Source organism: Rhopalosiphum padi, chromosome 1 (genome assembly GCF_020882245.1).
Source record: "Rhopalosiphum padi isolate XX-2018 chromosome 1, ASM2088224v1, whole genome shotgun sequence".
NCBI classification, from domain to species: Eukaryota; Metazoa; Arthropoda; class Insecta; order Hemiptera; family Aphididae; genus Rhopalosiphum; species Rhopalosiphum padi.
Window position 1 is genome coordinate 28,314,430 of NC_083597.1, and position 63,937 is coordinate 28,378,366.

Consider the following 63,937-nt stretch of genomic DNA (forward strand, 5'->3'; position numbering starts at 1 on the left):
GGGAGACGATCTATCGCCAAAAATAATTATTCATAGTTATGTATTGGCAAGGATGTAGTTAAAAATTTCATCAGACCGGGGGGGGGGCTGACAACCGGTGACTAATATTCAATAATTAAGACATGTTTTGTGTATATCTTTAAATTTTTACACATGTCAAATTTTTTATGATATTATTTATTATAAATTAAAACTTATGAGGTAGACTAAAAAAACAAAATCATTTTTATCACCATCGTCCATCACTATCATCAAAGTTAATACGTTTTCTTTTTTGTGAGTTTCACAAAAATCATCAGTTTGATGATGCTAAAAATATTAACATATAACTTGAACGTCTGTACCCTCAAGACTGTCTTCATAGTTTATAAAAACAAAATTATTTCTATTTTTATTTAATAATACAACTATAAAATAATTAAAATTTAGAAATACAGTATTATTATATAATATTTAATATCCATAATGATAATAATTTGATAAATCGATAATAATATATCTTCAACAAAACAAGCGACTATTCGTCGACCGTGGTACTAAAAGTGTACATATACTTTCATAAAACAAGTAATAATTTATGTACTTAGAAATGAAAATTTTCTTATATCCGTTATTCGTCGTAAATAAAAAGGACAATTTGAATTCATAACGTCGTGCGTATTACACCGTTATACGAGTATACGACTGATAAAAATTGTATATAATTTTGCTTTCATATGTATACAAAATATACACCTAATATTATTAAAATTTTCTAAGCTGAAATTCGTGTTTATTCCTTTCCCAATTTAAAATTTCATTGAAATTTAATATATTTTTCGGCTATGAACACGGAGTGGCGATGTTATGTAAAAAATAAACTAAAAAATAAAAAATATATATACTTTAAAATGCTCGTAACTCACTTTAAAGTTAAAATATCAATAAAAGCCTATTTTTGATATTAAGTAAGTTGACTCAAATATTAAAGTTAGACGGAGACTGAGACAACACATGCGGGTATAACTTCTTCTTAATGTTAATCTTGTTAGACAGTGATATAAACGATATTGTTAACAATATATTTTTTATTTATAATTCGGTTAATTTTTTATCATACTCACTGACCACTACACTCTACACGATATTTTGAAATTAAATTAATTTAAAAAATAAATTATTTATTATTATATCTGCATTTCATTTTGATATACTGACTTTTTTTTAAATATTTAGTTGAAATTTAAGTAATTTACTTACAGACTTAAGGAAATATTGTATGGCATAGCGCATAGATCCAATTTAATATGTATTACATAATTAATTAAACGCACCTCAACCTAACCACCGCGGCACCGCCTAACTCAACCCTCTAAAAAATACTGTGGGCTCCACACCTAAAACTAGGACATAATTTTCTTCTTCTTTTTTTTATCTAACAAAGAATATAATATTATATAATATAAATGTATAAATACAAATGTATGAGCTGTTACATTTATTTCATTTACGTCAGTCTATCAAATTAGTGCGTTGTTTAATTTGTATTTTAATAAATAATACCACTCAACGCTATCGATCTGGTCTTTTTTCTATTCTACAGTTCTTCTATTAGTATCACTAAGACTCACTCTATAATCATAATTTAATTGCCCTTCCTAACTGAAATTAAAACTATAATGTTTATTTCAGCTGTCTTATAGTGGCGATGAACTGATGACTTGATAATTAAATTGAGTTGTAGTTCGACATAATTTATAAACATACACACAAGTATTTGAAAATCGAAAGATCATTAAAATAATAATTAATATATTGTTGTAATAACCAATAACAAATGCATTTGATTTATTTGCCGATAGGACTATATGCGAGAATAACAACTGAAGAACTTTGGTCTGACTGCAAAAGGCCAAGGTCAGTGACATGAAAATGTTTGTCTCTGGTTTCGTTGACGTTATGGTTAGATATTCACATTGACCCATACATAACTACATTTATAACGTACCTACCTACAAGCGAATTAAAATACGTTTATCGAATTATACCTTTGTATACTATAACTTCTCATCTATAAATGTCTTACATTCTAATCATCTTATTAAGTGAATACTTTATAACTGTAAATATCAAATACCCTCATAAAGCCTCGGATACATTATGAAGACGCATGTAAAATTACAGAAATTATTCTTAGCATTTGCTTCAAACCGAAATCGTATAAAAAAAAAAACCCCCCAAATCGGGATACCTTCATAATATATTGATATTTATTCAATCATTGATGTATACCTAGTTCCTTCGAGGTACTATCACCACGAGACGATCAATACGCGCACGCGCCCAAATATCATTGTTGCACGTATAGGTAATCGCGTTTCTTGTGCAATTTTAGATACGCAATTCGGTTGTTATCATAAATCTTGAGCACCATGACCAACACGTGACCAATAAACACACACAAAAACATCGTGCAACCCAAAAAAACTTCAATTATGATAATAATTATGCATATACAGGTAAAATACGAGTTATATAACAGGTATTGTGTAAATACGATACCTGATGAGTTTGTTGATATCTTTGGGTATCTCGACCAGATTATTGCTGCCCATGTACAGGTACTCGAGAGTGGTGACCGAGAGCAGCTGTTGGGGAAAGTGCGACAACCGGTTGCCGCTGATGTTGAGCACCTTGAGGTGGACGGCACAACCGAACTCCTTGGGGAACCCGTCGTCGTCGATCAGATTGTTCTTGGCGACCAGCGTGGTGAGCGGCAACCGCGCCACGAAGTCGGGCACATGCGTCAACCGGTTGTTGCTAATGTCGAGCACGCGGAGGTGCTGGAACTGATTGATGGCCGGCGGCAGGGACAGCATGGCGTTGTGGTTGAGCAGCATCGTGTCGATGCCGTCCGGCCGGCTGCGCTCGCACATGTCGACCAAATGCTTTTGGATGGTGTCGCCGTCCAGCAACAGGTAGTTGAGGTCCATCGTCTTGACGGACGATCCGTCGTCGATCGGCGCGTCGCTGTCGCTGCTCTCCGACGTCGACCCGTAATACCCGTTGAACATGGTCGCCGATAATAATGGCTATTAATAATTATTATATATTTAATAAATACAGGTACGTGTATCGGCCACTGCTGCGATACGATATGGTATATGGTCTCGTATACCGTTCACGAACACTGCAGCGCGTCTTGTGCTGTCTACAAAACCACAAAAATAAAAAAAAATAAAAATAAAAAAACCGATAAAAAATATTTAAATAAAATAAAAATAAAAAAAACAAAAACGTTATAGCAATCAACCACAGGGTACCTACCTACATACGCATGTATATTGAATATCATGTAATACGGCAGTGGACGACCGTGACTATTAAACCTACCGCGCGGCTGTTATGCGTAGGTATAGGTACGGTGCGCGCGCGCGATTCACTCGACTACGGTAGGCAGGAAAATAAAAGTTTGCCGATGTCGCGGCAACCAGTTATATGAACATGGAGTGTGTACCGAACACTCGATACGTCGATAAGCCGTATTTTGAATACGCGGTGGCGGGAGGGGCTGTAGGCATTAGCAGCAGCTGCTGCTGATCTAGGTTTAACTGTGATAGCGTGATAAAATTAAATAATACAAATCATCGAGTCTGCGCGTAGTATACTATACATGGGTAAGGTACCTGCTACTGTTATTATTATTATTATTAGGCCACTGTTACTATCATTTTTCAATAATAATAATAATAATTAGTAATAATTCCCGCTTTGTCTGTAGGTGCTATACACAACTACGCGAGAACGAATACGGTTAGTATAGTTGGTACCTTATAACGATTAATTTATTATAATATATACTGTATTACACGCGTGTATAGGTAATCTAATCGCTCGCAGCCGCGTCACTGTTTAATAGATGATGGTATGATGTGGGTACCTATACGCGTAGACGCGTAGTGCATGCCAAATATGTATTATAAAAACGATAGGCTATACAAACATAATAATTAATAAATAATAATTTTTTTCAATATCTATAACAACATTAGGTATACCTGAGATATTACTAGTCATCTGAGCCGACAATTTTTTAGATTTTATTAACTGTATGTCCGCACGTCATTATTATAATAATTAACTACTAAAGTAGGTACTGATATTATTTTAAAATTAAAAATAATAGAGTATCTATTACACACGTCAGGCCCCCTTTTAATATTTAGGCCCCTCAGCCCCTGTTGTACTAAATATTTTTGCAGGCCATATCCGAAATTTCTAATAATAAATTTACCATAAATTAATTAGTCAAAAATAATAAGTTATTATGCTATTATTTAATTTTTACTTCCATATCCTTATTATTAATAAGCATTTTGAGAATAATGTCATTTTTATTATTATAATATTATTTAAGTGATTCGGTGAGCCTATAACACGCAGTGCATTGCATAATGTCTACTTATCAAATATAATCTATAGAGGCTAGGTGTTTAAATCTAATTATTTATCTAATCAAAAATAGTTACAAGCATGTGTCACTTACACGATAATTTATGAGTAATTAATGATTAACCTGCAAATTAAATTATTATTTAATATAAAATAAATAAATAAACATTTCAAAAATTATAAATTCATTTAAATGGGTTCCTAAAATAGGCTGGTTCCTGTACAATAGACTCCCATAGTTCCCTCTCCCTTTTGGGGATCATGTACCTACGAGATACCTAACAGCTAAATTATCTTCATAATATAGTATTCGTATTCAGCTTGGTCAGTTGGATATATAAATAATATGTAGTAAGAGATAAGTAATAAACTAATAATAGTAAAAACTAATAACTTATATAATAACTATAATCTATCAAAATGAAATTACACTTTCACAATTTTTTATCTATAGCTAATTTGTTCAACAATTTAGGTATTATTATTGCATTATATTATATTATACTTATATAATATACAATACATATACAATTTTAGGCTCGAGTAGGTACCTATAGTACTATAGTGGTAGGCGCGCCACTAAAAGTTAATGCTTTAGAAGTTTTATTTTCTGACAACTGGCAACTTAGTGTAAACTGTAAATGAACCTTGTTTAGTCTAGAGTAAGTACCCAGAGTTAGGCAAAATATTATTAAGATAATTATTCGAATAAGTATGTATTCATTCCAGTTTTTTCTTTAGATAGTTCTATATTTTTTTCATTCATAGTATTTTTCTACTTATTTCAAATAAAAGAAGCTTTACAACCATGAACTTAAAATACAATGCCAACTATTGTTTTTTTAATACGCAAATGTTTTAATTACCAAAATACCAACCATGTTAACTAAGATAAAATTACTGAAAATTATTCGAATAAAAAATTATTAATTATATATTTTAAAATAAATACTATAAGTGAAACAAATATAAAACTATCTAAACTCTAAAGAAGAAACTAGAAAGTTAAAAATTCGAATATATTTGTATTCTGTATTAGCATTATGTTTGAAAATTGTTCAAATACATTTTTATTTGATTAATTTTTATTCTAATATAAGTAGATACCTAATTGTTAGTTTCCCCTTTAAGTTAACAGTAAAATCATAATAGACGCGTTTAAATGTTTAAAATATATTCTAAAAAATATGTTTGTTATTATTGAATGAGTACCTACTTTCCAACTTTATTGAACGTCATTGGTGGAGCTTTTTTAAAATTATTTTCTGTCACTATACCTATATACGCCAAAAAGACATTTCATCAAAGATTTGTTTACATGTACAAAATTTCGAACTCATTTTGTTGGAAATTATTAGGTATGATGAAATAAAAACACTAATTTCAGTTTTTTTTTAATATGATTCAAACATTTAAACAGCAGGCCAATTGTTTTGTCATCAGACCTCGTATTTTTATCGTTGTAAATACAATATGTATTTTATGTATACATATATTGATGGGATTAAAAGTTTATATATTTAATATTTCAATCAATTACAAAAATTGGAATGTTAGAAGTAGAAAATAGCTTTTGTCGTACATATTAATAATAATCAACTTGGCATAGTGACGCTCAATAGGTAAGCACATATAAATGCCAAATGGGTGATTGTAAACTCGGCTCGAGGTAAAAAAATGATCAAAAGGTCTATTGTAAGCTTGGCCCATGTTTTTTTTCGGGTAAAAATGATTGACGTGTAAAGTTGGCCCGAATAAAAATAAACGTATAATTTTGTTGTAATATTTTTGAGAACCACTTAGCCTTAGCATTACCCAAAGGACACCACATGATTCTCATTATCCTCCAAAAATTATTTTCATTTTCATATTATTATACATGATACAAAATTCGTTATACAAATATACAATTTTGTAAAAATTTAGATAAAATGTTGGATTTAATTTTAGTACCCATCAGTAAGTACAAAAAATACTAATACATACTATAATAGCTATTGAGTTAATTATTTATTTTTATAGAATGACGGGAAACATTGGGGATGATCTGTTGTAAAATACTGCTATATAGATATAAGATATGCGGCATGTAGATACCGGGGCACTGGGTTATTTATTAGGTATATGAATAACGAAAAATTATAAAAATAAATTGTAGGTATACCACATTACCACAATCGCATCTTTGCACTCAAAAGTTAACATCGGACATCTTCGTACATCACAGTGGACCCCAGTTGATTGAAGCATTGTAACTATAGGCTATAGGTACACGAGCATAGGCGTGCGTGGACATTTGTGGCAGGCTGGGCTAAGTCAATAAATATTAAGAAACCTGAACTCTGATGGAAGAAACAATTAAAATGTTACATACTTTAATTTACCAACTCATAATCACCCACTATTTAAGGCATAAATCATTCATATGATTAAAAACAGATACATATTTTTTTTTAATTAAATAAGAAATATTGTAATTGCCAACACAGTTTAATACAATTTCGAAATCTGTAATGGTAATATGACATAATATGTTATCAATTTTATTTTTAAAGACATTTAATTTATTATTATTTATTATCATTGTGTATCAGTTATTTTTCACCTACCTATTTAATGTTTTATGATTTTTTAAAAATCAAAAATCTTTATGTTTAGAACATGTATTACTATGTATAAAAATTTTGGTACGGCTCGCAGGGTGTGCCACGGCCCACCCGCCCCCCCCTGTGCGCACGCTTATGAGTAGGAATACAGTAGATTCTTAAAACTTTGACAAAGTTGTGTAAAAATTAAAATCAGCTTTTGAAATAACACCTCTATGACTTTTAACTTTGAAGTGTTCATATTAATTTATTAATTTTAAATAAGCAACTATATTAATATTCGTTCTACATTAACGAAACAATTAAAGTGATAGTTCCAAACTGCATGCTTTGTTTAATATTGCTCATTTGCACAATTATAATGGAATACATTTGATTATTATATAGGTATTATCTCACGACTCACCACAAACTTTTCATATTTATACCGCTATTTTTAAAATTTAAAATTAAATTCTATAAGAAATTCTTATAATGTATACCTGTTGTACTTTCTTTCGGACCGTCCAGCCATCCTCAAGGACCACGGGTACACTTGTCATGTTAACCAAAATAATGATAAATCGGTTAATAAATATTCATTTGGTTTCTATACTTAATTATTGTTGATTTAACAACATTTTTGAACAAAGATATTTTTTTACGACTTTTTCAATAATATATTTTATAAACCACTATGGTGCTTTTCTAACAATTTTCTACAACTTTGACAAAGTTGTGTAAGAATTAAAATCAGCTTATAGTCTTGATACATAAAGTGGGATTAATATTTCAACCATTTTTTTACTTCCCTAATGTTTTCTATTTATTAGAAACATAGAAATCCAACAATCCCGAACACATTATACCTACATGAGTATAAAGTGAATCGTCACTGCAAACGTCAAAAATGACATTGTATGCCAGTGGCGTAATTGTGGGGGGGGGGGGGGGCAAGAGGGGGCAGTTGCCCCCCTGACATTTTTTTGAAAGCTAAAGATATATATTTTAACCGTGGGGGAGGGGTGGAGGGGTTTTGATAATAATAAATATATTATATTCATTATACATTGCCCCCCCCCCTAGATTTTTTCCCAGTTACGCCACTGTTGTATGCGTTTTATTAAATAATATGTAGATATGTTAAAAATAGTAACATTTTATAATTAATTTCAAATTTTACACACAGTTAATCGGTAGTGCACAGACTTATCCTATCACTTTTATATTGCTGTTCTCGAGCCGTTCGCCAAGTATATAGAATTGTCCCCGACGGCTTCAGGATACCATAATCACGGTAACAATTAGCGCTGCATAACGGAGCATTTCTTCGGTACTGGTTATAATGTATTATATTTCCCCGTCAGAAAGGTAAAGCAGGAATTCCGCAGTGAAAATATATTAAAACAATTGAACATTAGTACACGAGAGCGGCTAGCGGGTACCTAAATATATTTATAAGTAACCAGTTAATTAATTAAAAATCCGTTATGGTTGTGCGGTTGTGCCATATTATAGATATTATACTCATTAAGCTCATCCCCCGACATGGGCCATGGATATACCATAATATATTAATATAGTTGATAATCTAAAGGAGATTCCGATTAGAGAATTTATAAAAGGAAAATACTTTAAATGTCAATCGAAAATCGAAAAGCAATTTATAGTAATAGGACAATTACAACTTGAGAAATTAGTTTTAGTGTACCTAGGTATTTAAAGCCATTAATTTACAATAATATACCAATTATCAGTTATATGTAAGTATCTATATGTGAGGTATGTAACATAAATACATAATATTCATATATTAAAATATGTTTTATCGATTTTGCAGCAACCATATAGTTGTGTTCAAGGAACTTTATAAACTAGAATAATTTGAATGTATAAATATATTCCTAAATAATTTTTATAATTTCCTATACATTTAGAATATTCAGATTATTATGACAATTTCCAGAACTAAAAGAACCTAAGGGCTAAGACTAAGACGATATTTAAAATAATTACAATAATTACATATCTATTTAATAGTTCAACAAAGAACTTTAATCAAACTTATACTTTAAATTTATGATTGACCAATGAATACAAATCTGAGACAACACAAATAAATGAGCCAGTCAAATTAGGATTTATGGTTTAGAAATTTGCAATTTACACATATAAATTACAACAAGAATATTGAAGAATTGTATACGCACGTATTCAGTCTATGGGGACACTGTAAATAAGGGTGTCCATTAAACAGCATACTCAGGTGTACCATAGATATTCAGTCCTAAGAGACCTTGAGACCATCACAGCCCTCTAAGACTATTGTACTATTTTCGTTTAAACTTGTATTTTTATTCAAAAAGCAATTTATTTTTATTTACTGATGGGAATTCTTTGAATTATTTAAATAACACTACCATACAAGATACAACTTAATAACTTAATAGCTAGCAGTGTAGCACACAACAATTCATTTTAATTCCTTATTTTAAGTGTTCTAAACTTTTAAAATATATACTTTAAATAGTAACTTGTTTATGTTCCTTTAAATTATAGATATTGGATCAAAATAAGATAATACTTTAAAATATTATAGATAAAAAAAAATTATTTATTTACAAATTTAATATTTTTACGTTAATCATCAATACCACTTAAGAAATAATGTAATACATATTCATCTTCTTCAATCGAGCAATGTAACAGCAGTCCTTCTACTACATGACATAATATTTTTGACAAGTTTAATGTTTCGCAATTTAAAAATTGTGAAAATTTTTTGATATCAACTATTGTAGAATATTTATTTTCTTTATCTGAAATCAATGAATACATATTATTGTAGTTTATAATAAATTAACTTATATAAGTATAATATTACATTACAAAAACAAAATATTTATTTCTTGTCTAATTATTTGAAAGACAAAGTATATAAAACAGGTAATTTAATAAACCAATGTTAAGAATAATTACTTGAAGTAACTCCATAAGTACAAGTAGTTGTAGTATATCTATAATTATTTTAAATGAGCAAGATTTTTATCACAGAACAATGATGCTAGATGCTAGTACTTTGTTAAATCAGTTGGTAACCTAACTGGTTGGTTCATTAACTTCAGAACACTTACGTTATTTTTATACCTTTATTGCTTACAATTTGTTAAATCAACAAAATATATAGCATAGAATACTTTATTGCAAAAATATTTTTCATGAATTATAGTAAAAAAATAATTAAAATATACTTTATAATATAATAGTTTTTTAAAAACATGTTTTTAAATCCTATAATAATAACCTTACCTTTATAATATACCTTTATTGCTTATTGTTCAGCAAATTTATAAATTAATAAATATAGTATAAATTAAGTAATTTCCAGTAAATTTTATATGTAAAGATTTTACATAAAATTACTAATGTTATGTACTTAATATAAGTATTTTTTAGTATAATTCTACAGGTACAACATGTAACATTTTTATACCCTCATATTATATATATAAATAAATATTATAATTTTAATAATTAAAACGAAATTTAACATAAATTATTTTACAGGTTAACAGTTTTAATTATTACCATAAAAAATAAAAATTTGTAGTTAATTTAGTAAACATTTAAATTTAAGCTTGGTTTGGTATGGCAGAAAAAATTCCTACAAAAAAGTTGTTAGATAATAAATTTATTTTGAGTATACATTTGTGTAAACATAATGTAATAAATTTTATTTTTAATGTTTTGAACTTACCAGTTGAATTTTGTACATTAACTATCTCAAGACCAATAAAATGTGTGTCGACTGTGGCTGATAAATTTGAAACTCCTAAAACCATTTTTCCAGAAGCATCCAATGATACCATTAACCTGGGACCAATACGTTTCATTTTATCAACAATGTGCCGTACTACTCGTATTGATGGCATAACAACACTAATCTAAATTAAATCACACATTTAATAAATTAATAAAAGTATAAGAGTTTTACTTTAAAAAGTAACATCCAAAAAATTGTTTATGTTATCTTGTTTGTTTTAAATATAAAATATTTGATAAGTAAAATTAATTAAAAACATGTTAATACTATTACATTATGAGCAGGTATGGTTGGCTCCTTATATTCTGACCAATCCTTTGGGAGTATAACAGTAACTGGAATATCATGAGTACACAACTGTTTACTAGATACTTGAGACTCCTAAAATATGAATAATGTATTGTTAATTTTTATCAGACTATATAAGTATTATATCATGAATTAAATGTACTATCATAATTCATAATGTAACAGATTACTAATAGCAAGTAATGGAAATTCCTTGACCAAAGATGAATTTAATGTGTTGTGCATTCGAATTTCAGAAATGTATAGAATTGTAATTAAATCTGAACAAGAAATGCTTGTTTCTTATTTTAATAAACTACAGGACCTAACTTAGAAAAATTACATCCTATAATATACATTTATTATGAAGAAAATAATGAAACACTTTATGAAAACAAAGATATGAAGATATGATATAAGAAAATTAAAGCAATTATGAAAATATAAATAAGAAACATTTAAAGAGTTAAAGAGTTACAGTTTTATAAATTCTATAGGCTCCTATAATTTAACTATATTTTTTTAATTATTTCTGCTACTTTAGTTTCCCGTAAAAAATATGTTTCAAAGTTGTAACTTATAAAAACAAAAATTTGATCTACAATGATTTGCTACCGAATAAAAAGTTTAGTGTTATTAACAACTAAAAATGTTTTATTAAACACAATTAACATTGATGAAGCAATTTAAGTATATTTTAATATCAACTTTATTAGAAAAATCTTTAATGTTTAAGTAAATAAACTGTACTAACTATTAAGCAATATTATATTTAGAACATTTTTTCTTAATATTATTATTATTTATTAGTCATAAACATGTTTATTTATTTAATGTCCAAAATTAAATTAATAATAAAAAATTAATCATTTATATAGCTAGTAATGTAACATGTAAGTATACAACAGAATTTAAATATTTCATTAAAGTTGACTGACCCAGTTAATATCAAATTAAGATTGGCCCATTAATTACTAATTAGTAGTTTGCAACATCACTGCTTAAACAGATATTTAATTTATGACCATATTATTTATAAATATAATAACCAGATCCAATTCAATAGTTAGACACGGAGATAATTTATCAGTAAGTTTCATCTTGAGAGTTTTTAAGTTTGTTTGTTTTGCTGAACTCAATGAAGATGCAAGCATATCTAAAAGAAAAAAAAGAAATATAAATTAATGTATACCAAACAAATAATTGTATATCATTCAAAAGTTATTTCCAAATAATAACATTAGCAACCTTAAGTTGACATTGGATTTTCTTTACTTTGTAAATTTTATTTTTGAACAGAAACAGTTGAATTTGAATCAAACATTACTTTAATACAATACACAAACACTTTAATTTTTCTTAAGTTTCTGAAATAATATTTTTATGCAATTAACCATGGTAATTATGTGGTCTGGAGGAAAATTAAAATTTAAACCTATTTCTTATAACTTCATCACATGACTGGAAACATCAAAAAATATTTTTCTTACTTCCTCATTTCAGAAATTAATTTGTCTACAGTAGAAAATAAAGTTCTAGTATTTAAAAGGTCATTAAGTGTTATGCATGTTATGTCAAGTTAATCATTTTTGGGTAAAATAAATTAATGAGTAGAGTGGATATCTCTATAAGTAGTATTAAAGATTGAATTATAAACAAATAAACAATTATTAATTTCATTTGAAATTTTTGATTTAATTTGTAAAGCAGTTTTTGAATAGTTCTCAAGTATTAAATATATATACGTAGGTACTTTATAAATACCATGTATTTTTATAAAATTCTAAACCTAATTTATTAGGTACATTCATGATAAATGTCTTTATGAAACAAACTAATTAGAATGTATAGTGTACTGGAATAAATTTAAAGTAACATTTTAATATCATTTTAAGTAAAAGTAAAATACAATTATTCACAATATCAGCTACTTTTCTATTCAATTACAGTTATCACTAAATACATCAAATATAATATAATAATACATACCAATTGGTAAACTGAATAAAATTTCATTAGATTCCGTTTCACCAATCATATCATAGTCTTTAAAAAATGATTGTTGGTCTAATACAGACCAAACACTGATTTGATTACTGCTTGATTCATTTGGAGCAATTAAGTATAACTTAGTAGAACTCAGTCTCAAAACTACATTTCTACATAATTTGGATAAAATAATAACAATGCCTAAGTTAAAAAAAAAATGTTTTAAATTTAAAAATAAAAATATTAGATATGATATTTTATACTTACTGTAGAATTGTTTCATGCAATGTGGATCAATGATTTTTCCGCGAAACTTCATTATTTTGTTTAAAAGTTAACTATCTTATTATAAAAATAATTTTAAAAAAAACATGTTATGTAGTATACTCAGTCTTATATTAAAATAAAATATTGAAATATGTGACAGTGGACCATGGACTTAAAAAATAATAATTACAATTAAAACTTAGGTACTAGGATTAAATTTAAAAATATTTTGTGATATTATCAAATTTGTTATCAAATTTTAACTCTGGTTTTTTCGAATTCCCGCGATTTTGCACCATGATATTATAGCGATTATTATATTCTGTGAAATTTATTCTGTGAGACACATATATTATGTAAGTAATAATAAATTACTACATGGGTGAGACACGGACTAAAATAAGATAGATCTATCTAAATATCTAAGTCCGCTAATTACTGATGGTCTTGTAAAATCCGTGCCCCGTGGTTACTTTATGGATAATGATGATAATTGATAATCAACGTGAGAGATAATATTTCAATTTTGTTATCATTGATCAGCTGTTTTACTTGAATCTTTCAATGCATTTTTAGCTCCACCTATAAAATAAAATACTATAGTAGTATTATTATAATTTACACTGTATGCTGTATTGTATTAGTGTATTGTGTATTTGCGTTTGTGTACACACTATACTGTTTAGGTTTAGTGCTCACTGCCACACCGCAGTACCTACTCTAGCACAAAAATCGGCAGCAGATTTCTAAAATTTTAAGGAGCTCGCTAAAGATAAATTCGTTTCATAAGTTCGACATGTTATTTAACAGTTACTCGATTTTACAGTTTTAAGATCTTATCTATTATTATTTATTACATTAATTTTTAAAGCAATAAGTTATTCATCATGTCGGGAAAAGACAAATTGCCAATATTTCCATCTCGTGGGTGAGTAAATCAACTGATAAGATATCGAATTTGGGCGTTGTCTGTTGAGGCATTGCTTAAATATAATTTGTAATTAATTAATGGCTGAGGCAACATACATTCGCTATTTTTTTTTTCAAAACTATACTAATTTAATCAAACTATACATATAATTCATCGTAGAACATTAACAACATTGATCATTGATTGTTGTCTATTGATACATTTGATACACTATGTCTAAAAAAGAAGAAACTGATCTTAAAATTCCTATTCCTATTATAGCATTATGTGCTGTATTGCTGTTCCTGAAATACAATTATAATTTTAAAATTATGTTTTAGTGCTCAAACAATGATGAAAGGGCGTCTTATGGGAGCACAAAAAGGTCATAGTTTGTTAAAAAAAAAAGCCGATGCTTTACAAATGAGATTTCGTTTGATTCTTGGTAAAATTATTCAGGTACAATTAAATATTATTCATAGTCATTTTCTGAACTAAAAACTTGTAAATATTAAATTAACTATCTTATATGTAGACAAAGACATTGATGGGTGAAGTAATGAAAGAAGCAGCATTTTCTTTGGCCGAAGCTAAATTTACTACTGGTGATTTTAATCAAGTTGTCTTGCAAAATGTAACGAAAGCTCAAATTAAAATACGTACCAAAAAAGATAACGTTGCTGGTAATAAAAAAATATTTGTATTATATTTTATAACTTTTTTAATAAATATATTTAATTTAGGTGTGACATTGCCTGTTTTTGAAAGTTACCAGGATGGTACAGACACTTATGAATTAGCGGGTTTGGCTAGAGGGGGTCAACAGTTGGCCAAACTTAAAAAAAATTATCAAACTGCAATTAAACTCTTGGTTGAATTAGCATCATTGCAAACATCTTTTGTTACACTAGATGATGTTATTAAAATAACAAATAGAAGAGTCAATGCTATTGAACATGGTATGTATTTGAATTGAAGTATATTTTCTTCTTGTTTATTGTATTGTATGTTTTTTTATGTATTATGAATCTAATTCTATAATTCCTTTTCTAGTTATCATACCCAGGATTGAGAAAACACTTGCGTATATTATTTCTGAGCTTGACGAATTAGAACGAGAAGAATTTTACAGGTATATATTTTATATAATATACTCTTATCAATTGAGAACTGAATTCAGAGGCAATCAGTTTTTGTCAGTCTAACGACTCCCACTATTTACCCCCACATAGTTTACAATCTATATTTCTGCTTTGTATTAATGTCACATCTCTGCACACAAGTCAGCCACCATGTACAGTTTTCAACTTTAATAGAATATATTTATAATTTACTCTTGAAAAACAAATTTATTAAATTTATGTGAATGTGATATACCTAATTATTTTATTATAAACAAAAAAACATCTTTAAAATAAAAATAATTTATGTATTTTAAGAATGAATGCTAAAAACAAAATTTTTTTATGCAATTTCTTGTATTTCGTATAATATTGCCTGGTTCATAACAAAAAATCAACTTTTGTAATATATTGGTTTGATAATTTATTTAATTTTTTTACTGATTTTGTTTTATATTTGTATTATTAAGATTAAAGAAGATTCAAGATAAGAAGAAAATTGCCAATAAGAAGAAAGAACAACTTAAGAAAGACATGAAAGAAGCTGAGTATGGTAACATGTTGGATGAAGGAGATGAAGATTTGTTATTTTAATTGAAATAATATTAAATATATTTTGCTTTTAATATATAATATGAATTAGACACTCTTCAAGGATATTAAATAATTATTTAAATTATTATAAAAATAACTGTACTTCAAACTCTTATAGTAATTAATATAAAATCAAATGAATGTTTACATTATTTGCAATATTCAATCATTTTTTTCAGTTACCATATAATGTGTCCAATCATCCTCATTAAACTTAGGTAAATAAACTATTTGATGCAAAGTTATTACATTTTGATTTATACATATAGCTAAAAGTAAGATTTCTATGGTTGAATTGTTGAGCTACAAAAATAATGTACTTTTTAATATATAAAATATATATGTTTTATTAGTTATAATTGTATTGGTTTATATAAGTGATTAGTGTCCACTATAGATAGTAGATGTTTAAATATTTTTATTTTATTTTTGTGTAATGAACATTCCATTATTCATCTAACTACCTACTAGGTGCCGAGATAATATCTCATAAATAATTTTTATTGTGTATGTAATGAAATAAATTATTTTAACATGCATATTATGTATTCACCACACCATAAAAGAATTTGTTGTTTTTATTATTGTTGTAAATTATAATATACTTATTATTAATAATAATATTCTATATTTACATAAATATTATTAACTTAAATGTTATCTTATACTTTTCAAATACCTTTACTGTTACCAATTTAGATCAATATTAAAGTATTAATATATTATTTAAAATATTAGTTAAAAATGTACATTTTTAAAATATTAAGTTCTCAATATTTATATAAATTAATAGTTTGAAATATTTTCATATCAAAAGTAATTTCCAAAACCAAATTAAATAAATAATAGGTTCTAATTTGTTTTTCCATTTTTTTTTCATTATGTCTTGTTGGCTAGACTATGAAAAGTATATAAAAAAAGTAAAACTTAAAGCATAAAAACATAAAATTGCGACTACCATGATATGTACTTTCAAGTTCCACTCCCATTATTTTTCAATGTATAGATACACTTTCATCTGTAAATTTGTATGGTATAATGATCACTGGCCAATTTAGGATACTTTGAAATTTAAATAGTTTCAATCAATAAACATATATAAATTTTAAAAATGGTATTGTCATAATATATAACTAAAAAATATACAATACTGCTCTGGTAATTGGTATACATTAAAAATTACCCATGCTAGACTTTTATTTTTAATTATATCTTGCTAGTTTTTCTTGCAGATCTCAATAAATATTGTACTTATGTTTAAGTTTTACTAAAAATAACATATTTTTTTAATTTTATTTGATATGAAAATTTATATTACAGCCATTTTATTATATAAATATTCAAAATAGAGAAAAATGTATGATAAGAAAGTTTTATTTTTATTTAAAAATAACTAAAATGATCTATACATTTTATATGTTTTTAAAATGTTTTATAGGGGTTTTGGGGTCAACTTAAGAAATTTTAGCAGGAATATCTATATAGTTTTTTTTTTACTTTTTTTTAAATATAATGTGAAGAAAACAACATTAATGGAAAACTGCTTGTAAGTTTTTTGATTAGACGATACACGAATGTGAATGTGATAGATAACGTCACCATTAGCTATTAAAACATAGTATTAGGCGATTTGTGGTCAAAATGCAATTACTTAAACGCTGTCAAGCATAGAGTTTAACATTATTTAAGGCTGTTCAATCTAAAAAATGAATTTTAAAAAAAGCAGACGCTATATATATTAGATGTCGAGTGAATCAATGTTATTATTGTGTAAATTTTGAGTTCAATGATATATTAAGTATTGTAAACACAAAATTATTTTGAGTAGATGAGACGTTCTAGCCTATATCACTAAGTATATTTCATGTTATATTTTTGGTATAGCTATTAGAGTTATTTAGAGTTATTTTACTTTTAGTATAACAGTATATTAATATAATTTTTACTATAATTTTGTCAAAAATCTAACTTTAAATGGTTATAAAAAAATATTATGACTAAACATTTCTAATATTTTTCAATTTTAAAATCAACAATTTACTAAGAATTTTGTATTAAATTCAAGCATTTATATTTTATATCCATTTTAAAGACATACATTTTTATCTGCATTTATAAAAATAACTAAAACAATTTTAATTCCCAATAAATAGCTTAAAAAATTTCAAAATATTTTTTAAATTAAATAATGTATAGAAATCAATTTTGTTGAAAATTGGATATCCATATAATATACTCCTTTTCCTTAATTTTTTGTTTATTTTTACAATTATTTTAAAAAATACTGGTAAATTTTACCTTTCAAGTACACACTAAATCCTATTTTCTATCCAAAATCATCCTCAAAGTTCAAAATTGTACTATTTTTTCGAGTACTTATGTATGTATAATGTATATACAGACAAAAAATAATAATAATAGAAACACACATCATTGTAAAATCAATAAATTTATCGCACCGCACAGAATTTTAAATTGAGGTTTTATTTTATTTTAAATTATAAAATTAACAATCATTTTATATTTATGGGTATATTTGTTATTAATAATTATGTACTTATAATTTTTACTATGTATCCATAAAAAATACAATACTACCATTTTCATTTAATTATTTAAAGCTCTATTATTAAACTGATAATTAATTTTTAGTCGTAAAAAGGACAGTAAGAGGGAGAGGCTAGACTTAATCATATATTTCATTTTTTTTTTTAAATAATGAAACATTGAAATGGATTCTATCTATCGCTTATTCTAGATAGTAAAATATATCATATTAACCATAAATTATAATGATGCATACAAATAATAATAACTTAACGCATAATAAATATTTAAAATAAAATACATACCAACTAAAAGTTGAATAATATAGCAGGTTTAAGGTTACCTACCTATAAATGTTTTGTAAGACTGAAGTATACAAATACAACTCTACGGGAAGGTAAAAATATTGTGTCGTTTTGAGTGTTTTGACAAATATGTTGTTCTCAAATTAGATTTTCATTTTAGCCATGTTTTTCTGTAGATACCACGAACTAAGATACTAGTATCTTAATTCGTGGTAGATACTTACCTATACTCGTATAGCCATAGCTATTACCTGATGGGTATCTATTATAAATTATAATAGCCGAGAGCCGACGACAGTAGGTATAGCTGCTTTTCATTTTTATTTTATCTCTATTATTTATATACAATTTTATCAATTTGAGAAGTGAGTGCATAGGCTAAGTATAAACTATATTTAAGTATACGCTTAAATGGGCATATTATCTATTTAAAATAAGGACATTTTATACTTTCCGACTTTCGCAAAGACCAGCCAGGCAATGCACGTTCGTAACCCAACCGAGTCTACCATCCATATGCCTGTCGTGTACTGAAGCTTCAAGCCTCTATGCATATGCAAGACGCAAGTCGACTGATCGGGGTTCGATTTCATTCTGAATACAGTATACATCTGTATATCCTCCAGTCTCCACTACACTATTGTCTATAAGCTATAATATTATATTCCAGGAAAATAATTTTCTGTTTTAAGAAAAAGTAAGTACAATACATAGGATATTTTTTAATTTTTTAATATTTGTCAAAATTTACAAAGGTGCACTTGCCTAATTTTTCATAAAGTAAAAAAGAACTTAAGAATACTCTTAAAATAAAAACATATATAAAAAATACAAAAATACAAAAATTTCATTAGTTCACTTTGCTAGTAAAAGTAATTAGTATACCTTATTGTAGGTACGTTGAAAATTACAAAATATAATGAATATTGCAAAATTCACGTTTTTAGATAAATAAAAAACATATTAATAAAAATAATAGTGTTAAATTTACAATGTCAAGATTTTTAAATTTTAGAAGAACAACGCGTGATAGTATAAAAAAAGTAATTATATTTGTAGGCATTTAAAGGGCAGGAGACTAAAGATAGAAACGCGTATACCCGACGCCACGCGCGCTCACAGTTTTAGCTGCGACGCTGCGTTCATATCTATATTCCTAGTTGATTTAAATTGAGTAGGTAGTCGTAAACGCACTCATAAAAACAAAAGTTAATACTAATATGAGGAACTTATGTTTATTAATAAACGCAGACGTGAATGGCGTGCTCAGAACACACAATTATGTAATTGTGTATTGCCGGTTGTCGTTTGAGCATCATTATTAGGATCTTTTTTTATAAGCAGTTGTGCTTTGTTTGATTTTTGGGATATACATCGTTTGCGCATCAATATCATTTAACAATTGGACTGAAAAAAGCTGTGTGCCCAAAAGCGCAAATGGTTTTCTAACTTTAATCTTAAAATTTGCTTATATCTAAATTTACAGTTAGATGAGACATGTTAACATTAAAGATTAAAGATATTTCTAGTGGTATCCATCATTTACAACGGGCTCCTGAATGTCAAAAATTAGACTACATTCAAAAACATTAACTTACTCGTAAGTATACCACCGGTGAAATAAACTGGTTTTATTTTGTAAAAATTATAGAATATTACAATATACCAAGCATTGATTTATATGTATAATTATTTTTAATACGTCTTAAGAGGACGTTATTATACCCGCATGTGTTGTCTCTGTCATACTAATGTAGATCATAACAAATTTTTGTTCAGCAGAACACATTTTGTGATGTTAGCTTTAATATTAGAGACAATTTACCTATTATCAAACTTAAAGGTAATAATGTTATCTAGGTCATCTCATAGGATTTTATTGGTATTTTCATTTTTAAGCGAGTTACGACCATTTTAAAGTTTTAATATTTTACATAACCATAACTCACTTAAAAATTAAGATATCAATAAAAGCCAATAAGATTCCCTAGATAATATTCTTACCTTTAAATTTGATAATAGGTAAAATTACTCTAATATTGAAGCTAACATCACAAAATGTGTTCTGCTGAACGAAAATTTGCTATGATATACATTAGTAAGACAGAGACAACACATGCGGGTATAACGTTCTTTTAATTTATTTATTTTTATTTATAAAATTTATTTTCAATACATTTTTACTCAAAGTATATTTATATTATAAAAATGACTGTGGGTGCCATATTGAAATGAACACTTGTGCTCATTTCAATTTGTGCATTTGTATAATTATGACTAAAATTCAATTGAATTAATCCAATTTATTTTTAATTATTTGTATCTATTTATTACATGTAATTTATGACAATCATTAAATTTCCAACCAAAAATTATTTTTTATACTTTTTTATTGTTTAGAATTTTCATGCATAAACGATGTGCAAATGATATATAGCCACTGTGTATAAAGTCTTTATAATTTATATTTATATAGTTTCATGTTGTGATTTGTGAATAATTTAACTTAGGTAAAAAAAAATAATTTTAACAGTAGTCCGTTGGAAGCCAAGGCAAATTCCAGCATTATGTATACTCTTGTAGATCCACCACTCGAGTGAGTTTATTGCCATTGGTTATAAATATAAGTATATGTTGATATTAAATTGTTTTATATTTTTTGTTTTTAAATTGATAACAAAAAATAAAATATACCTAAAAATTATTATTATTAAAATGTATTTATTGTAATAAATTGAACTATTAGTTGTTAGTGGTATATTTACCTTTTTCATAGGTACCGACTTATAAATTTAAAAAATGTTACCTATCATTTTATTTTTTGAATAATTTTTGTGACTTAAACATAAACAAGTTACAAAAAACGAATTATCAGTAGATATATATTATATTATATAATTAATAATTATTAAAAGTTTCCAAATCATTATTTTACATGGACCTGCGAGTTGCGACGGCCCACGAAACTTTGCGAACCATTATGTTACAAGATACGATCATATTATACTATCAACATTCAATCAGCAACACCGTAACATATTTTTCGGTTATTTAATATTAAACTTTACGAAATTTACGAAATTATAAGTATTATCAGTATAATTTAATGTCCTCTTTATATTTGAGAAAACAGTTATAGATGCAATATGCATTAGCATTACAATTTACAGCCAACAGTTTTAGTTTACAATAATATTTAAGTTATAAATTATAATATATAAATGCCTATGTCTTATTAGGTACTTATTCATTTTTCAAATTTAGGGTATTTATTTTATTATTTAGATTTATACATTGTCTAGTGTAATATACTAATGTACTTTTATACTATATGCTATAGGAATATTATATAAATATTAAATTTAGAATTGATTTAGAAATTACAATTACTGGAAATTCCATATTTTAAACATTATATATCCCCGAACAAACCCCCTCTTAACGATAAACTATTATATTACACTTATATCAGTTATATTTATAAAATATTATTACATAATATGTAATATTGAATATATATTTTTTGAAAAAAAAAAATAATAGGTAGATTTTAAATAATTCTAAGATTAGTTAAACAAAAAATATTAAACAACTATATATTTTTTAGATATTACATCTAAGGATACCATGTACAAGTTTATTTAAATATGTTTCAATTATTAATATTAAAGACGTTTTCTGGTAGAAAACTGCATCTCGTATGTACTACCTTTGTAAGGTGGGGTTGAAGTTAAAAGTAGACAATTCTTAGTACTTATAAAAATTATTATAAATTTATATTAGCATTTTTTATAAATGATAAATTTAAATTTATAATACATGAATTCGAATAGATTTTTTTTATACAAAACAAAAAGAAATATATCAATGTTTAGTTTAGATTTTGTTACTGCGAGAGGTGGATTCATAAGTTTCCTTAACAAAAAAATATACTTATTCAGCCATATCTGATGTATGCTAATCACTAGATAGATTAATTACATTACCTTACCCCCTAAATGCACTAATGGCTAAGTGAAACATATATTTTATGCTAATACAGAAGTAATAAAACTAATTATTTTATTCCATTGTATAGGTTATATTTAGTTACCTACAGAATTGATAAATAGATTCATAATAAACTTCACTTATGCTAGTTTAATTAGTTGGTATAAATACCTTTGTCTCAGAACAAATGAATATAATTACGAATACTATTCAAATTTAACTTCAGAGTTCAGCCGTATAAGCATCAGTTTTGTGTAGGTGTATAAAAAACGACCATTTTTTTTTCAATACTCCTGTTTTATTTTATGGTCGAACCTCCTGTCATTTAAACCGGTTATACAGACGTAGGTTCCCATGAAACTCGAATGTTTATGTTCACTCTTATTCTTATAAGTATGTAAATAAATGTTTCAGATATGTTTAACTCACACTTCACTATGGCCAGACCATCAGAAATCATGGTGTTTCTACTTCTAGTGACTTTAGTAGCGCCATCTTTAGCTGCAAATATATTGTATCCAGCGGAAAGTGAGAGTCGTGAAGTTCGTACTCTACATGGCCTATGGAACTTCAAAATATCTCCACCATCAAACCAACTGATCGGGTTTGATGAAAAATGGTTCACAATGAGATTTGAAACAGTAAGTTATTGTAAAATACTAATTATATCATAGGTATAATAAGTTTATGAAGGTTAATATTCATTTTAAAAGAAAAATTGATTCAAATATAAATAAAATCTAACATGATAATGTCTGTGAAAAATAAAAAATAATTAATAATAATGCTTTATAAATTAATATTTGAGTAGATACCTAGACATATATTATAAATAATAATGCCATATTTTTTAGCTTGGTGATTATTGGAAAATGCCCGTTCCATCTAGTTACAATGATGTTTCTACAAATGCAACCATACGAGATTACGTCGGTTGGTCATGGTATCAATACGAGTTTTATGTACCTAAAAGGTGGACAGATGATCAACTGAATGTATTTTTACGTTTTGGAAGTGTACATTTCAAATCAAACGTGGTACATACTAATTTCATGTTAATTTTCAGCTTAAGAAAATCTTGATATTTATAAATAGGTATGATAAACAATATGAATTTTAAAATTCCTTTATAGTTTATTTAACAAAATATATAAAGTATGGTATTATATCGATTTATCTCAGTTTATATATATTTACATTATATTAGATATCTGAATATCTGATTATAAAATAATTTTAATATATTATAAGTAGTAGTATGTATTTGTATGTTCATAGCACCTTTTTGCATAGATATTTTTTAAGTTTTAGCGGGAATTTTCCTCTCAAATTTTATCGTGTAATTTACAGTATTTCTCAAAATATGTTATGAATTTTCATTGTTCACAGCTTTTTTAAAAAAAAAGAGGTTACACAGTCTTTGATCGTCAATTATTCCCTTGCACAAAAATATTTACCATACAGACATTATCACGCATATTGTCTATACAAACAATATTTATCTTGCATATCTAAATTTTTGATTTGTTTCATAAAAACTAAAATAATTATTTATAGTAATAAAAGAACACAAACCGTCTAAATAAATAATTTATAATATGGTTTATAAAACAAAATTTATCTGTACACATTTAATTTAAACAATTGTGTTATTTTTTTTTGTTAAAACAATTATTTTAGTTTTTATTAAAAGCTTTGAAAAAAATCTCAAATTTACATAAGATAGATATTTTTTTTTGTAAAAATGTGCTGTGAAAGTGTTAACTATGGTATATTATAATATACCGTGGTGTTAACACACAAATACATAGGTACTACTCAGTATAATTAATATTATTATTATTAGTACCTACTTATTTTGTCAGCATTTTAATTTATACATTTACATACATTGGCTAAATTAAAATGTATGGTTACAGTGGTTAAACGGTCAATTATGTGTAGAACATGAAGGCGGCCACTTACCATTTATAGGCGATGCTACTAATTTTCTTAAATATGGTGAACCTAATCTAATTGTAGTTGCTGTAAATAATACACTGAGACCAGATACTATACCACAAGGATTTACAACATACCCGAACAACACGTACAGGTAATTAAATATTACCTATCTAAATACAAAATTAGAAATTAATTTAGTTGTTAAGGTTAATTAGATTATTAAATTATACAAAATTATGAATAATATTTACAGATATCCAAACAATTATAGAAAATATTCTCATGACTTTGATTATTTTGATTATTCTGGTATAAACAGAGCTGTCCATTTATATACAACGCCTAAAGTTTACGTTTGTGATATCACTATATATACAAGTTTTGGAAATAATTTAGAAGGTATAATTTAATTGGTATTTAGTAATGTATGTGAATGCTACAACTGTGAATAATTAACTAGCTTAAAATGTATTTAGTATATAGTATTTTGTTAATTTAAATTTAAATCAATACTAATAAAATATCTATGTAAGTATTCCGTAAGTCATTGATCATTTTCATAAATATTTAAATTATATGGCTTATGCAGTCTAAATGTATTGTTATACACTAATTTATATTTAAAAGCATATAAAATAAATTTTAACTTTTATAGGACTTGTTGACTACAAGGTCGATATTTGTGGAAATAATGTTTCTGAATGTAATATTAAACTTTTGGATGCTAATCGAAATACAGTTGTTGAATCGAATACGTGTTCTGGACAGTTAATAATACCAAATGTAATACCTTGGTGGCCAATTATGTCTGGTAAAAAACACATAGCATACCTATATACTTTTCAGGTATTATACTATTTAATATGTCTATTGTCTATCTATAAATATTAATTACATAAACTAAAATATTGGTAATAAATTAATGAGTTGTGTTTATTAGGTGAAGACCAATAATGTAAATAGTGATTATTATCGTTTGAAAATCGGTGTTAGAACACTTCAATGGACATCCAAAGAATTATTGCTAAATAATGAACCGATTTATTTAAGAGGATTTGGAAAACACGAAGATTCTATAGTTAGTTATTAAAACGTTATGAATACAGATAACTACTTATGAGTTTAAAACATTTTAAGCAACAGACTATAAATAAATGCACCCTACCTAATAAAATTAAAACTGATGAAAATCTTCGATTAATCAATTATAACGTTCTATTATTAAAAATTATTTCAAATGTGTAATATTACGCACGACTAGTGAATTATGGCTTAAAAACTTAATTTTTTATTTTAAATTAAGTATAAATATAATATATTTATTAAGTAGGCAATAAAATTAAAACTGTTAAAAACTTTAAAGCAATCTGTATCTAGCTTACATAGAAAAATGTGAAAATTGTAAAATACTCCAATGTCTCTAATACTAAAATCAAAAAACTTTGTTTAAATGGAATTTGAAAAATAATTATCGATTAAAAACTGCATGATCATGGTAACATTATTCAGAGTTGGTATTTAGGTACAATAATGTTGTGAAATGTAGCAATCTCGTATGTTTAATTAGAATACAATTCATACTATAATATCGATGAATCAATTTATTATAAATTATAAAAAATATATTAAATTAAGAAGGTTAAATAGGAGTACATGTTAGTTTAAACATTTTATATTTATTTTAACTACAGGTTCTATAGTCGTAATTACGTATAACATAAAATTCCTTGATAAATAATAAGATATTAATTAATAAATATTATAATCTTCTCAAGAAATGTAATATTTTATAGTATTTATAATATTAATAACGAATACAGTTACCTTCTTTATATATAGATACGGGGAAGAGGTTATGATGATGCATTAAGTGCCAGAGACTATTATTTAATAAAATGGTTAGGTGCTAATTCTTTTCGTACATCACACTACCCTTATGCAGAAGAAACATTACAGCAAGCCGATTCAGAAGGTATATTAGTAATTGTGGAAAGTGCTGCGTGCAGCTTAGGGTACGTAAATTTTAAAATTATTTGCCTACTTAAAATCAATCAGGGACACCCATAGGTACATCAAATATAAATAACGCTAATTTTTATCTATATATATAAAATAAAATAATATTTGGATAGGCAATGAAATTAATAATTTTTTAATATTGAAATATGTTTAAAGGATATTTGGGCCAAAGTTATTGAATTTCCATAAAGGTGTAATGACAGAAAACGTAAATCGTGATAAAAATCATCCGAGTGTTATTATGTGGTCACTGGCTAATGAACCACAAAGCAATTTAAACTCATCTGTACCGTATTTTCAGTAAGTGCTGAGTTTTATTTATGAATTAAAATTTTTCAATTGCATATTTTCGTGCAGTTGATATTCGTAATTTGTATCAAACATTTTCACATTAACATATTACAGCTTGATGTATGTCATGTACTCATGTTAAACATCTGTAAAAAAAATTGTATTTTCTTATGAAATTTTTATGAAAAATATATTTTTTAACGGTTTATTTGATTTTGAAAGAGAACTTTACAAACATGTACGAAATATCGATCCATCAAGACCAATAACTTTTGTCAATAGTCAACAAATTCAAAATGCTAAAGCGGTAAAACTATTATAATTTAAAGTAAATAGAATACAATCTAATACACTGAAAATATTTATTTATCAACGTTACAGTGATCTATTTTAATAATCTTAAATATGTCTTATATATTTGTATTAGCAAATTAAAGTAAATATTTTAAAACATTTCATCTTAACATTTCCAAATTGCATAAATTTAATTATATATATATATACATTAAAAATATATTAATGCTTTACTGAAAATTGTATAGATTGAGTACATGGATATTCTTACATTAAACCGATACAACAGCTGGTATAGTGATTCAGGTCATTTAGAGCTTATTCAATATCAAACATACAATGAACTTGAAGCATTTACAAATAAATACAATAAACCTATACTACTCACCGAGTATGGTGCCGGATCACTTACTGGGTTACATTCGGTATGGACTTTATCAATAATAGTATTTTAAATTTAAAAAAAATACAATTTTTACTAGGTAAATAAAATTATTACTTTTATATTGGATAATTTACCAAGTATGCTCACCTCATTTTTTCTTCAACAATGTAAATGTAAATTTATTTATCGTAAGTAGAATTTTCAAATATACCTAAAGGCTGTGTTTTTAAATTCTCGAAATTTTTTGTTCTACTTAAGGAGTGTCTTATAGAGATAAAAACATCTGTTTTTCGAAGAGTATATTATTTAAAAATTCTAAACATTAGAATTTGAATTAATTAGTTAGTATTATTGGAAAAATGGATTCTTGGTGAATCACTTTAAGTATTATTATCATATATAATGAATTAATGAATAATATTATTTACAATTATATTTCTAAACATATTTCATAATTTATTTATATTAATATTAGTATTTTTTTTTTATAAATAATAAAAAATAATTTAAACTAATCTTTCCAAAAACATCACTTATACTTTACTATATTATAAAATATAAATTATAATATCATATCATATCATATAATAATTATAACACGCAATAGTGCTCTTTTTTAAGTTTCCATTTATAGTATCTACACGGGATTTAGTCCACTAATCAAAACTAATGAGTCTCGATAATGATAACCCTTCCATCTTTTTGTTTTTGGTATATCATATTATTCCTGATTGTGTTAATTATACATTTTTTTAAATTTGCATAAGATGTTTTTGTATTTAATTATTATTATTTATTTTACATTGTATCTATTTTAATATTAATATTATCTATCATGCTGTCAAATTATGTACACCCGTACTCCATCCCGTTATGGCGTTGTATAATATATAAATAAATAAATATATAAATAGGTAAATATATTATTCCTATTAACCTAAAAGTCATTACCATAAGATGTACTTATAACATTTTTGTAATTTAGCCATAAGAATAATTTATGAAAAATATAATTATACAAAATTTAAAATCAATTAAAATAACTAATAAGTAAGTAATAAATGCAAATAAATAGTTCAAAACAGCCAAAATAGTTTTAAAGTTATAGCATGCTGCATGCATAGAAAAATATTCTAGATAAAATCATTTAAAACAGCCATAAATATTTTTTAATCAATGTTTAATAATTGTCAAACCATTTTGAAAATAATATGTATGTTTATTATTACTATATAATTGAAGCTGCCAGAAACAATGTGGAGTGAAGATTATCATGTTACTCTGCTTCAAGAAAATTTTAAAACTTTCGATTCTTTAATAGCTAATGGAATTCCTATCCTAGGAGAGATGATATGGAATTTTGCAGATTTTAAAACACCACAAGGTGAACAATTAAAAAAAAAAATGTATTTCTATGCTAGTCATTAAGCAATAATTTTTTATTTATTAGAGTATATAAGACCGGGGCTGTGTGTAAAAGGATTATTTACCAGAGAACGACAACCTAAGATGGCTGCATACGTAGTAAAAGAACGTTTTAATAAATTTAAAACCAACTCTGCATGGCAGAATCAATCTTTAAGTTGTGGATAAAATGTTTACAGGCACATAGTAACTATATAACGAGTATAATAATATTATATTATGTTGTATCATTTTTTTTCTCTAAAATTTAATGTATTGTGTAATAGTTAATTAGATAAGCTAGTTAATACTTACGTATTTATATATTGTACACAACTATCAATTTATCATGCATTTCAATCACAAATAAATAGTTATTCATAAATGTCTAGTTATTTTTTAAAAACCCTTTTAACATGAACATGAACATTAATATGTAAAACTTTTCATTATTGATCTACAAAAGACGTAGAAAACTAATTCTTTAAGCTATAGGTGGACGTTTAATGTCGTCTTCATATTTGATAGACATTCAGTTTCATATAAATCGATTTTAAGAAATCAATTTAAGTACCTATAAGATCATTTTAAGTGTCTACGCTCTTTATTTTAAAACCATAATTATTTTTACAAATCATTAGAAAATAACAGTTTGGAAAACAATAGTTTTTTATTTTTTAAATCATAACATACTTTTAATTTCATACTTCTAATAATATTTTATTTTTCGTTATACTTACTTCAATACATACAAATTTTAAAGATATTAGTTAATTAGTTATAAGTATTTTAAATATTAATGAGTAGAGTAGTGGACCAATTGGACCAACATGTAATTGTTGTGGAATATAAAACATTTAATGTAATAAAAACCGAGAAGTCACATTGCTGTATAGTAGGTTTCGAATGTATCGTGACACCTCGTTATTGAGTAATAAATATTACTGTAATGGATGTATAAAATTTGAATTCAATGATTAATGATTGAATACAAAAAACGATTAAGAACGGAAACGGTATGTCAGCACCTATTTCTAAGAATATTTTATAATATATTTATATTACTATAGGTAATTTATTTTTCTATTAGTATATTATAAACGCATCATAACACCATGTGAATAGGATTATGGTACTTATAAATAATAGTTTAAACTTAGTTTAAATATTTTATATTCTGAGCGGAGCGATGTATATATTGGTTCTAAAATAGTGTCTGCAATAATTACATTTTATGGCAATAAAAATAAAAATGCTTCAATTTTTGTGATTGTCAATAAAAAAAGCTTGAAAATGTAGCACAAAACTTCTCATAAATTATTCATATATCATAATACGAGTATACTAATATAAAAGATGTGAAGATAAATATTAAAAACAAATTGGCACGATTTTAATTTAACAAGTATTTGATGTTCAAAATGTTTTAAAATCGTGAAAATATATTATTTTATAGTTAATAATTTATAAAACATTCAATTTTTGATTCTAAACGTAGCCTGAATTATTAATTTTAAAATGTATGTGTGTGTGTATGTGTTTTTTGTATCTGTTATCACTTTTTAGGGCAGTATAAATGCTTGATGTTCAACTTATTAGTTATTAGGAGGTTTTTAGTAACAAAAAGTTAAAACTTCCCAATAAATAATGTACCTAATTTTCTTAAAAATCTAGAAAAACAGAAAAAAATTAAGAAAGAACAGAAATGTTTGTATTAAAATTTTCTATATATAATATAATTTTGAAATTATTTTAACTTTTTTGAGCTATTTATATAGGCAATTTAATTTTTCAATTTCTTATAGTATATTTTCTATAAATAAAAATTGTGAATTTTACTATAGTTAAGAAATGATATAAAATATGTAAATTAATTTTAAGATCTATTTATAATTTAATATTATGAACCTATTATTATGACTATTTAACGGGAGATGGCATTAAGCCATTAACACAAAATAGTTAATAACAATAATATCATGTTATGTAATAAATATACATGAATAAGACAATATTAAATAGGTACTAATAATATAATAAATTCAGTGGTTTTGGAAAAAAAATTAAATTAACAAACCGTTATACTAATAGTAAAATCAATTTTTTTAATATTATAAAATATATTTATCGATATAGACGAACACATTACACAATGACATATTGTCTCCGCATCATATACAATGATAATACATACATATATCATAAAATTCAAATTTAACATATCCATTATTATAGTGACCCACTCGACATCGACTGTACAGCAGACCGGTTATTATTATAATAATAAACATATAATGAAAAATTTCAAGTTCCTACGATTTATTTATTTATGAATTACAACAAAATAATTTAAATCATTAGATATTTATCATTTAAATATACATTTTAAATGTCTATAAACAATGAGCATAATAGTATTTATTTTTATATTGTTAAATTTATGTTAGAACAACATAAGGGACCTTGTATTACATCTTAAGCCCTTATAGTTATTAGAATTGAAAATTGTATGTATTTTAATTACAAAATAATTTGTAAATATACGTGTTTTCAACAAATTTTGTAAACATTTTTCAAACGCTAAGTATAAGAAATCTTTAATCAAAACTATGTATTCTTGATATTTTATATGTTTACTTATACAACTTGTAAATTACCTCGAATTTAATTTTCAAGTATTATCTCGACTGAAAAACAAACATTTTATCAACTTGAAAGTCGAACATTTAAATTGTTTTATAATATTCTCTTCTAGCCAAGATATTTTAAAAATTGTATTATGTCTAAAAATATTATAAATTTGAATATTTAATAAAAAAATGTAAGTATCTATCGTAATTAATAATTTTTGAATTACAAAAAAATTAAAAATTAATTTTATCAAGAATTTATACTATGTAAATATTTTATGCTCGTTTGTATATCCGTGATCATAAAACTCATATGATTATTATAATATGATTTACTTATCGCATAAAATATACAAAGTAGCGATGGAATAATGAAACTCAGAAAATATTTTTAGTATTACATTTTAGTACTCTTTTAATGTTATTATATATTTTTATTTCACTTTGTAAGTAGCGGAAGTGCTTTAAATTACGTTTTATATATTTGAGCCTGTATTCCAAGACTTTTATTTGAAATTCACGCCCATGTAAAGTGTTTTAAAGATATTTTATATGGTATTTTAATACCTACGTAGGCGTGCACTCAATTTTGTCTTTATACTTTTAATTCACCAAACAGAACATGTTATTGTTATTTATTGATCAATTAGAACAATTTAAGTAAACGGGCATCGGATTTTTAGGTTTATATTATTTTTTAATTCTTCGTCGTCCGCGTTTCTTTTTGTAGTTTTCTATGGAGAACCTGTGCCCCTGCCATGATAATATAGTATAATGTTCGGTTTTGAAAATAAATCTAATAATTGCGTTTTTTAATCTTCGTAATTGGATTACGATTTGTTATTATTTACGAATTGCAATTAATCATATTTATAATTATTATGGACATAATTATATCTGTAATAATATATTTCGTGTACAATCGTCGAACGCGTATGGTACAAACACATCTAGGTCGATTGAAAAATACTTGAAATAATCCGCTTTGCTCTCAATATACACGATGCGTAATACATACCAACTGATACGATATGATATACGTAGAAACAAGATTTGTTTTCGAAATAATTCACACCTAAATATTAACGGTATTCCGTTTGTTTTGCTCGCAAAACAACACAACAGGCTGCGACGGTGTTAGAAAAACATCATCACGCCCTGTGTTTTATATAGGTGCGGTGATCAAAGTATACCAGATTAGTAAACGCGGCGGTAAATGCCCGGTATCGGAGACGGTTGAAAAGCTGACCGTTTCGAAAAAAGAACGCTGACTGTTCGAACGAGTGCTACATGATGTGTTAATTAGGCGTACACCGCTATCGCCGGTGTTGCGCGATTGGCGAGCGCGCGTGACGCTGCGCCGTCGCCTTCTCATCGCTCTCCTCCCGCCGCTACTCCTTCTACTCGTCGCCACCACCAACATCGCCAGCCATCATCATCATCATCATCATCATCGCTCATCATTCATCACCATCGTTGCGCTCCGAACAGCTATACACGCGTTCACGCGTTATTGCAGCGCATGGTCGCAGTAGGTGCGCATTCGAACAGCGATAATAATATTATAATACAATAATAATTAGCTGATATAATAATAATAATAATATATAACGACCGAACGCGCGCCAAAGTCCATTCGATTGTGTCTCCGGCCGGTACACTTGGTTCGCGTTTTTCGATAGATTATGATGGTTTCCGAGAGGAAAAAACGTAAAAACGTTCGGGCGCATCGCGATGAGCACGTGTGGCGTTCGTTTCGCGCGAGTGGTGGGAGAGCAGCGTTCGCGACGGGGACACCGGCGGAACCGCCGATAAGATTAAAACGAAATGCACGCGTCGGAGGCGGAGGCGGCGGTAACGAGGCAAGTCGTCGTCCAACGTCTTCGTCATAGTTCGCACGACGTTCGCGAATCCCGTTGTCCCATGTCGACCGACGAGCACGTGGACCAGCAACTGAAATTGCAGCAGCACCGCCGGCCAGAGCTGCAGCAAGAAGCGCGCCGGTCTCCGCCGCGGCCCGGCATAGACCCCGCGTGGACGTACCGCGCGCTCACCGTGCTCGACGTGTTCCTCCATGTGTTCGTCGCGTCCACCTTCGTCATCGGGATATGGCGCGCTTCGTACCAGCTGTTCGTGCACTACCACACGGCGATGAACCCGTGGCTGGCCACCAGCGCGTCCGTTCTCGTGCAATTGGTTTGTATAATAATAATATAATATAAAACGCACGTACACACGTCATAATAATAATATAGTCGTATAGTGTACACCGATGTTTGCATTTTACCATATTATGTCGACAGCGTCGCATAGAGCCCTGCGAGTCCAGCGACGTGTGTGAGTGCGTCAGCTTGGAATTTTCGTTTTCACCATGCATACATTTTCTCCTTTTCGGGGAGAGGATATTATCTGAATTTTACGCCCCCCCGAGTGCGACAGATAGATGCAATAGGATCGCCGCGGTTCTATCTTTGGTTTGACCCTCATATACCACCTACCTATTATATGTTTGTCGATTTCATACGCCACACACTATAATTGTACGTCTTTGTGCAAACTTTTTTATTATTATTTGCACATTGGTATAGTTAAATTTACAATTTCTGTAGCAATTGCTACAGTATATAGTATAGTAGTATCACATGTATCCATTTTCGTGTATGACTAAATGGCTAATGCATAAGTTCGGCACTTACCTACTATGCACTGCTTACAATATATAGCACCTAGCACTTTTGGCGGTGTTGTATGTACCTTAGTTGAACCAACAGAATCGTATAAATTTCTCGATCACAGTGATTCATGATATGTTATTTCACGATTATGTAAGCTCATATTATTAAAAAGCTGTAGTTAATTTATTAACAACACAAATGTGTAATAATTGTTGTTTTTAATTTTTTAATAATATTAATACAATTTTTTTTTTATTATTAGTTGCTATCAATATTGAGTGATCCCTTAGTAAGATATTTCAAAAGAAAAAACCATTCAAAAATTGCATTTTGGGTGGTTTCTAGAGTATATATATATGCAAGATTCGTGATTGGCATGGTTATGTTTGTATACCAAGAATGGTTGCTTGAAGTGACGTTAAATCATGTACATATCGCTATACCACCTAGCATTGTTCTTACAATTGCCATTGGTATATTATGCTCTGTTCGCATGTTGGCCACAATCATGGGGCCACCTACTTGTGGCCTTGAATTTGATCCCAAACCCGAAGAAATATTTCAATTTGAAAGAATGTTCTGGCCTGAGGTAAGATATCTTTATATATAATTTATAATCCAGCTGTCATTAATATTGCGTAACATATGTAATACCGCATCGTAATGCCGTGTCTTTAAATTTTAAATTAGTTTTATTTTTTTCTTTCTTCATTTAAAACAAAATCGTTAAAAAATAATAACAGTCGAATAATCCCTAGGTATAAATATTAGATTGGTTAAATAAACCGTTGATCTTCTTATCGTTAAACAAATATAAACATATCGAGAAAAATAATTTTAGAGTGGCATTAATAAACATATAATACCTATTTTCTCGTTTTTAAGAGTTTAAATGACTCACCAATAATGGGTTTGACTAAATCTTCATTCTACATTAAAGGGATTCGATCAAAGAATATTATCATCTTAATAATATTTGACCTTTGATATTAAAAAAAAATACCTATTACTTAAAATTATATGAATCATAACAGATATCATGATATATAATATCTGTACTGTGACTTGTGAGCAATTTAAACATTGTATTGTATATTATATTTCTTACGTAATTAAGTATATTATAATGCAATGTCAATACTTGGGTAGGTACACTTTATTTATGTATATTTCTAGATTCTCGTGATAAATATAAATTAATTACTTCGATAAATTATTATGTTTGATTGTATAAATAGTCATCAATTTTGTATTTATTTTGATTAATCATTACCTAAACTAATTATAATTTTGTAATTCTGTATTAAAGTATTATGATAATAATATTATTTCAGCTAAGTACTCTAATTCTTATTTATCAAAGTAATTAAACATTAAATAAATAAATATGTTACCTACAGTTCTTCAAATATTATGTAGATTACGTAAAGATTAAAAAAAAACTAGGAAAACATGACATACAACATACATAATAACATTTATACGAAATATATGTGTTTGAACGCACCTATACGATTACCTACCTATATAATTATTTATTATTTATTATTATTTAAATATTATTATTATGCAAATGATTTACTTTTATTTTGAAATATATATCACAAATAATTATAAAAATTGATTAACATAAATAATAATTGGTTTAATATCTATAATAATTTCTATTTTAGTATTATATACTTATACAAAATAAATATATTAAATATCTTAGTTTTCTTAAATAAATGTACCTCTATATATATATATATATATATATGACGTAGTTACTTAGTAAAATAATGTTTTTCATGAATTGGAAATCGCTTTTTTACATTTTATGATACATGAAAAAATTTGTAATAAATAATGAACGCTATTTCGTGAAATGGTCACTATAGGTACTTATTGAAGATTGAAATTTCTGAGATCAACCCTTTTGTGTTACGTGTATAAGATTTGTAATATTTTAAGACATAGTTTTTATCACGGCACATTATAGTATAGATCATGTAATATAGATGTGTATTATTAAAGTAAAAACCTATAGTTTATAGAAACGAAAAAAAGTCTTTTAAAATTCCAACTCTATAGGTTTAATTGCTGTAATTATTAAAAAGTTTCAGAAAAGTTCAAATTAGAAACACAATTATCACCACAAAAAGATTTAAAAAATTATATTAAAATGTTGATAATTTAATTCAAAGTATATTGCTTTGCGTACTTCAAATTTTATATTAATATGAATAAGTACCTACTATTATCTAGTATAGAATAAATTTAATAAATCGAAAATAATAAATCATGTCAGATTGTAATAGGACGCATGCAGCATAGCACTTCATATTTTGTTAAAATATAAATATCTAATAATTAAAAATTACAAAAAACTCCCCTGGTAGCGGAGTATGGCATTTTTAATGAAAACCTATTTTAATTATGTAAATTTTAATATTAAATAATAATACTAAAAATAAGTGAATAATACCTATATAAGATTAATGATTATAAATATTAAAAACTCAGTAGTAATTTTTACTGTTTTAATTTCGGTGATGTTCCCAACTATTAATCTATTTTTTTTGTTTAAAGCAATGTCATAGTTATCTACGGCTAACAAAGAATACTAAATAAAACTATTATCCAATCATTGTAGCAACTAACAGGCAATAATATTTTCCCAACCAAATATTTCGAATAAAAATAAAATGGATGAAAAAAAACCAAAAGTATTCAATACAATTAAGTATTTAAAAAGTATTTAAGTATTTTTAAAGAATTTAAAAAAAAAATTTTAAATATCATTGAAAATACTTCATGCTGAAAGTATTTAAAAAGTTATTCAATACTTAAAAAAGTATTTGAATACTTTTACTCAAATACTTCACAGCATTGGTAATAACGATTAACGGAAGACGGAAGTTACAATATCATAAAACACAGGTTTACAACAAAAACTTAACAATAAGCAGAAAGCCGTAAACTAATTTGTATCAAATAATCAGATAATATAGGTTTATCGCATGTATTAGTGTGGGAAATCAATACATAAATGTTTGATTTATCATTTATAATTTTCAATCATTGCGTACAGCAATACCACTATGCTGTTTTATATGTGAAAAGTGATATATGTCAAGATATTCCGAAGTCAACTTGCACTAGTAAAAAATATTTTGTTTTAAAGAATAAATTAAATCTAACCTTTATTAAATAAGATAATTACCATTCTGTTTAAATAAATAAAAACACAATTTTTTCAAAATACAAACTCTGTTCTATACAAATTTAGTTTGCATTTGTATTTGTTAGATTTTTAGGTTTATAGGAAACAAGAAACCACTCTAAAAGTTGAAAATAAAAAATAAAATAATATGTATACACATATCGTAAGTGACCGTTGATCAATACTTGAAAAAGCATCTTATTTTGTAATTCTTTCTTGTATAATAAAACGATTTTACTAATTGACTACAATTTATACGTATACATATAAATACCTACATTAATATTATAAACATGGAGTGATTGATTTAACGAAAAACACTTATAATAACATATTAACACTTATCGTACATAAGTTATATAAAATATTATATTATTAAAATTAGATAAATTATAAATTCTTGTAAAGCATAATGCAAATTTGATAATTCAATTTTATTGATAAGAATATCTATCTTTATTTTATTTTTCTATTAATAGATAACCTTGAACCTTACAAAATAATATAAAACTGATCAAATTAACGGTAACATACAAATATCAATGAATTTCGATTAAATTACACTCAAATTATACATTTTATAAAAAGCTCCACAATTTACAAACTTTAAATCAAACCTTATCTTAACATGTTAATATGTTATTACCAAATGTTTTTGTATAGAACGTTTAAAACTTTATTTCAAGGTTAATTTTATAGTTAATAACATAGTTAAAAGTGTAAAAAATAATTATTCACGATATTTTTTAGGAATACCTTTAATTTGAAAAACGACATAAGAAGCGCTTTTCTCGGAATAGTTTTTCCATATAACACTGTGAAGATGATCGAAGCGAGTTACTAATCCCCTAATAATAATAGTATGTATTCTATGTTATAAACCTACCATTATAATTTTAATTTTATTCATAGACGTGAACTCGGTTGTTGGGATGTTGATATTTTAAATAGGTACATCCACGCTTAAGTTTTTTTTTATTGGGTGGTATTCAGGCCTAAGTTCTATAAAATATACATTTATAAGTTTGAAAATAAATTTAAAGTTATTTGAAGGTTATTTAAAAATGATTATTTCAACCTTTAGGTTCAGTGGAAAATAAAATAAAATAATACTAATAATACTGTATTAAACACGCAGTTTAAGTAAAAATAAACACCACAATAATAATGTTTGTACTTAATATAATTTTAAACTATTCAAAAATATTTAATCAATTCAATAATTTATTAAGAATTAGATTTTTGTATAACTCAATATTTTGAATATTTTGAATACGATTTGTAGTATTTAATTTAAAATTAAATATACTAATTAATAATAAGTCATAATAAGACTGTTTCCATTTAATTAAAATTAATTGTGTCACCATTGGGTAGCTATTTTTTTCATACGTGTCCAAGTCATAGAGTGTATCCTGTATCCGCTAACGTGCTTAGTTATAGATTGTTTTAAAAATAATGTAAAAAAATAATAGTAATAATATAGAAAATATCTATTAAAATGTTAAAAAAAATAAATTTGAAAAATTTAAAATATTTTCAACTAAAATTGATATTATTTTAATAAAATTTATAAATTATAATAATCATTGCCTAATTATTTATTCACTTATATGATATCTCTATTTCTGTCTATGGATATAACAATAAAACAAAAAAATTAAAGCAACTATAGTTTGTTAAATTAAATTAAGTCAGACACCTCATTTATGTGAGAAAGGGGGATGCAGAGTACGCGTTTACGCTTATTTTTTACCTGCCAAAAATAAAACAAAATATGTGTTTTAAATTTGATATCGAGTTAATATTATGTATTTCATATATTTTTAATTTTCAAATATATTTTCGATGTGGTCCGAAAATTTATTAACTCATAATAAAAAATATTTAACAGTAATATATTAATTTACGTATATACTCGTAAAATGGTACTTAGTAACAAATATTAGTAAAAATATAATGTGTACACAAAGATTTCTTACCACAATAGATAAAAATATCTGAATAAAACAATCACACATACGTAATTTGGATTTGAATGATTTCTATGGATATAAAAATGCAAACTATTTAGGTAATGTACCTACCGAAACATCGAGGATACATACATATTATTATTAAATTATTTATAAATTCTGATAAATTGGCTAACCGAGGAAATGATGAAATAAGATTCATTTATGACTATCGATGGGTTCTTTATCTAGCAATATAATTGGTATGGAAGTAGTATAGTTGTATAATAACTATATAGGTAGTGTCTTAGGTATATGATCAAAATGATTAAATGGCACGATGTTGTTGTATGTACGAATTTCAACCAAAGAAATATGAACTGAAAATCCTAATCATATAATCGAAATAATACAAAACAAAAAAATGTTTAATTTCTCATTAAAATATTAAAAACAATAACATAATCTGAAGATTGCTTTTCTAGTTATTAAATAGCTTTGTCTATTGTCAAAGCTATATTAAGTATATTGTAGCTTAATAATGGTTTTAAAATAATTTGTAAATATTTTGACAACAGCAATTAAAAATCTATGACTCGTCTGAGTTAGGTTAGGTTATGCCGTTGCGTACTTATCATACCTTAAATGCATCACGTAATTTTTCGGATACCTACAACTTTTAAAAGTAAAAACTCCAAAAAATTGTATACATAATAGTATTATCTCTTGGAATATAATTTTGATAACCTTTAATGTTTCATTGCGATACACTAATGCACATAAAATGAAATAGTATAATTATCTCAGTCATAGGTGCATCAAAAAAAAAAAAAAATATTTTACAAACTTATTTTAGTGTAACGACTAACTAACTAATTAGAGCAAATTCGTTATGACTTAGATAATATACAGTTAATATTATTAAATAATTAAGTTATAACAATATCACTATCAGTCAACATTTTATTTCCTCCTTTTAGATTATTTAGTGTATGCAAAAAATATCCTACGTAATATTTAAGCATTTTTTTATTAAGAAATAATATAGTATATGTAATAATTATATGTTGATATACAAATGATAAAAATATCTGTGTTTAAGCTAACAGTGTATTTGTTCTTTTATTAACCAATTATTTTACTATTTAATATTAGCTTATCAAATAAAGAGTTATCAATAAAAAGAAATAATGATTCAAGTTCTATTATGTTCAGTTTCACAATATTTATTTATGTATGTTAAGCATAAATGTATAGTTTTAAGTTTTTGCCGTCTTGAATGAAACAGTTCACGTGCGCAAAAATATTTGTTTATTCAAAGCATACAAATAACACCGAATAGTTTTTAACGTATTATAATATTACGCATTATATTATTATACAGTATTAATTATATTACAGTATTATTCGCATTTTATCTATTTCAAAATAGACGCCTTCTGGGTTCATACAGTCTCCAGCATTCTTGACACATATATAGAAGCACATCTGAAGTCATTTTCGGGAATTCTCTATAGCTGTTTCGTATCATTGTGTTTTATTTCATTCATACTTTGGAAATACTAGTTTTTTAAGATCTTTCCAGTAGCCTGAATAATGATCCCGAAACTTGTTTTTCACATGTCTCGAAAACAGCGGAAAATATCAATCATATTATTAAATATATAGTATTAATTTGGTATATTTAGTCTTTATTGTTAGTCCATTGTAGCGTTTTCTTTATGGTAATTTAAAAAATCAAGTAATACTTCATATTGTTTGATTAGATCTTGTATAATTATTGAAATTATATGCAATATGAATATTTAAATAATAAATTACTTTATAAATTAAATTTTAATTAAAAAAATTGTGTAAGTCACATTGCTACCAATTTATATTATATAACAATGTTATTAATAAAATAGTAACATTTAAAAATTTTTAATTTCCATTGATATACGTAATTTAAATAGTAATACATAATGCATATTATAATATATACTAAACGCACTATGTATGGTTACACAATAGAATAAACATTAGTAAATTTTACAAAGAAATTAATTCTCGATAATATGACCATGAAAACAATTCAGAATAATTAAAAGAAAAATATATTTCATAAAAAGTTGTTTATATTACGTAAAAAAAAAATTTATTTGATAATGTAAACAAAATAATTTGTTTTAAAATCTGGACAACAATATTATCATCCACGTCGTGAAAAAAATGGAATATGAACAGTGTGAAAAGAACGATTTCTTAAATGGATGCGAAAATATATGCGATATATAAAACGTTATTTTTGTTTCTTTGAGATTAGTTCGGTTTACACCGAACAAGTTTTTACCTATATATGTTACGTTTAGTCTAAAAGTCTCAATTTGAAATCGGTCGTTTCATTCGACCGTGTTTAAACGTTTCGTTGTTTTTTTTTTTTCAAAAAGCAACCGAAACGTCCAGCCATCACCTATAGAAATCAGTATTTTTATGATTTCCGACGTACTGACACGCGTGAAACAAAAGTCAAAATACTCGTACTTACGTCACACTAGAATGCGTTACCGTTGTACAACATTGACAGCACAATATCGTCGCCTCTATATATTTACGGGCGGACTGAAAAAAATTGCCGAACCGCCGGCGACAGCAGGATGGCGCGAACCACATAAGAAACAACGGATACACGCGTACTATATACCTATACAGAGACAATAATAATTGTCCCTGTGTGCGCGAATAATGGATATAATAATATAATGTGTTGCGTATATATATATATATACATATATTATTAACCGAACGTCGGCGGCGGTGGCGGCGGCGGCGACACAACACAATAATGACGTGCCAGACAAAAGCGTTTCGCACTTGTCGTCAGTGGGGAGGGCAGCACAATGGGCCACCGTCTAAATGTTATGAGTGTATTTTTTTATTTATTTATTTTTTTTATCGGCCGATTGAGATAAAGCCGCGCAAGTAGCAAAATTGTTCCATCCGCCCGCGGCAGCATAGATGATAGTATAGTAGTGTGGTGCGACCATGTCACCGTCAGTTAACAGCGCGCGCGCGCCGCCTTGTGTCCTCCTCGTCTGACCGGCTGCTCAATCGCCACCGCGTGTTCGCAACGATCGCGACGACACGGTCGCATCCTCTCCCGCGGTCCGCTCTGCGACGATGACTGCTGCACGGCCGACGACCACGACCACTGACCGGCCGACCGGCTGCCGTTGCCGCTGCTGCTGCTGCTCCGACTTCCCGACCAGCCACTAAACGGACCGACTGAACTGCACAGGTTACCCAACCCGCACCGGCGCCGCTGCACGGCGACATCGCGCGCGCCGCGACCACTGCGTTTTGCACACCGTCACTCGCCATGGCGACGTCTGCGCGACGTGAGCTCGGCAACGGGCCCGCCGCCCTGGTGGCCGTCGACGCCGCACTGTCCACGGCGGTGATCACGCCCGTCGTGGTCACGTACTGGAGGATCACTTGGAAGCTGATGGACATATACATACTGCCCGGGCACCTGGTGTGGAGCACCGCCGTGTCCGTGGGCATCGGGTTCATCGGGCTGTTCATGTTCACGCTGTTCCAGCACCGGTTCAAGCGCTACCTGAAGCCCAGGAAGCACACGGCCACGTACTACGTCATGTCCCGGAGTTACACGGCCGCGTTCGCGTACTCTTGCGTCAACTCGTGGCGCGGCATCTGGAACACTATGGACATCGTGACGGGCACCCGGCCGCCCATGGTCGCCGCGTCCGTGGTGCTCGGCATATGCAGCTTGGCCTCCATGAAGACCCTGCGCAACATCATCGCACCCCCCATAGCCATACTCACCGACAACTACGACGGATATTTCGAGGTGCCCACGCTGTTTCGCATTGGAGTTCGAGTGAGATTTGCCTGCCCGACATAAATTTGTGCATCATAACCGAGTCACTGTTTTTATGTATACGCCGCACTTATGACGATACAACCCTTAGTCGTGGTGGTTTTTGCACGCGTACATTATTCGTTGCTATCGTTTTTTTTCTCGTCTGACAGCAAAACAATATCTTACTAAGTTTTCACGAAAACGTAATAAAGTTTTTAACCGTACAGGAGTCTCGGAAAAGGCACGATGACCCTATAAAAGTTCAGCGACATCTCGTAAAACGATTATTTTTCATTTTTAATCAAAACTAACTTAACCTCAGTACAACGGCTCTTTGAAATATGTAAAATAAATTACAAATTGTTAATTTAATTGCAAATTTTCCACACCGATAGGTGCTTCAATATTGAAAATTTGTTTTAAATATTTCAAAATTACGGCGAGTGAATTGGGGAACTGAGGAATGAATTTATTTTAAAATAACGATTTATTTTATAAAGGCTTTTTTTAGGCTGGATCACCAAAAGAGTGATCTGAAAGTTAAAAATCTAAATTGGAGGTACACAAATCTAGTTAGTTGTTTGAAAGGTCTACTAATAATTTAACAAGCCTCAGTGCTTTTAAAATTGTATTTTAATTAATTATAATTATTATGTAACGTTTATTTAGCCTATGTGGCTATGTTTTTATATCTAAATATTAGAAGTGGGTTAATGAAAAATATATCAAATAATATAATATAGTTACTAACATTTTGGAATTTCTAGGATGATTTCTTGAAATGTAGTAATTAATAAAAGTTTTATAAAATAAACTTATTAAAATTGTACTGATTCCTATAGTCTATACCATGTGTATTGTACTATACGTAGGCTGCTTATAGCTGATTATAAAATTGCTGTCAATGCATAAACGTAATTAAATTTTTGTTTAAATTATCTAAAATATAATATAATTAAAACATAGCATCAATTGTGTACACGGGGACTACTATATAGCTACTTTTAAAATAATGTGTTTAAGTTTTGGTTAGGTTAAATTCGATTTACTTGTTATCTATATTTTTCTAATGAATCCAAGACATTTTAAAAGGCTAATTATTTTGAAATATATCTCCGACCAAATATTAAAGATATTTTTACAACTGATTTATTTTTATTTTTTTCAAATCCAAATAAACTATTATTAACTTTGTTTTAATTAATTTTATTACTATATTAAGTTTCAAAAGCAATTTAATAAATTCAAAGTACAATTTATTTTGAACTTTGGGTTTAAAATTTGTATATAATTTAACGCTATTTATTAAAAATGTGTTGAAAAAATATAAATAATATTTATAAATACCTATTGTCTATTACATTATACATATTATATCATATTATTTTTAATTATTATTTTTTTTCACTTAATTTATGTTATTTTGATAATAATATTTTTTTTTTTTTTTTGATTTATTAAAATAATTTAAAAAATTGCATTCGCAGGTGTTTAAAACTGCCAATCACAACTGTCTTATTTTTTATAGCAAGTATACATTTTTATTTCGACATGAAATGACTAAATATATGAAGATTAAATAAAATAACTTAAGGGCCATAACTAATAACACTTATAATATATATATATATTATTAATTTAAAAATGTATACCATTTAACGATTAAGCTATATGTAAAAAAATAATTGCTGCGAAGTATTTAAAGGTCGTTGGGTTCGTAATACGACATTCATAAGAGTCTATGAATCCCTCATTCTATTAAAAGTCTTTATTGTATGTTAGTTAGGTAGGTATATGTATTAGAATATAGATCCCATCATTTATCATTCGTTTGCGGAAAGCGAAATTATTTATCTTGATCCAGTTCAAAACCGATTCCATAGTGTCATTGTCATCTTAAAAAACACTAATGGTCTTACTATAATAATTTAAACATGGTTAACCATCATAGATTATTAAGGCCAACTGAATTAAAACTTGTGGGTTTTTTTACAAATGTCCCAACCTGAATATTTATCATTTTTATTACTCAATAGATGAATTTTCAATTACTTTAGGGTTTCTACTACTAGTAGAGACTACTGTCTCAGTAATCAGGCTACGTCATAATCCGATACGTCCAGTAAACTGGTCATATTTTATTTTCGATGATAATGATTACAAATAGCTATAAAGTTAATTCATCCAGGAATAAATACAAAAAAAAATATATATAAAATTTTTGATAATATCAATCTATATAAAATATGTGATTTAAAAAAGATAATAACATTAGTAGGTACTGTAGATACATAATATATGTAAGATAGAGATGTAATTCAATAAATATTTTAGTTTTTATTTATAAATTCCAATAATTCGATTACACTCCGGTCCCATACTATACATGTTGGACAAGACTCTATTGTAGTAAGTTATAACTTTCAAATTATTGTATGTCTTTAATTAATACAAATTTTGATTTTCGGAAAAAGATTTTCAAATTTTTTCGATAAATGAACTAAATTAAAAAAAGATTGTTACTTTTACTAAATACTTAAAATATACATGATTTTTTTTCCGCTAAACAATTAACTATTTTAACTAAGCAAGAGAGCAAATAGTTATATATAATAAAAATTTAAATAGAATATACCATAATTTTTTCCTAGTTATAATTTTAAGAAATCATTTTAAAAGTTTTTATTAACTAGTGAATTTACTTAATATTAATTTGAACTAAAATCTGTAAATAGAAATGGTAGCAAATTATACTTGTCATATTATTTATCACTCGTTTATAAGTATAGTGAAATAAATAATTTTTTTTTATTATGTATGTTTAATATTTTGTATTATAGGATGGTACTGGATCATGGCTATATGTATTGGATAGCTTTTTCAGCGTTTGTATTATTGGTTCATTGGTAGTCATCGTTTGGCGAGGTGTTTGGAGTCTAATGGACGAATATATATACCCGGGAGATGATAACACATCCGCAATTTTATCATTGGTAATGTATAAATAATAATTTAAAAATTTATTTTATAAAAGAAAAGACTCATCAAATTATTTTAACGAAATCATGTAAACTTTTTATACATTTTTAATAAAAATTTCGGATTCTCGAAGTTAGTCTAGTACTGTTGGAAACCTATAAACCATTTTTATAATCTTCAAAACAGATTGTCAACTAAATATTAAAAACAACCGTTTCTAATTTGAAAACAATTTGAGTAAATTTAATGGTTTATGGACAAGTTATGTTAGTAAATTAATTATTTGTAAAATTGTTATTATTAATAAGATAAATTTTTTTTTCATAAAAAATAAGAAAAACAATATATAAAAAAAAATATGTACCAATAAAATAAAGTAATAGAACGACGATTCATATCGATGATACCTAATTGAGCACGATCTATTTTTTTAACAACTTGATTATGTACTGGAAAAATATTCTCTTTTATGTAACTCAATTTTTTTGGCAGTCCGTCTACAGCTATAGGGCCGGCCATATAGGATGCGCGTCTTGCGAAATACTTTTAAATTACGAATATTATTGTATTAATACTATCATACATTCATACGTATTCATCGTTTACTGATGAATAAGATTATTATTTGTTGTCTACACATATTATATGTTATACACATATTATGTTTCTGTGATTTTCGAGATAGACTAATACGTTGTTCATTGTCGAATCCGATTTTTTCATTGTTAGTGAATAGAGTAACTTAAAAATAACTGTCATAATCAGCCATTGCACCGTACATATCGTGTATTTAACATTTCTAAAATTGTCGTAATAATATAGGTACAAATCTACATAATATAAAAATTTAATTATTTTTAACTTTCAAAAATATTCCTTTAAAATTATTAATTTATTTCGATGAATAAATAATAAATGAAAAAGGAAACATTACACGTATTTCTGTGTTTAATATCGTCTTTGTGGATTCCTATTGTTTGATTGCGTCTAGCTCTATTGCAATTGCAATTCATATAGATCATATTATTTATTGTAATGTTGCTAGTTAGGTTAGGTTAAATATGTTAAATATTTGTTTCAAATAATCAAAAATATAATTTGAAGAACGCAAGGAACTTAAATTGTTATATGCCTGTAGAAAACAACATTTGCTTAATGAAAAAATTACAATAATTTATTTTAACGTTTGTTAATTGGTCTTTTCCGTATTCTGATTGACCGTAATCGTAGTTTGTGTTTTATTAAATGTTTTCGAACCACACACGTTTATCTTTGATCTTAACTTGGCCATTGCTATATTATAACCATAGTCAGCTTATAAATAAATGGAATCATATTATGTAGTGTTTTACTGTTATGTAGTATTAAACCAATCAACATTAAATTATAATAATAAGTATTTAACAACCATTGCCCTAACAAACGTATGCACGTATTACATATTAACATGAATTCAATACTTCTATTTTATAAAAAATATTTTTGATATAAATAAAAGTAGGTATGTGCCCTGGTCTACTTGATCGGATATTTTTTATATACTAAGAATAGTAACTAAGATTAAATCAAAATTAAAGTATTTATGAATTATTCATTAAATAGGTGCATTAAGTAATTAAATAATTCTATAGATAAAATAATTAAACATTTTTTAGAAAACATTACATCATGATTTGTTATCTTTGACCTTTGTATGTTTTACTCGAGTGACAGTGGTATATCACAAAAACATTAAGGAAGTTTAATTATAAAACGCTGATATTAGAACTTTATAATAGGTACCTATTCTACAAATAAAAATTAAAACAACGTTAACAACATTTTCTGTCCTAAAAAATAAATTATAAAACATTAAAATACCTATGCCAATATATTTTTGGATCCATAAATATTGAATATTAATTTTTTTTTTATACAATCTAATAGGTATGTTATAAAAAAAATTGACAATCGTCGTTTGTAATGTACTAAATGAAGACTCGTGAGTCATGGTAACTATATCTACGACTCACAGACATAATTAAAGATCGTTATAAATGCACTTAATAAAAAATCCTCCCATTGTAGGAACTTTGACATAAATAATTATTATTTATTTATATATATTAATTAATTATTATTATATACCTATTATAATATTTATAATGATAAGATCACTACTCCACTTCCAGAAAGATTATTTTGATTGCCACTCAGGAATTGCGTTTTAATATACATTTGGTTTACGTTGCTTACTATAAATATATGTTGAAACACTTAAAACTTTTAAAAATCTAAAATACTTAAATGCCAAATGAATACAAAAAATGTATTTTTTCCTCTTTTCTTTAGGTATATTTTCGTAAAACTTTTTTTCATAAGACTTTTAGGCAGAATACTATTTTGAATGTACCTTGTTATTCAGTAAAATAGGTCGCATTCAAAATATAGATGGTAAAAAAATATAGTAGACAATACATAAATACCATGTATGTGGTATTTATTTATATATTATTTATATTTAAATAGATTAATATAAATTAATATAATATTTATAAATTATTGATAATCAGTGTAAGTAATAGAAAAACAAATGAGGAGCTCAAATCCCAAAAATCCCCTCTTAAGCACACATATGATAACGCATTTATGAATTTGTTAAACTTGAATTTAATGATGAATTATTATGTATGAAATATCTATTCTGAGTAATGAGACTGATGATTTGAACTTAAAACCCTTATAAAATTACCACCTATGCGTTTTTATTTTTGGAAATAGCTGCAAGTATAATTTGAATAATCTTGTATAGTTGTATTAAATTGTCTACATTTTTTACCGATAATAAAAATGTTAACTCATATAGTATTTGATTGTATTGTATTGATTGTAAAATTATAATAGGTGCATCCCTCTCCTCAGTAAAACTTAATAAACAATATTTTTCTCTTTATAACCAAGTATATAATAATAATTTAAAACCTTACCAAAAAAGGCATACTACCATACTATTTCGTGCTTATACTTGAAATCTTTTTAATCACTTTCAGGTTTATCTTTAATTTATAAACTACAAAATTATGAAGTTATTGATAAAAATTGTTAAAAGTAGTATATAATATATATTATATATGTATATATCTGATCGTAATTTTAATAATTATATTATTTATATTCATAGGTTATAGGATATAGTGTAGTGCTACTTGCTTTTGCATTACAACCAGCTGTAAAAAAAATGGTTAACAAAATTAATGGTTTGAAGCGAATACTGGCTGTGGATGTATACTTACTGTTTTCATTTTTTGGTGCTGTAAACGTGTGGAGAGGAGTATGGATTATGCTGGATATTCACTTTATACCAGGTTAGATATTTAAATAACATACCATTATAGTATATATAATTTATGTATACATAACGTATATAAATAATTTATAGTAAGTATATTATTACGAAATTATATACATTTAAAATTAAAATACACAACGCAGAAAAACAAAACAAAAAGTTATCGATATTTTCAATAAAAGAGCTAAAAACTATAGTCAATATTATGTTCTCAATATTGTATACATATATAATTCAAAATTTAAAGTTTTTATGATCAAATTTTTTTTTTCAAACAAGTTTATATGTTATTATAAATATAAAATAATTATAAAATTGAAATTATGAGTAAATAGAAATTGGATTTACATTCTAGACAAAAAAAAATACTATTTTTACGTACAAATGAATTCATAATTTTTATTTTTTAATATTATTACCAGGCGTGAACGCAGTGGGTTTTGGGTGTTTACTAGATTAAAACGCATATACTTGAATAACTACCGGTATGTGTCTTATTTCACTTTATAATACGTCTTTGATAGTTTGATTTATCTTAGAGAATCGAGTAACATCCTGGTTACATTATAATATATTAGTTGATATTAGATACACATTTGACTCGTTTGAGTAAAGAACCGTTAAGAGAATAGGAATGAAGAGAAGTAATTGGCTCAAGTAAAAAGACATTATGTGGCATTTCTAAATATTAAGAGTAAGTCCAACCCGTAGAATCCAGTTACAAATAGAGTTAAGATCTATCTACAAAATAATATAGTCATTAAGAAAGATGATTTTCGTTTATAATAATTATATATCGTCAGCAAATAAAATAATTTTACAATATAAAATATAGCTATTGAGAATTGATGAAGAGAATAAAAAAAAGATGAATTAGGTGGCCCTGAGAAACACTAAAAGGAAGGCGAAGAGATTGAAATAGCGCCATGAACTGTTGCAAATTGTTTTCGAAATATGAGATAGGTCAGGTTATAATTAATGATATCAAAACTTTCCAAAAAACGGCTACTACTTGGCATCAGTTTTTTAAGCTTTCCAATATCTAAACTTAAAAAAGGCATTGGTAGAGAAAAATCATAAAAATTGTCATTTTACTACCTAAATCTCCAGAACTTAAGAACCATACCTGTACGTTTTTCTCAATGGAATTAAAAAAAAAGTTTAGTGTACCTAATGTAAAAATAATTTTTCATTAGTATGATTTATTATTTAATTCAAATTTAACGCATCAATTACAGTGACCTACTCAAGACGAAGTACACACTCGATTTAGTATTTATTGTACTTGCCTCTATAGTCTATACCAGGGGTGGCCAACCAGTCGATCGCGATCGACCGGTCGATCACGAGATGAATTTGAGTCAATCGCGACACCTTTTCCCATTTTCATAAAATTTTGAATTTTTTTCAGAAAACAATTAAAATATTATTTTTTTTTTGTAAAATTGTATATTTTTGTATATCCCAGGAATATAAAAATTATATTTAGAAAAAAGCAATAAATAAAACGAGATTACACACAGATATCGAATAAAAGAACTGTAACACACATTGACAACCTTTTTTTTTTTTTTTTTTGGTCGATCGCGACAACTTAGAAAATCTCGGAGGTCGATCGCAAGTCTATTAAAGTTGGCCACCCCCGGTCTATACTATATATAAAAGCAACTTACCCGATTTTTTTAGGATTATAAGATAAAAATAACTACACCTCTATCTTACAAGCACAAACATAGGAATCTATATTCATTAGAACTCGTTTATTTTGATTAGTTTTTATTGCTAGTAAGGATTGACTTGATTGTCATATTTAAAGCTAAAAACATTATCTATGTATTCAATTTTTTGACGTATTCATTTTAAAGAAAGATATGAGAAGTTATACGTTTAATATTTAAGTATTTCTAATTATTTTAACTAATATAATAATAATTATATTATATTCATATGAATATAAGCTATAACTAAACATTAGATTATTACAATTAAATTAACAAATAGAAACACCAACCTGAAAACACATTTAATATTCTAAACTTTAAATTTGATGATGAATGAATTTATAATAGTGTCATTTATTTTTAAAATATTTAAAAAAATTTTTTTTATTATTTCGATGTTTGCTACTTTTGAAGCACAGCTTCTTCTGATTTCTTGATTAAAACTGATCACTGATAACACCTTATTGATTTATAAACAGATAAATTACTTCTAAATAAAATTACTAATTATTTAATAATTTATATAATATACTGTTTTACTTTATAAAAACCAAAAATTATTTTTTCAGATGCTCCTATTACCAGTTATTGGATATCGCATATTGCATGTTTCGGCTTCTTAGTCTTATTAAATTCTTCTAACTCCATATTGGTCCGTGGTGTTTACATAGACGCTGAAGAAGACGGTACACAATGTGTTGATTTTCCATGTTATTATGTACGGCTCTTAGTTCAGGTAAGACACATAATATGATATATTTCTAATATATTACATATTACATAATATCTTTTTTTTTTTTTACTAATAATAAGCTACTTTAATAATAATGCATACTATCTAATACATCAACATAATTGATAATTCCCAATCACAAGTTACCTATTTAAATATTAATCACTATAATAAGCACATTATTATATTATTCATATAATAACCGAAGACAACGTACCCTATGCCCCTATTACATATGTTTTGGCAAAGGCTCACAATTTCACAATTTGTAATAAAATATATGTTAAGTATGATTTGTGTAAAAAGTTATTTAAAAAAAAGTAGGAAAAAAATTTTGTCTAAGTTTATTAATTAATTAAACAACTATAATAGGTATGATTATTTAATATCAGTTAAATAATATAATATTAAGCTAATAAAGCTAAAACAATTTTCAATAAATAACATTAATTACAAAAGCGTTTAATTTAAAAGTATTAATATAAGTACTGCTATACATTTGTTATAATTATCTATCTATATTTTGATTTTTTAGTCAACGTTTACTCAAGTTTTAATTTTTCTGTCTTTCATTACCTTTTGGGGTAAAAATGCTTTAATTTTTAACTTTTGGGAATGGTTTCTAGTAGCAAATTAGATATTGTTAGTACTTTTTGGTTTAAAAGTAAAAAATGCACAACGTATTTCAACATAACTAAGGAAAACAAAAAAAAAAACAAAGGAAAAACGGGAATTTTTCGCCAAACCAATATGCAGCGAAATCGATTTTGTTTCTTTATTGTAAATTTATAATTCAAAAACAAATAACCATAGATATACTTGGAATTTTCAGCAAATGTATATGTTAGCGTTTCCTACAAATAACACAACTTTTTAAATATTTTGGAATTGTTAATGTTTTTTTTCTATAAATGTCTATACAAAAGTTAAAATTGGGTTAAAATTCATAAAAATTTAATACACGATTTCATATATTTTATTCTTAGATCTTTATAAAAACATTAAATATATAAATATGACATTTTTTTATATTCATTTAAATTTCAAATTTTGACAAAATTTGTCAAAATCATGAATTGACGACAATATACAAACTACTATTATTTATTATGTAATTAAAAATGTATAAAATCTTCAATTTATATAGCTAAAGATTAAAATTTTAATACAACGTTTTTCATAAATAGTTCATAAGGAAACTAAAAAAATCTAAAAATATGCAAACACAATTATTTTTATTTTATAAAAAACAAATTTAGACAAAATTACATATATAAACTATGAATAACGATATTCATTATTTTGTTATAGTTCAAAACACTATTCATGGGGAAATAGAACTTTAATGTATGTTATTTATCCAAGTTCTAATACTATATATCAATTAGATTTTTGAAAGTATACATAATTTTTCTTAATTTATTTTTTCAAGTTGTCATTCCATTTAAACCAGTGGTCGGCAACCAGCTATTGTTACGGCGCGCTTTAAATTTTAGAACAAGGAAAATTGTCTTCATTTTAATTTTTTAGACATTAATTTTTTTCATAGTACCTAAATAATTTTAGAATATAAAATTGTTATTTTTGTTCAACCCATGAATTCTATTTAATTCGTGAATGTGGCCTGAGAGACCAAAAAGGTTGTTGACCACTGATTTATATTTATGACTATGGCTAAATATTTACAAATTTTCACTATTTTCATGAAAATTTGGAATTCACTTACCTATAGTTTTGAGTGTAAAGATGAATGTATTAATTTTACAATGCTGTGTATTTTTTTATTTTTTTGTGTATGTGTACACGAAAGTAGTCGATAAATATTCAATTTTTCAACTTTAATAGTGACTTTGGAATTTTGGATACCAAATTGGATTTAGTTTGTAGCGTTTGTTTAGAGAGGTCAAAATTAAAAATTCTCAAAACTTTTTTATAATTAGAAAAAGCAAAAAAAAAATAAAGGAAAAAAGAGTTAGGTTGAGCAAATCCAATTTTTGACAAAATCAATTTTACCGAAACTCGGAAACTATAATAAGTTATTAGTAATAACCATAAATACTTGAAATGTTCACCAAATGTTCAAAATATTTCGACTCTTACTTCTATTTGTAGTAATAAAAATTTTTTTATTTTTTTTTTATTTTTTCTATAAATGTCAATTAAAAATAATTATATTAACCTTCTATAATACTACAAGTAGAATAAATAACTAAATAACTCTATCAAAAAATATATTTTAAAAATATAAACTTATAGAGTCTCTAAGTTAGAAATATTTATAAGCTTCCACACTGATAAACCACCTCTGCTCAGAATCGTTTCTCGTATACAGTGATATATTATTGAATTCAAATTTAACAAACCCATAATAGTGAACCACTCAACATCTTATGTACTGCAGAGCGGTACTAGCTTGCCTGCCTTCTCTTATTTTAAAATACTGAAAAATAATAATAATAATTAACAATTAGGTTTATAACTGTTTAAATGTATTGCTACAAATTCTTAATCTATATTTATATTTTATTCATTATACACGTAAATAAAATTAACATCTAACAACTCATCCTACAGTCAAAGTACATATTATTCAAACAATATTAATATTTTTCTTGTTCCGTTCAAAATGTTTTTTATTTAAAAAATAAAGAAAAATAAATTTTTTTTCTACATTTATACCTTAACCCATTGATTTATTCCTCTCTTTTAGAAGAGAAAACGGAAAAAACAAATACGCATCGATGAAGAAGGTAAAGAAATGACACAAATAAAAATTGAAAAAGAAGAGAAAACAGAAGAAATAAATGAGAAAATGTTACTTACAAGTGAAAATGGTGATATAACCATGTTAAATGAAACCGGAGAAACAATAAACAACAGTAGTAAAATCGTTTGACATAACAATAACCAACATTAAGGTTTGTACTTTTGGATCTTAGAAGGTATCGTTTTCTAAACACACCGAGTCCTTTGTGTTCGTTCAAATTAAAAGATTTTTTTATATTGAAACAATATTTATTATTTATAATCATGTACATATATTTAGCTCGTTTTATTTTTATTGTTTTTCTTTTTTAGTTGTGAAAAGTCATACATTATTTAGTTATCGTAAAACCAATGTGTTAATATTATATTTTAAATGAACATTGAGTTATACATTTTGTAAATAGTACAATTCAAATATTATATTCGTAGTTGATAATATAATAAAATGTATTAAATTCACAGATGTTATTAGTTTGTTAAATGTGTACCGTTATTAATATTATTTTTTTAATTCAGATGTTCATAGATATATTAAAATGTTATTTTAGATTTGAGATTATAAATTATCAAGTAAATCACTTCATTTACTTGAAAATACCTATTTAAAACACATTGTATTTAATTATAATATATTATACAAAAATGCGTTGTTATGTACGCAATTGTATAAATATTTTTTTATTATTATTTGAATTATTCCTTTTATTTATTATCATCAAACATTTCTAATAATATGCATTTAAATATTTACATTTTATGCTAATTATTTTATATTTTTTATTTAGATTGTTCCACGATTAATCTGATTAGTTAGCGATTAGTAATACTAATTATTTGCAATTTTAATAAATTAGATAATAAGGTCTGTGTAGTTAAAAAAAAGAATGAAATGGAAAGGATAAGTGGATAAACTGTTATAGGGAGAAAAAATGTGTTGGGCGTTGAAGGGAACATCAATAAAGGAATTAGAAAAACGAACAAAAGGTGCACGTGTTAAATCGGTAATAACTAGGATTAGGATGTTTATATATAAATACTTTAAAATTACATGCAAATATATCCAAACAATAGAATGCCCTTAAAACAATAAATATGATACGATATTATAAAATGCATTGAAAATTGTATTATTACTTATTCTTTAAAAATATATTAGACATAGGTAAATGTTAATATAGACTCATGATTGATAATTAAAAATAACTAATAATTTTTTTAATAATAAACTACTTTTACGTCATGCCAAGTATATTTATTATTTATCTACAAAATGTGCATGGCGATAAAAAATATCTAAAACTCGTAAATATCATAATTTTTAACCCTAGTAATGAATAATAATTAATGAATTTTAGCACGTTATTATTAATTTTTTCGTTAAACAAAGTGTCTATATAACCTATGTGCTATAAGTATTAATTATACTCCTAGAGCAGTATAGCGTTTATAATTAATTGCTTATAGGTACCTACTAAAAATTTAATTTGTATTTAATATTTGTATAAAAAAAGTAAATAATTCTAATAACATTATATAAACTATGAGTGGTACATAAACATATTTATGTATAAATGTAATCTGGTTTAAATAAATATATAAATAAATTACAAGGACTTCAAAATAATAATAAATATTAAAAACAAATATACAAGTATTTGATAGTCATTAGAAATGCATTATTTATATTGCCTCAAAAGCATATTATATTATATGCCATACCTATTGATATTTTCAAATTTCAAGTATAATATTAAAGAAATCTACTACCTACCTAGCTAAAATCATTACAATTTGTAATTATATTTTGTCTATCTAAAACAAGTTATTGATTGTTATAAAAAAAAAATGCTATTTTAATTTTTAATTAAATTTATGTAGATCGATCTGTAAAAAAGTAGTAATCCATTTACACAAAAAATGTAGTAGGTACTTTAAATGTACTCACTAAATGAAAAATTTATTTGTAAATAATAAAACAATATAATGTATATTATGTAGTGCACACTTCCACACCACACTACAGCCTTGATATATGTTTAAAGTTTAACTATTAAGATAAAATAGTTTTTACTTATTCAAAATATAGTAAAATGTAAGAGGTTTAAATCAATTTTCAAAATACTAGGTACACAACAAAGTTTGTATTTGTAATATCTTAATTAAAATGTAAAATTGGTATTCAAAAAATTTTTAATTTTATAAAAAAAACTAGGCTTAATTGATATTTTTGCGACTCATCAGTAAATGCCATATATTTGGACCTACTCACTAATTATATTAAATACATTTTTTTAAATATAAATAAATTATATTAAATCATCAACATCCGGTGTATAAAAATAATGCTGTATATTTCAATCTTACTTTGTGCGACTTTTATTTAAATAGGAAATAAAATATAGGATGTTGCATAAATTATACTTCCAGCCAATCTGTTCCTCAACGTCCGTTTCGATGTTTTTAACTCTCGGAAAGGTCCCACATACTTGTCAAAAGGGACAATTAAAGAACAATAGCTATGTAAAATAAATTTGCGCTCTAATAAATTAGTTTAGTGCCATTCATCAATGAATGATATCGTGGCAAGCACGTTACTTAGGATCTAAAAAGCTAGCCTGAATTATCAGCATACAACATTCTTAAAGTATATTTTGATACTATAAAAACAAAATTAAATAAAGTTTTAAAAAAGAACAGGTAAGCCACTCACGATTCAACCCAGGTGTATACCCAGGCTGCACCACTAGTTAGTATGCCAAAGACTATAATCGATAGTTCGGAAAATAAATTTGTCATCATTTATTGGTGTTTATTATGGCGAATCTAATACTTTTTTTTATTTTGAGAAAATTATTACAATTGTACATTACTGAAATATTCGCTTTACAGTTTTTAAGTAATGACGTAATGTGATTATAGAAAAGCATTATTTTTAGGTAAATTAAATGTATACAACTAATAAATTAATTATAACTCAAATTTATTTTCATACGATAAACTAGGTAGATACTGTAGTATTCTGAGTTAGGTACATATTTAGACTTGTATTTCATTTTTTAAATACTAATATATATTTTAAAAAACACCCGAGGACCGGCGGTATAATCTTATTATCTCAACTATACTCAACTACTGGTCGAAAGCACACGAGAAAACACAAAAACTGGTGGTGCGGGCTACGATAGCAACAACAACGGGATGGGCTATGACGTGGAAGGCTCGTTCTCTCGAAGTCTCGAGTATCGAACGTCACCGTCGTTCCGTGATAGTCGATTTCCATCATCACCTTGGTCGTTCCGTGCACCAGTTCGGTATAACCACGGCGGTTTTTCACGGCTGTATTATATTATCAACCGTATGATAATAAATCGTATCATAATTAATATGTTTAAAATGTTTAAATCGGTTCATATTTACTATATTATTTGTATAGTTTTGCTTTAAATAAATAAATTATATGATGTAAGTAATAATAATAATAATTATTATTATTATTAAGATTTAATGTACAGTAACACCCCGCGTTAAGCACACCCACATACACTTTGACCGGCCTGAAACTTATTCGTAGGGCCCGGATTTATATGCACAAAAAATCTTAGATATATATACGCTATAAAATATGAATTTATGCACTTATTTTTTTAGAAATATCCTTTAAAATAATAGATAAACTTTAAAAAAATTGATTTTTAAAACAAAATTATTTTATATTTATATAAACATTTAATTAAACATTGATTTTAAAGCATTAATAAAATAGAATAACATAAAACAAAATTTTTAACATTAATTTTAATTAATTTTAGTATTTTTGAATATGAATATTTTTTTTAATCTGAAAAACAATGTACAAAGTTAGTCATTACTAAGCGGGCCACATAAACAGAATTCCAAGACAATATTTAGAACAATTCTAAATAAACTATAGCATTTTTGTAATAAACAATATATTTTAGTTGTTAGTAAAGACAGGATTTTTGTACAGCTGACATCTAAAAATCGTGCAATTAAAATGATGAAATTTATCATATAGAAGTTGTGAAGTATGGATATAATTAGTTTATCCCAATGACCTTCCACAGACCTTGCTGTAAATGTTAATTGCTAATAACTGCTGGTCACTAGGAGACTAGGAGACAAAATATGAAGTACTGTTATCTATGTAATCTCCATTTTATTGAGAAGTAATTTAATACTAATTTAAATATACTCAACAATTTTTATATTGAGAAGTGTTTTTTACAATGTAGGTACCTACTAATTGGGTTTTTAAATGGTTTTATAATAAGTATAGATTAGCGAAGGATAAAATATGAAATTACGTAAATTAATTTATTTACTTTAATTTAATTTTTAAGTGTTTGAAATGTCTTAAAAATTAAAATGCATGAACAAGCATAAAAATTATTACTTAAATTGTATATAAATTTAATTTGGTAACTTACTTATGGTGATGAATTATTATAATATTCAGATTTGAATAAGTATTTTAGAAAAATTACCCAATTATAAATAAACAGAACTATCTAAAGATATTGATCATTTATTACCTAACATATTATACTATTTAAACTAATGTGTTATTTAATTATCTTTATTAGTGAACATAGTCTCAAATATATATTAGGTAAGTTAAAAATTAAAATAATTATAATTCATAGTAATAAAGAATTGTAATCAATAAGTGTATTAAAGTGTTTATCCAAATTAAAAATTTACTTTATACTTTATCTAGTATCTGCGTGTATAAAATTATCAATTATCATTAATTAATAATTAATACATTTTAAATAAAATTAAAAATGATCAAATGCTATAATATAATATACATAATGTTTCACTAGTATCAACATAATTACATGAATTAGTAGCAAAGTTATTAAAATATAAAATATGATGCTAATTAAAATATATTATTACTTTTGAACATACCTTTATGCTTTAGTGCTCAACGTTTTAAATGTAGTTTTTTCCCTTCACATTACATTTTTATTACTTTAAGCTTAACTATAAGAAAAAAACCAATAAAAAAAATAATTTAAAATAAGATGAATTCATTTTGAATACCTACTCAATTGAATCGCAACTTTTACAAACCTAAATTTTTTTAATAAAAAACATTTACATCTGTATACATAAAAATAATACAATGAGTAAATAAGTTAAAAATTAGTCTACTAGACTTGAAAACGTAAGGAAAGAGAACATCCGACAAAACTACTTCAAATTTATGAACCTAAAGGAGTAAGTTGTTACATAGATTATTTAATAAATTATATAGCCATTTACGTTTGATAAAACGGAGAAGGACAAACACAAACCTACTACAAATAAACTTCTTAATATTATGACAATTTTTTTAGTTCTACTGAAAATCTATATATTTGTTATTATATCTATAATAATATATAAACGATAAATATTAAAAAAAAATATGAAAGCCTTCCAACATGGTGGCGTTCTCTGGTGGAAATTATATGAACTAAAAAGGTGCCGTCAGAATAATTAGTAATGCATAGGTACCTAAAAAGATTAAAGTTAATCATCATCTCTTACACGTATACATCTCTATTCTATTCTCTACGTAATGGTTGATAATGAATAATGATAAATCATACTAATATAATCAATGTATAGTATAACATTATGATTCATAACTGACAAAGCAAGGACTAAAAAGAGACTGGTCGAAAAAATTTTCCAAAACTCAAAGTGGTATATTATTATCAGTAACGCCCAGACGGGTTACCAAGTACCATCACTGCGTGCGTTCTTAAGAGAGTGGATGTAAATGACTAATGTCACATGAAAGCTTAATAAAAATATTTAATATTATTTAATACAAAAACTCACATAAGTTGTTCTTATTGAAATTTAAAAAATAAAAATACACACATTTTATTTATATAGATATATAATCTGATTCCGAGAAAAAAATTCTTAATGTATGGATTTCTTGCAAATATAGGTAAATACGTTATACGTTACATATAGTCCATATAGATAATAGAATAGTCAATAGTCGTTCCATCTTTGAGTAATTGAATGGCAAGACACAAATTACTATTAAAAATATAAAGAATGATTTTAATTTTGTAAACATTCAAGATACCTACTATTAAATTTATCAAAACAACAATTTAATGGATGTAGGTAGATTGTTTATTTTTTTCAAATTGGTCTTCAGGTGGTGAATCAAAATCAATCCTTTTACATCCCTTTAACTCTAATAAGAAAATATTTCCTATCCAAAATCTACTTTCAAAACAACCAAATCCAACCATAGCTCAAACCAAGTATCTCAAATTCAAATTCTTAATTAATAACAAACTATTAATGCATACCTACCTATATAAATCAATGCTAAAACTCATCTGGGCCTATAGCGTCCAAATGATGAATGAAAGGATGTTCCTAAATACGTACCATCCAAATTTTTCAGTCAATCTCTCTTCACCAAATAATTTATACCCCATGATAGGTACGTTACAAACCTTTTATTTCACAAAGGCCTAAAAATTAAAACAATTTCAATAATCTATAATCTATTAAAGTTAAAAGCTACTACAAAAATGTTCACACCAAATCAATCATCTATACTATAGATTCTAAGCGGTTCTTAACCTGTGGACCACGGGCCCCTGGGGGTCCGCGATACTCACGTTGGGGGTCCACGGCAGCTTTAAGAATATTAAAAATAAAATAATTTATATTACAGTTTTATGAAAAATTAAGTTTAATAAAAATAATTATAAATGTGTATGTTTTGTTATGTCTACTTCTATAATTTGTAATATAAAATAATTATTATAATTTTGGTTAGGATATCATCAGATATTTTGTAAAAAAAAAAGTATTAAAAAAAAATTGGTAGGGGGTCCATGATTTCTAAAAATCTTTCATCGGGGGTCCGTGTTCTACAAGAACCGCTGTTGATAGTTACTATTCAAATCTACTATCAACTAATATCTAATCTGACCAATGAACCCCTCCCCCACGCCGAAATCGTCTGAAAAATAAAAATACATTGCAGCCTGTAGGTGTTGAGAACTCTTGAATTCCGACCTATATTAATTATCTTAATTAAACTTCTCTCCTCAAGTTAATTGGTTTCCACATTGGCGGGCCTCCCTCATTGCGTTATTTTATATACCTAGTTATGTTATCTTAGTTAAGCTACCAAATTTAATTACTTCCACCTCCCCAGCTATATTTACACGTCCCCCCAGGTTGGGATACACTGGTCTATAATATACATTTTAGACTTATAACACATTTTAATAATTGATTATACGTTACAACTAATATGTATGGGTCCATAAAAATCCATTAAGATCCCTATAAAGCAGAATATACTATCAACAATAAAAAAATGATTGTTAGGAAGAATTACAAAAATGCATAAAATACAAATGAGTGATTTGAGTTATAATTTATGGTTATTATTCATAATATAAATATTATTGAAGTTCTATAATAATATAACTGTATAAGTAATATGATAAGCATTAACGTAAGCACGCTTCAGATAGTGATTGAAAAAACTATGATAACAATTTTTTTACATATTTTTTTGTTATGGATTCATGGTATTCATCCCCCCACTTGAAATCCAAGGCTTAAAGTTTTTTTTAAAACCGTTACTGAGTGTGGGATGAAATTTGAAATTTGAAATATATGACAGGAAATTTGAATGGTTACAAATATATGTATAATAAAAATAATATAATTATTATTATATGATAATTAAATTATATTATTTCTAACTTAGATATGTCGACGAATAACTATGAAAGTGAGTAACAGTACATATTATATTGTATACAGTATATATATTATATAGCAGGCGCAGATCCAAGGGGGGGGGGGCAAGGGGCCATGCCCCTCCCCCCCGTAGACTCTGTCACACGGGTAAATTTTAGGATGTCTGTTTTTGGCAGACAATAAAATACGATACAGACATAGTATTGTCCCCTCCTCCCCCGTAAATTTAGTCTGGATCCGCGCCTGTTATATAGTATATACACATATATTTTATAATATATTATATTTATGTTTTCATGTATAGTACATATTATATTTTATCAACAAAAGATGATCAGCTATTTTCTAACTCAAAAATAAAAGTTAATTTTACTTTTTTTCTTTGTTAGACACCTAGTTTAGTATGTACATATAAAAACAAACTCTTCTGTATAGTAGTTGTCGACGTCAAGTCTACTAACATTGAGTAAGACACCGTAAAATAGATGTGTTATGCTTGAATACCTACAATTATAAAATATGGCATATTTTTTTTTTATAACTTTTATTTGAAATGTGCAATCTATAACTATAGTTACAAATTGCAACAAATGTATGAAAGGGAAAAAATAATGTGCATGTAAGGCATAGAAGTTTGAAAAGTATAACTATTCAGCTAACACTCAGGCGCGATAGAATGCCTATAAGTATTAAACATATCATATATTTTTATTTATTTATTTAAATTTAACACCCTAAAGGGTTAATGGGTATAGACTATAGGAAATACCATGCAAACTAAAATCTAATTATATACCTACAAAAAAATAAAATTCACAGTAAGATAGGTGTTACAATAAACAATTCTACGAAAGCGACCTGACTCAGGCATATTAACATAAGGTATTTTATTGTAATTATATTATTTATAAAATAATTATAAAAATACAATTTATAAACCTTGTTATGTATTAAAATTAAAATGGTATACACTTTTAATAACAAAATAATTTGGAAATTTTCACGATTTCAACGAATTTTGTCCTTTGTCAACTTGATAAGTAAGTAGGTACTTCTAACTGCCAACTGCAGGTTATGTTGTATTCTCGATAATTTTAAAAAGTACTAAAAATATCCTAATTTAACTACT

At 26.4% G+C, this 63,937-nt stretch overlaps 5 protein-coding genes across 7 annotated transcripts in view; 3 read left to right on the forward strand and 2 right to left on the reverse strand.

Annotated features, from left to right (window-relative positions):
• LOC132919168 (leucine-rich repeat-containing protein 58) overlaps positions 1–3,468 on the reverse strand; it is a 10,603-nt gene extending 7,135 nt beyond the window's left edge. Inside the window, exons 1-2 of the mRNA XM_060980547.1 lie at positions 3,307–3,468; positions 2,542–3,190 (exon numbers count right to left, since the gene is read on the reverse strand). Of these exons, the coding sequence (XP_060836530.1) occupies positions 2,542–3,053 (512 nt within the window). The 5' untranslated portion in view covers positions 3,054–3,190; positions 3,307–3,468. The remainder of the gene's footprint in view (positions 1–2,541; positions 3,191–3,306) is intronic.
• Positions 3,469–9,609: 6,141 nt separating this feature from the next.
• On the reverse strand, positions 9,610–13,949 carry LOC132924645 (checkpoint protein HUS1). Its single transcript, XM_060989073.1, has 6 exons — positions 13,384–13,949; positions 13,117–13,317; positions 12,177–12,283; positions 11,113–11,220; positions 10,774–10,960; positions 9,610–9,835 (listed from the first exon to the last, which is right to left on the reverse strand). Exons 1-6 carry the CDS (start codon positions 13,433–13,435, stop codon positions 9,657–9,659), a joined length of 834 nt encoding a protein of 277 aa, XP_060845056.1. The 5' UTR covers positions 13,436–13,949; the 3' UTR covers positions 9,610–9,656.
• Positions 13,950–13,989: 40 nt separating this feature from the next.
• On the forward strand, positions 13,990–16,160 carry LOC132924652 (V-type proton ATPase subunit D). The gene is made up of 6 exons (XM_060989084.1): positions 13,990–14,311; positions 14,635–14,752; positions 14,829–14,976; positions 15,037–15,252; positions 15,347–15,425; positions 15,885–16,160. The coding sequence occupies exons 1-6, from the start codon at positions 14,271–14,273 to the stop codon at positions 16,006–16,008; spliced, it is 726 nt and encodes a 241-aa protein (XP_060845067.1). The 5' UTR covers positions 13,990–14,270; the 3' UTR covers positions 16,009–16,160.
• Positions 16,161–20,090: 3,930 nt separating this feature from the next.
• Positions 20,091–29,572, forward strand: LOC132924630 (beta-glucuronidase-like). 2 transcript variants are annotated; one of them, XM_060989051.1, is made up of 13 exons: positions 20,091–20,460; positions 23,265–23,491; positions 23,705–23,887; positions 24,770–24,945; positions 25,048–25,193; positions 25,450–25,640; positions 25,735–25,872; positions 26,634–26,806; positions 26,970–27,113; positions 27,327–27,411; positions 27,647–27,823; positions 29,026–29,167; positions 29,234–29,572. In XM_060989051.1, exons 2-13 carry the CDS (start codon positions 23,267–23,269, stop codon positions 29,374–29,376), a joined length of 1,923 nt encoding a protein of 640 aa, XP_060845034.1. In that variant the 5' UTR covers positions 20,091–20,460; positions 23,265–23,266; the 3' UTR covers positions 29,377–29,572. The 2 variants fall into 2 exon arrangements, with proteins under 2 accessions (XP_060845034.1, XP_060845042.1); XM_060989059.1 differs by lacking the exon at positions 20,091–20,460 and adding an exon at positions 23,060–23,194.
• A 3,874-nt stretch (positions 29,573–33,446) lies between these two features.
• Positions 33,447–55,509, forward strand: LOC132918007 (uncharacterized). Of its 2 annotated transcripts, XM_060979055.1 has the most exons (6): positions 33,447–34,013; positions 34,755–35,081; positions 46,355–46,507; positions 49,654–49,837; positions 52,112–52,278; positions 54,986–55,509. In XM_060979055.1, the coding sequence occupies exons 1-6, from the start codon at positions 33,645–33,647 to the stop codon at positions 55,169–55,171; spliced, it is 1,386 nt and encodes a 461-aa protein (XP_060835038.1). In that variant the 5' UTR covers positions 33,447–33,644; the 3' UTR covers positions 55,172–55,509. The 2 variants fall into 2 exon arrangements, with proteins under 2 accessions (XP_060835038.1, XP_060835039.1); XM_060979056.1 differs by lacking the exons at positions 33,447–34,013; positions 34,755–35,081 and adding an exon at positions 42,674–43,532.
• The last annotated feature ends 8,428 nt before the right edge of the window (positions 55,510–63,937 follow it).

Excerpts from the sequence above, each read along its gene's own strand:
- LOC132924630 (XM_060989051.1), top strand. The coding sequence starts at position 23,267 with ATGTTTAACTCACACTTCACTATGGCCAGACCATCAGAAATCATGGTG. Across the intron at positions 25,194-25,449 it reads TTTTGGAAATAATTTAGAAG|GACTTGTTGACTACAAGGTC; the intron begins GTATAATTTAAT and ends TAACTTTTATAG. Across the intron at positions 27,824-29,025 it reads CACTTACTGGGTTACATTCG|CTGCCAGAAACAATGTGGAG; the intron begins GTATGGACTTTA and ends ATATAATTGAAG.
- LOC132918007 (XM_060979055.1), top strand. The coding sequence starts at position 33,645 with ATGCACGCGTCGGAGGCGGAGGCGGCGGTAACGAGGCAAGTCGTCGTC. Across the intron at positions 34,014-34,754 it reads CGTCCGTTCTCGTGCAATTG|TTGCTATCAATATTGAGTGA; the intron begins GTTTGTATAATA and ends TTTTATTATTAG. Across the intron at positions 52,279-54,985 it reads ATGTACGGCTCTTAGTTCAG|AAGAGAAAACGGAAAAAACA; the intron begins GTAAGACACATA and ends CCTCTCTTTTAG.
- LOC132924652 (XM_060989084.1), top strand. The coding sequence starts at position 14,271 with ATGTCGGGAAAAGACAAATTGCCAATATTTCCATCTCGTGG. Across the intron at positions 14,312-14,634 it reads CCAATATTTCCATCTCGTGG|TGCTCAAACAATGATGAAAG; the intron begins GTGAGTAAATCA and ends ATTATGTTTTAG. Across the intron at positions 14,753-14,828 it reads TTCTTGGTAAAATTATTCAG|ACAAAGACATTGATGGGTGA; the intron begins GTACAATTAAAT and ends TCTTATATGTAG.
- LOC132924645 (XM_060989073.1), bottom strand. The coding sequence starts at position 13,435 with ATGAAGTTTCGCGGAAAAATCATTGATCCACATTGCATGAAACAATTC. Across the intron at positions 12,284-13,116 it reads TTTATTCAGTTTACCAATTG|ATATGCTTGCATCTTCATTG; the intron begins GTATGTATTATT and ends TTTTTCTTTTAG. Across the intron at positions 10,961-11,112 it reads CAACCATACCTGCTCATAAT|ATTAGTGTTGTTATGCCATC; the intron begins GTAATAGTATTA and ends GATTTAATTTAG.